Consider the following 60948-nt stretch of genomic DNA (forward strand, 5'->3'; position numbering starts at 1 on the left):
ACACACAAAGGTCAAACAAACAAACCAAAAAAGCTGACATATGTTACGTGGCTCGACCCAATCTTCACAAGCAATGTTGCTCAAATCTCATCTGATAAATACATATGGTCCTTGTCTTTTTTTCACATGTGCCTACAGTTATCTCTTCCTCAGTCCTATATTGCCTTCATTTTCTGTTGCTGACTAGGGCTCGACTGTTGCCCTGTGTTTAGGCCTTATTGAGTTGACAGTTATGCAGCTAGGTGGCTTTACACCTTATCATTGTGTTTGATCAATTGGGGGTTCTGGTGGTAGTATTTTGGAAGTATTTTGGTAAATATGTGATTTCTACATCACAGAAGTAGGGAGATGTTTAGTGTTTTGTAAATCAATGTTTGTAGCCTTTTGAAAAAGTGTAATCACTGTAAAAAGGAAAAGTCATATTATTGTAACATTACATAAAACAGTCTAGTTTTGAATGAAACACCAACGTATGGCCTTCAGCTAGTCTAGTCAGTTCAATTGAGCATTCCATTTACCTAATTGTTTTTTACTACTGTGAAAAAAGGAAAACAGGGTTTGTCGCAGTTAGTGATCCATGGAATTATGTTGAACTGATATATTTTACCTCCTCAATGAATTTATCTGACAGAATCATGTGTACTGAATCATGTGTGCTAAGTACTGAACCAGGCATGCAAAGGATCTTATGGCAAGTTTTGGTGTCACCGTTTCATGGTGTTCCCATGAGTCTTTTGCCAGAATACATGGGTTTTTATAAATACAGTTATGCTAAGAGAACAGTAGAATTTGATGCAAGATTGTGTCTTATGTTATGCTTTGAGAAGAACCCTGTTTTGTTCCGTGACATACAATATAATGGAAGTGAATAAGTGAATGAGGAGGCCTGACCTATTCATGTGGTTTGTCAAGGCTAAGACAATTTTGTCTTTGTCTATTTTGTCTCGGAAAAAACGTATATTTTACCTTGCCGTAGTAAATACTTTTCAAGGCTTTTCAATACTTTTCAGCCAAATAGCAAGAGACTGGTTATTATAAAATGTTACTATTAGTTTATCTCATGATATCCTATCAGAGACACAATCTGACTATGAAAAAATCTGCATATAACAATTATATAATCTGACCCAGTACAGGCAGACCCTCAATTTACTTGCCTTTGGTGCCTCTTTTGTTGATATAATTGACTTTCTCATTTGGTATACCCCTCCCTCTCTTCATTTATTAATGATAAAACGGTAAAAGATCATTCAAAATTATCATAAAACTTACAAAAAATTACACTGAAACCTACAAATCTGTCAAATTCAGTGTCTCCACACAGACACACACCCACCCACACACACACACACCCTGGCCTTTGATCCTGCTCCTACCCTCTCTCCCTCCACTGCTGTCTGATACATTTTTATTCTTATCACTGTCTTGTTTCTGTGTCTTTTCTGACTTTTTTTTTGTTTTTTTTTAAACTCATGTTGTAACAAACTCTCTGGTTGCAGCAAACACATCTTTTTTTTTTTTTTTATCCAAACATTTTTGATCCGCTTCGACTCAAAGAAAAACCCAATAAAGTAAAACCCAAACTTTGATAATTGTCTAGGCATGACAATCCCATGAGAACACCCACCCATGACACAGACCCTCACGCCGACACACAGGAGTCACACACCTTTGTTGAGCACATGAATAATACAAAACCCCCCTCAGACCAATTCCAAAAATAGACACACTCAATTGATAGCAAGTTCAACAACAGATAGGCATAGGCATAGTTGTACAGGGTCTGGTTCCTGTATGCGAGAAAGCCTATAGCTTTCAGAGCTTTTTCTCTTAGGGGGCCCCCACTTAGCCGCTCGCTACTAGACCCTGCATTTTCAGGAGTTGTCAGACTAGCCATGCTTACTTTGCTATCTTCACCCATACTTTTACACCGCTTTTATACTCCCTAACAACACTGCTCATAATTGCTCACGCATGACATTCCCATGACAACCCCCCACCATGACACAACTCCCAAAATAAAAAACACACAAAGCAATATTTGATTTCCCCTAAAAAAGTAAATAAAAAACCTATGGACCATGCATTACATAGTAATAGTATTTTGATAAATGCTTGAATCATATTATATTTAGACTAGTTCCTTCCACTCAGTTTGTGCTGTGCTTTTGTACACATTTCCCCCTGTTCTGTGATTTGAAGAGAGTGAAGAGAGTTCATTTAAAAATAGGTTTGAATGAATTAAAAAAAATGCCACATTTGACCATTTCATTGAATTATCATGACCTCAAGATGAATTCTACCTGGGCCATGGCTCCAGAAACAGTGCTTATTATGTGGCTTGCTCTGCCTGCAAGCTCTTCAAATCATTTACAAATAGTCAGAAGCCTAAGACCAGGACTACATGGCCTTGAAACAGCACTAACTGCAGGGGCTTGCCCTGACTACCTTGTCTTCAATTCATTTAGATATAGTCAGAACCCCAAAGACAATGGAGATGGTGACCAGTGTATCTCAGTCTTGGTCACACAACCCACTGAAAAAATGGTGTTATAATTAACAAAAAAGGCTGTGGAGGATATTTTGGTTAACTGAAATAATAATAATAATAAAAACACAAAGAAAATATCTGATACCCCCTCAAAAACTAAATAAAAACCTATGGACCATGTAGAACATGACATAGTAATAGTAATTTGATTAAGGGTAGATTCATGTTATATTTAGACTAGTTCCTTCCACTCAGTTTGTGCTGTGCTTTTTGTACACATTTCTTCTGTTCTGTGATTTCTTTAAAGAGAGTTCATTTAAAAAATGGTTTGAATGAATGAAATATACCCTCATTTGACCCTTTCATAGCTCTATCCCTGACAAGACAAAGAAACACACACCCCCTCAGGTTTGTGGAATGCACAATGATAAGAAGGGGACAACGTCCAGGGTTGGACACATCCAGGTATCACTGACTGGTGAGAGAAAGGTAACCAAAACCATTTGATATACGAATGACACTTAGTTGCAACATGGTCAGACAATTAATCAATTTTGACCAAAACCATTTGATATACGAATGACACTTAGTTGCAACATGGTCGGACGATTAATTAACTTTGACATGCACACCATAAATCAGCAACAATACGTCCAGGGTTTGACATATGGATCATCAATCCAATTTTGACACATCGGTCATCAATCAAATTATGGCATGTGTCATCAATCAATCAAATTTTGACAGGTGGGTCATTAATCATTTTTTTGACATAAGGTACAGCTTAGATACTACTGTGGACACTGTCGTATAGGCCTACAAGCAAAAACGCACCTCCATTCACAGACGCACCGTGACTATCACTGTCATAGTCGATCATAATCATAATCTCCAAGATATGACAGTGACAGTGAAGGATAGGTGAATAACATAGCCTACCCAAGACTTCACGTGGAAGTTTTTCGAACATTTGGTGTCGGCCTATTTCTTCTTCAATTTGTGCAACATTATGGCCTGCATCGCTTCCGCGTCATTACAAACAAATGCACGTCTATGTTTCTCGCGTGTAATGCAACATTTCCTGAAAACGTGCAGCGTTAGCATAGCATACAAATGGGATTTGTCACCGTCTTGGATCTATCGTCTATTTTAACCAGTGTTGTTGTTTATTGCAATTAAAAATACCCTCAAGGGCCAAATTACATATTATTTTGACATTAGGTCGCGGGCCGTAGTTTGAGACCCCTGCTTAAGCTTAAGAGTCCCACCCTCCTGAATGAGGAAGTGAACCTGAGCAACCTGATCATTTTGCTGTTAAGTTGCAGTAGGCCTAGCCTACAGGATAGGATAGTTCTTGTAAACAAAAAGTTATAAATTGTTGGTGTTTTGTGTAGCCTATACAACAATTAAGAAGACTGGACATTTCAGTTGGAGAGTTATGTTGACATATCGGGATTAATTTCAGTCTGGATTCTAATTCAGGCTGTCACAAGTTTTCAGAACAGTGAAAGTGAAAGTAGAAACAGTGTAGAACAACTAAAACGACTAGAGGAAATGGCCTCCATGTTGGTCTCAGAAGATGATTTGTCCTGTCCTGTGTGCTGTGAAATCTTCAAGGATCCTGTTCTTCTGACCTGTTCTCACAGCATCTGTAAAGCCTGTCTGAAAACATTCTGGGAGTCCAATGGATCCAGGGAATGTCCAGTCTGCAGGAAAAGATCCTCCAAAGATGAGCCTCCTCTTAACCTGCATCTGAGGAACCTGTGTGTAGATTTCCCAAAGAGGAGAAGACAGGAAGAACCATTCTGTAGTGAGCACCGTTCAGAACTCAAGCTCTTCTGTGAAGAGGACAAACAGCTTTTGTGTCTGGTGTGCCGAGACTCAACCCAGCTAACACACAACTAAACAGCCACGTTGCCTATAAGTTGCCAGTTGGTCACGGCCAACTAACATTCTGGCAACCTTCCTGCAACGTGGCCACAACGTTGCCACTATGAAGTGGCCATTTGGTGACTTGAGCAACGTGGCCCTAACGTGGCCCTATGGTAATTTGGTAACGTTGCCATTTGGTGGTGTAAATAACGTGGCCGCAACGTGGCGCTTTGGTCATTTGGTACCGTTGCCATTTGGTGACTTGAGCAACGTGGCCATAACGTGGCCCTATGGTCATTTGGCAACGTTGCCATTTAGTGGTCTAAATAACGTGGCCGCAACGTGGCGCTATGGTCATTTGGTAACGTTGCCATTTGGTGACTTGAGCAACGTGGCCATAACGTGGCCCTATGGTCATTTGACAACGTTGCCATTTAGTGGTCTAAATAACGTGGCCACAACATGGTGCTATGGTCATTTGGTAACGTTGCCATTTGGTGACTTGAGCAACGTGGCCATAACGTGGCCCTATGGTCATTTAGCAATGTTGCCGTTTCCCAACACCAATTGTTAGCTGAGGTTATATCAAATGCAATAATAATCAGAGATATTATTATTTTTTTTTTAAACTTTAGTCAAACTATCTTCCAGCCAGAAAAATAGACCACTGGTTTGTACTGTTTATTTACTACCTGATGACTCATCCCCACAAAAATAATGCTAAACTGAGATTAATGTTGACCATCCAGAACTACAATTTTCTAATTTCCACAAACTCTGACCCAGTTGAAAAATAGCAATCAAATATATTCAGATACTGAATTGATGAATCGTTTATTTTAAATGCATGTAAGGAACACATTAATAAATCACACTGACAATTCTTTCTATCAACATTTGAAGTAAAATTAATGTGTTTCATGAATTCAAGTGATGTGTACAAACAAACCACGTTGCAAGTTAGGCATTGGTCAACCAGGAGAGAGCATAAAGACCTTGGAGAGGCTTTGGTGGAGAGTAGCTAAACCACTGACTGCTAATCAGAATCCAATCCAAACTATGCTTTATAGTCCAAATTTAAGTTATAAGAAAATAACAGCAGTGCACATGACCCACAGGATAAGACTGATAACTAACAATCAACCTGAGTTTAATTTTAGTATTCAGTTACCAAGGCTGAAAAGAGGTTAAGCAATTTGAAATTGTGTGAGTAGGAGTGTTGGGTAATGATATAATCACAGGTGTTTTGTTTGGCTGTAACCTCGAGGTTCTGAGGCCGAGTGGCGAAGGTAACAACCCTGCGATCACAAATGCTGTGTTGATTCAATACATTAATTCTGCCGCCGACTAATTAACCTTAAAACACCAGATTATTCTATTGACCTGGGATATTCCCACTTTTGGGAATAGCTGTCTCCTATCCAATAAGAAAACAAATAATTCCATAGAACCCAAATGTTGTATGAAATCATAGCATGAGAAAATAATTCTACATTACAACACCAGCTTAATTATAATTCAATTATTATTGTATTCACCAAATTATTCGATCAGCAAGTAGGCTAAGTGGTGCCAATCCAACATCAGTTCATATGTCAATTAAAGTGTTGCAAGTTTTCTATCAAGCTGAAGTTGTCCTTAAGCCGTAGAGATGCTGGTTCTGCTGTCGCAACTGAGTCAGGGTTATCAATGTTGCCTCCGGTTGTCTCCAAAATGGTGGATCGATCCCTCTTCAGTTCGGTCCCTGGAAAAGAAAAAAAAGGTAAGAATGTCTTAATACTTTCTGTTCACACACTCACAGTTTAATAAAATATCAAGCGAAATGAAAAAGTGTGCAAAGACAGCTATACAAGAACAATTGTGTCTAGCTAGCTGAGTTTGACTGCTCCAAAGTCCTTTTAGGCAAGTCCCTCCACTCGGCAGTCATATTGCAACGCTTTTTGGGTACTCATCGGGCATCCTATTCGGCAGAAATACGCGTGCACAAGGCTTCACGACACCAGTGTGCTCCAGTGGCGAGTTCACAACACATGATTGGCACGATGTCTGCACAACACAGCACATAATTGGCTCAATGTAGTCACATCACACCACATGATTGGCTCAATGTATACACATGTCGACATTTTGGCGAGGAAGGGGTGGGATATTTGTCGTTAGTTAGCCTACAAACTAACCCCATGCATTTCTATGGAGGATTTTTTGAGTGCTGTCTCCTCATTTCAAAGTCTCTGACTGATCTTTTTTTTATGCCTGTAACTCTACTCTACACCAGATGTGAGGAGTACCACCATGATGCCTGTGCATTGGCAATGAGGAGACCAAACATTGTTAATTCGAGCCTCGCCTTTTAGATGTAACATTAGGTTAAGAGTCAATTGTCTATGCACCTAAATCTTATTTTGCTTTGACATTTTTATGTGCATGCACAAACAAAGTCGATGGAGAGGGGTGAAGGTGTAACCCACCTAAGCATTGGTTACTAAACCCAAAATTAGTTGCCAATGTTAAATAAATAGGTACATAAATTGAATAAATAACAAAATAATTAAAAATCCAGAAGGACATACGATTTTCTAGTCAACGGGAAATGCTTTTATTTTGACAAGCGTGTTGCTTGGATACCAGAATTCGTTTATTTTAACGTTACGTTCAATGGACTCGATAACGTTACACTTGAATGAATAGACTTAGAATCAAAACCTTTTACTCCTTGACACCTTTCTATCGTGAATCATTTTTAATACATCTTAAGTCGTTTTAGTATTTCTACTTTGTCCTTAATCTTCCCTCATTGTTTTCACGTCTTTATCCACTTCTTTTGAACGCCGGTGAGTAATTTATCTGCTAGCAAAGATTGTTAAGGCTAGCGAGTGATTAGCATCGCGTAGCAACAATTGCATTAGAATGGGGCTAGCATGTAGCATGCTAGGATAACTTTGAGCTAATTGAATGATATAAAAAACCAATCGGAGATTTACGTTTACTGTACTGCTTTGTTACTGTACTTTACTGTACTGTAATGTTAGTGTTTTAATATTAATATGATATGTGAATGTTATTGAATATGACAAGTGTAATTAGTAGATGGTGTGCTATGATTTTATATGAGATATATGCAGTAGCAGCTAACGGACTCCCCAGAGAAGACGTTCGTTTGGCATGTTCTAAGACACGAGCTAGTAGCTGCTAGCCTGTGTGTGTGAGATGAAAGTGGAACCCTTTCTCTCATGGTTGGTGACAGAAAACTTTGGCTATGTTGTGCCTCTCTTAATTGAAATGTTGTTTTCTGTAGCCCACACTACTAAATTTGGAGGCAGCAACCTGAAGGGGAAGGAGAAGCTGCCACTGCTCGGAACCCGGAGTATGCAGCACAATAAAACGTAAGTAAAACTTGGGGACAGTCTGCACAAATTCAAAAAAAAGTGCAGCTCTTACCTGAAAGCTAAAGGTTTTCTTCTTTGCTTGCAGGCCCGGCAGCAGCAGTAGGAGGAGGAGGGGAGGAGGAGGAGGAGTAGCAGCAGCAGCAGCAGCAGCACATCAAGTCATCGGCAGGAACTCTCAAATTAAATTAATTTAAATAAATGGTGTAATCAAATGTGAAATGTCGCTCTGTTCTTCTTAAACCAAGTGAGTGGGCAAATGAGGACTGCATCTGCAGATCCGCCCAGAGCTGTTTTTTTTTTTAACATCCTGACAACATTCTGGCGACCTCCAACATGGGTTTCAATGTTGCTATAAAGTTGCGGTTACGTTGCCATTAAGTTGCAGGAAGGTTGCCTGCATGTCGCCGATATGTCGCGGTAATGTTGTCAAATAACGTGGCGGCAACATCAAGGCGTCTTTCACTTTTCCGGTTGCCGCCACGTTGGAAATTAACGTGGCGGCAACGTAAACATTGGTTGGAAAATCACGTGATGGCCACGTTAGTGTGTTTGCTGGGAAAACTCCATAAAAACCACAACTTCAGTCCCATTAATGAAGCTGCACTGGTGCGTAAGGTAAGACTTCTGCTTGTAAATGAATGTGTCCTTGTATTATCACTAACAGTGCAATATGGATTTTATCACCAAAAACCTCTTTGAAACACACTTCCATAGAATATCCGTTGGGTGCTGTATCCTCATATCGGTACTCCGTCGGTCCCGTATTTCCGCCGTCTTGCGTGTGTGTCACTTAATATCCATTTCGCAACCCAGTCTCACGTCTGAACGTGTCACTGTCACGTTAATTAATCTATTGGGACGTGTTGTGTAACACGTTTCCTTGTTAAAAAACGTGTTGAGCAAAACGTAATTATCGTGTTACTATCACGTTGTATTTCGCTTTCAACGAGCCAACAGAACCACGTCATCTGTCAAAAAAGCCTGACCTCACAAAATGGGGAGAATGTTATTTGATGCTTTTGACGTGCAGTTTCACACTCTTAAGCCTGTTTTGAGTTGTGGATTAGAAGGAGCCACCTTCTGGCTAGCAGTTTGAGAAGCCTGAACCCCAGAATCCAGAAACAATAACCGAGCAGGGACGGAGAAAAAAGAAGAATCCAAATGGGAAATGAGGTGAGCCTTGCTACTGCCGCTAGCATGATTATTTTGCTAGCAATTGAGCAAAACATTTTAAAGTTGATTTAACATGAAATAGTAGCCTATGCATGGGCAATACTGTGAATTCAGAGTAGGCTTGCACAACTTATAATTTAGCTAACGTGCATGATGTAATGTTACATTAATCTGTAAAACAGCTGTTGTCTGTGTAAATTAGCGTAATATTGTTAGTGTGGGCTACAGCTAACAGCTGGGCCTATCAGCCAGGCATGTATAATCGATAATCATGATGAACGTGAATAGATTTCGTTGGGAAAACGCGCATTGTTATAGGCCACATATCAGGTATAAAACAATTGTATTCTGATACAGCAGTTCTCCAGATGTTAGATATTCACTTATATTATAATATAATATTGTATTTCTTTAACCTGATTAAGAGAGGGGTTTAATTCAATAGATAATTGCAATGTGTGTAGTATTATATTAGATAATAATATAGATATTAGATTAGGCTAGATTTAGATTAGATTCAACTTTATTGTAATTTAAAAGAGTAGGCTACAGGTACAGAGCCAATGAAATGCAGTTGACATCCAACCAGAAGTGTAGTTAGATAAATAGGCAAGTTTTCCAGATGACATGTGTACAGAGACAGAAATAGCCTATACAGTGAATATGGAATGTGTGTCTAGCCTATAACAAAACAAATTGATAGTAATACATACAGTAATAATGATAATAGCAGTAATTACAGTAGGCCACTCGCACTGTTGTTGGTGACGTGTCTGTTTCCTATTGTTCCATGCCACTCTCCTACTGTCTCCTTTACTGTCCTGCGCCACTCGCCTACTATATTTTGCCTCTTGCCTACTGTCCAGCACCATTCGTCTACCGTCTCCTATGCTGACCCACGCCATTCACCTACTGTTTCCTAACTGTCCCATGCCACAAACTGTAACATTAAGCTGACACAATCTTGCTGCACGGTTACTTATCTGCATGCAATCACTATTGCCAGCTGTTATGAGTAAACATTATATTGGGACACCAATATATTTCTGATTCATGGGCAGTGTATTTGCTACTGAAGAAAAGGAGAACACATAGTAATTGTTCTTGGATGGGTATTTAGAGTAAGGTTTCTATTGATCTTTTTCAGATAAGGCCTCTTCATTTTCAACTGTGAAGGATCTACATGGACTTGGTCTGGATAGCCTTTCCTGTTTTGATGAGCCAGTCGGTATGTATTAGACATTCTTTAGGATAAAAGGAGCCATATGTTATCAAAAATTCTACACCCATATGTAGAAAAGCTTTGTTGCTGTTTGTTATTGTTGTTGTTGAAAACTATGTTGAATGCAAAGAGATACATATGTCCCTTGAGAGGAGAGGGATGAGTGTGGATGGTTGAATTGTCCAACAGGCATAAAAATCTGATTGTGTATGATTGTGTTTGTGTCTGTATATGATTTTTTTGTACTTGTTGCATTTTAAGCATGCTTATATACTTTACGCCATGGTGGTCTAAATTGTCTTTATTGCCACTTGCAGGGTCTAGAGGAAAAACCCTATATGAGCCCCAGGGTGAGTAGTGTATAATTACTTTATCCCAAGCTTGATTTTCGTAGAAAGGTGTTCAAACCAAAGTCAAACCAAAATCTTCTAAAATAATAGATAGATAGATAGATAGATAGATTTATTATTTGTCCTTTCGGAAAATTGTTCTGCGCCATACAGTAGACAGTTAGACAAGACTGAATACAAGACGGAATATAGACCAGAATTTCCCTCACCCCAACCGCCCCCACCCTACCACACCCCCACACATACACAACATCTGGGGCCGTATTCACAAAGAATTTTAAGGCTAAAAGTAGCTCCTAAGTGGCGAATTTAGGAGCAACTCCTAAAAATAATGGGCGTGTCACTCCTAACTTTAGGACTCCTAATTTTTTTCACTAAAAGTAATTCACAAAGCATTTTAGACCTAAAAGTAGCACCTAAGTCTGGGACAGCTTAAAAGTAGTCGAGAGGACTCCTAACTCACTAAGACCTATTCACAAACAGCTTTTTGTGGCATTTCACGTTGCGATGTTTTGAAATGCGTCGCCTATGCGGCAACAGGAGCTTCCAATCGCGAGGGAACAATTTTGCATTCATAAAAGGGATGCAATAACGCCACCAACAACAACCAAAACTACTCATTGTTAACATGTAAATTAAATGTAACGTTTCATTGTGAATCAAATTAAAATGGTCTCTTCTTTGCAAACGTAGGCATATGTGACATTCAATAATGTTGCAAAAGATACTGCATCAGTCCGTATGTTTCATTAGGCTACTACTGTAGGCTATTTGTTTTGCCTTACTCTTTATTCATTTAGGCTAGGCCTTTTTATTCAATTATTCATCATCTTCCGTCCTTCGAGCTACTTGTGTAGCGCACGCATTCTCAGACCTGTCACCTGTCACTCATCATCGTAAGGGAGGTGTTTGGAATCATTCCCGCGTTACAATCATCAGCCAATCAAGGTGGTCACTTCAGTCAAGCTCGTGCATGAGTAATGACGTCATCCATAGCAACGAAGACTCACTCTTAGTTTAGGAGTTGCCATTTTTCCTTACTAAGAGTAGGTCTGAAAGGCTTTGTGAATAACTTTTAAGAGAAAACTCCTAGCTAAAATCTTTTAGTGCGATTTAGGAGTACTCCTAGTGGTAAGATAAAAGGCTTTGTGAATACGGCCCCAGGACAGAAGGCATAGACTCCACTACACATGTATAGAATGATAAAGTGCAGTTGTGCATACTGTGATAGTCCAGCTGGAAAAAAAGTGCATGGTCCTGCAGGTAACGTCTTGTTCAACAATGTAATGCTAGTTGGAATGAATTACCTACTGGCTCAATTTGTTTGGAAAGAAGGTAGCCTGAACTTCCCTGATGGCAACACCTCATATGCCTGGTGTATGGGATGTGACATATCTCTATTAATTGCATGACCTTTCTTCAACACCCTTCTTTCACAGGTCGTAGCAATACTGTCTAGTTTTTTCCCCTCAACATTGCTGGCCATGTTAACTATCTTGTTTTTTTTTGTCACTGACAAAGAGAAATACCAGGTAACACAACAAAAAAGTAGCATGCTCTCCACGTTATGGTTAAATTATCGGAATGAGTGCGATTGTGATGCAATCCTGCTTTTCAATTAGTTGAGATGGTGTTTGACATTAAATTATAAGCAGGTCAGTTTCACATAATAAGCTATTTGTTTCTTTGGGTCTGGGTAATTCATGTGACAAAAAATTCTGTTATAGGCTTCTACCGTTTTTCTGAAAAACAAAGCAGTACAACAACATTTCTATCTCCAAAATAATGCATTGTACGCATGTGTGTACTACGTAGTGCATGCAGCTTTTAATGTCCAAAGTAGCCTATACTGATTTTCCTGCATAAGAACTACAAATACTCCTCCAAAACTACAGTCTTGACACTTGAAGTTGTGGAGTTATATTTTAGTAGCCTATTCTATAATAGAATAAATACCCACATCAGTTTTACCCTTGTCTCACCTGTATACAACATATGTCTATGAATTGCAGTAGTGATCAAATGAAAAAGGAAAGAAAGGTGTCCTGATGTGTTGTTTAGGGATGGTCCTGCAATGTTTTCTCGACATATTTTTATGTCTTTTTTTTCTCCCCTCTACTTATGTTTTCACAGATCCTTGCTCCTATCCTGATGTATGGGTTGCACTTCATTATATGACTCTAACAGAACACTCACAGAAAGGAGAGTGGTGTCAAACTACAAGACAGCCAGCATGTAAGCAAGGCCTTGTTTGTCCTTGTTTGGCTACTCATTTGTCTACTTCCTGAAGAGGCTGAAGCATGATGGCCTTGACACCTCAGTCCTTGCTTCCATTAACAGCTGTGTTATGGAGTGCATCCTCACATCATGGTCTACTGCAGCGGTGGATACAGAGGACAATTGGCAGGTATTTTACATCACTTTTACATTACTTTTACTGTGATTTTGCTAGATATGGTTGTCGCTGTGCTGAATATAGGCCCATATTGTAGATCGAGAAACCGACTGTACAACTGATACATCTTGGGCTATACTATTAAGGGACAGCTGAATTGACCACCTAAACCATATATTTTCTGAAAGCAAATAGCCTCTAGAAGTCAATTAATATACATTAAGACATGTCCCACCTTCCTACTGACTTTGGTGCATCATAAGGCGTACATAGGCCCATATTGTAGATCGAGAAACGCATTGTACAGCGGATACATCTTGGGCTATACCATTAAAGGACAGCTGAATTGACCACCTAAACCATATATTTTCTGAAAGCCTATAGCCTCTAGATGTCAATTAATATACATTAAGACATGCCCCAACTTCCTACTGACTTTGGTGCATCATAAGGCATACATAGGCCCATATTGTAGATCGAGAAACGCATTGTACAGCTGATACATCTTGGGCTATACTGTTAAGGGACAGCTGAATTGACCACCTAAACCATATATTTTCTGAAAGCCTATAGCCTCTAGATGTCAATTAATATACATTAAGACATGCCCCAACTTCCTACTGACTTTGGTGCATCATAAGGCATACATAGGCCCATATTGTAGATCGAGAAACGCATTGTACAGCGGATACATCTTGGGCTATACTATTAAGGGACAGCTGAATTGACCACCTAAACCATATATTTTCTGAAAGCCTATAGCCTCTAGATGTCAATTAATATACATTAAGACATGCCCCAACTTCCTACTGACTTTGGTGCATCATAAGGCATACATAGGCCCATATTGTAGATCGAGAAACGCATTGTACAGCTGATACATCTTGGGCTATACTGTTAAGGAACAGCTGAATTGACCACCTAAACCATATATTTTCTGAAAGCAAATAGCCTCTAGATGTCAATTAATATACATTAAGACATGTCCCACCTTCCTACTGACTTTGGTGCATCATAAGGCGTACATAGGCCTATATTGTAGATCAAGAAACCGATTGTACAACTGATACATCTTGGGCTATACTATTAAGCGACAGCTGAATTGACCACCTAAAGCATATATTTTCTGAAAGCCTATAGCCTCTAGATGTCAATTAATATATATTAAGACATGTCCCACCTTCCTACTGACTTTGACATATCATAAGGTGTACATAGGCCCATATTGTAGATCGAGAAACGCATTATACAGCGGATACATCTCGGGCTATACTATTAAGGGACAGCTGAATTGACCACCTTAATCATATATTTTCTGAAAGCCTATAGCCTCTAGATGTCAATTAATATACATTAAGACATGTCCCACCTTCCTACTGACTTTGGTGCATCATAAGGCGTTTGCAGGAAGGTGGACCATGTGCTAATGTATTATGTTAACTCACATGTATAAGTGACAAGCTTTAAGAAAATATATGGTTTGCATGGCTGAAACTGCTTTGCCTTTATGTTGGAGCTCAAAACCTATCATATGCCCCATTCATTTGCCAATATACAAAATAGTGCCATGTATTCATTTATGTCCTCCAACGTTTGCAGGAAGGTGGGCCATGTGCTAGTGTATTAAGGGACAGCTGAATTGACCACCTAAACCACATATTTTGTGAAAACCCATAGCCTCTAGATGTCAATTAATATTAATTAAGACATTTCCCACCTTCCTACTTACTCTGGCATATCATAAAGCATACATAGGCCCATATTGTAGATGGAGAAACAAATTGTTCAGTTAATACAATTTGGCGTACACTATTAAGGGACAGCTGATTCAACCACCTAAACCATACTAGGACTTGGTCCACCCTCTTTAAATACTTTTGCGCACTATATTAAAGGCATAGACCTGCATTTTATAAGTGGACTTTATAGTCATCAGTATGTTTGAACATGTCAAGAGAAACACTGAGATTGTAGTTTCTTTCTTTGTACACTTGTTTTATCTCTATTTCTAATTTCCAGGTTGTCAGCTGTTATCAGGCTCATCACCAAAGCAGAAAGACATGCCAGGAAGGAGCAAGGCACAGGCCAGGAAGGAGCAAGGCAAAGCCCGGGGATTTTTCTGCAGTTGTTGCTGCCCGTTATAGAAGGACTGCTCCTGAGAATAGATGGGTGTCTACATCGTTTTGCAAAATGGGTCTTCTACACATGATGTTTGTCAAGCACTGCTCATTGACTGGACAGGTGTCCTCTGTATTGTGACCATTGGTCATAGGCGCCACATGACTGTCTCAAAGTCCTCTACATCATTCCGGTGACGGGACTTCTGGCCTAGTCTGACAGGATGGGTCTTGTGTTACTGTAACCAGACGGCTCAACAATGCATCATTCTCGTCCATGCCCTCATCGCCTCAAGACTGGAGTACTGCAACAGCATTCTCTATGGTCTTGAAAAATATTATTGTCTTTATTATTATTATTATTATTATTATTATTTACAGGTCTCTCTGCACCCGAACCAGCAGGTTCAGAGGAAGCTTCTTTTCTGTGGCTGTCACCCGACTGGACTGTAGCTCTGTATCCTGGTGACAACCAATCAACTAAGCCCCCAAATACCCTATTCCACCCATAGTGTTATTTATTTACAAATGCACATACTGTAATTACAATTATACATAACCATATTCTACTTCTCTTCATGCTATCCATCCTGAACATACACTTCTTACTACTCTTATAATGTTACTGTTTCTGCACTACAATGGTACTGTTACCACACTGCACATATCTGTCTATATGGTTCATACTGAATATCCATATTTATTCTGTTTTTCTCATATGTTGTGTTAATACACTGCCCATATTTATATCTAATTTATATTACTCTAAACCACTTTCTGTAAACCAACTGCATATTACTGTCTACACGACACTATACAGTATTTCTTGTCCTGCCTATGCACCATCTGTCTATACTTTGTATATCACATTGCACTTTTGCTTTGTACAGGGTTCCCACGGGTCATAGAATTTCTGGAATATCATGGAATTTTAGAAAGTCTATTCCAGACATGGAAAGTCAGGGAATTTTTATCAGTTTGGGGGCAAGGTCATGGAATATCAGGGAATTTTGTCGTAGTGGTTTATGATGTACTAGCCAAAATGCATATTTCCACACAGTATTGGTGTATATCTGGTTATTAGCTTTACAGCTTGCTTGAGTAGCCCAACTGCCAATGCCTATTTATTCATCTCTCGCTCTAAAAAAGTAAAAGACTCTTGATGCGGGTGCTCTGAAATCATTGGTCGGTATATTGTAAGTCATGGAAATTCAGGTGTTTTGTCAGGGAAAAGTCATAGAATTTTACATTTGACTTAGAGTGGGAACTCTGTACTTTTACTCTGCACAATGACAATAAAGGTGAATCTGATCGATCAAATGTAAATTATTATTTAGTGCCTGTAGTGCTGCTTTGTATTAGCATACCTTTGCTGTTTGTTTTATGTGTATTGGACAACCCCCTGTTTAAAGCAATCACAAACTTACAGATTTTGATTGATCTTGATACACAGATGTGTGTTGTGCTGAAATAAACCCAATTTCACTTATCTTAGGTGCTGTGAGACTTTTGATGCACAAGAAATCTTAAGAAATGGCCGTTCAGAGAGCATTGTTTTGACAGATGTTGACCAACAAAGTTCTTAAATCATACACAAATCATTAAAACATCCATATTTTGATTGAATATGATGCACAGAAGTGTGTTGTGCTGAAATAAACCCAATTTCACTTATCTTAGGTGCGGTGGGAATTTTGATGCACAAGAAATCTTTAGAAATGGCCGTTCAGAAAGCATTTTTTGACAGATGTTGACCAACAAAAGTTATTAAATCATACACAAACCATTAAAACATCCATATTTTGATTGAATATGATGCACAGAAGTGTGTTGTGCTGAAATAAACCCAATTTCACTTATCTTAGGTGCGGTGGGAATTTTGATGCACAAGAAATCTTTAGAAATGGCCGTTCAGAGAGCATTTTTTGACAGATGTTGACCAACAAAAGTTATTAAATCATACACAAACCATTAAAACATCCATATTTTGATTGAATATGATACACAGAGGTGTGCTGTGCTGAAATAAACCCAATTTCACTTATCTTAGGTGCTGTGGGACTTTTGATGCACAAGAAATCTTAAGAAATGGCTGTTCAGAGAGCATTGTTTTGACCAACAAAAGTTCTTAAATCATACACAAACCATTAAAACATCCATATTTTGATTGAATATGATACACAGAGGTGTGCTGTGCTGAAATAAACCCAATTTAACTTATCTTAGGTGCTGTGGGAATTTTGATGCACAAGAAATCTTCAGAAATGGCCGTTCAGAGAGCATTTTTTGACAGATGTTGACCAACAAAAGTTCTTAAATCATACACAAACCATTAAAACATCCATATTTTGATTGAATATGATACACAGAGGTGTGCTGTGCTGAAATAAACCCAATTTAACTTATCTTAGGTGCTGTGGGAATTTTGATGCACAAGAAATCTTCAGAAATGGCCGTTCAGAGAGCATTTTTTGACAGATGTTGACCAACAAAAGTTCTTAAATCATACACAAACCATTAAAACATCCATATTTTTATTGAATATGATACACAGAGGTGTGCTGTGCTGAAATAAACCCAATTTCATTTATCTTAGGTGTTGTGGGACTTTTGATGCACAAGAAATCTTCAGAAATAACTGTTTAGAGAGCATATTTGACAGATATTGACCAACAAAAGTTCTTAAATCATAAACAAACCATTAAAACATCCATATTTTGATTGAATATGATACACAGAGGTGTGCTGCGCTGAAATAACCCCAATTTCACTGATCTTACCTGCCATGGCAAGTTTGATGCACCGGGCATACTCAGAAACTACAATTGAGACACCCATATGGCCAGACAGGCCTAGGTAAGTGTCACACCCATTATTTCATGAAATGTCAACATGTGGCACATATTTTGATACAGGGAATGATAACAAACGTGTTTGTCAAATTTGAGACCTCTAGCTGCTTGTATGTTGTCAGGAGGCGGAGCCAAAGATTGGAAAATGTAGATTTCTAGGGGGCGCTATAGAGTCTATGAATGTGTGAGGTGTGATTTTACATATCTCGTATATTTTATGTCATAGATAGATGTCACATGCCAAATGTAGTCTGTTTATGAGGTATGCAAGTTAGAAATGCTAACCCTAGGTTTAAAAGGCCATAATTTTCATAGGTCAGACAGGCCTTGATAGGATTACACCAGTTAATTCAAGATAGTACCAACATGTGGCACATATTTTGATACAGGTAATGATAACAAACTTGTTTGTCAAATTTGAGACCTCCAGCTGCTTGTATGTTGTCAGGAGGCGGAGCCAAAGATTGGAAAATGTAGATTTCTAGGGGGCGCTATAGAGTCTATGAATGTGTGAGGTGTGATTTTACATATCTCGTATATTTTATGTCATAGATAGATGTCACATGCCAAATTTAGTCTGTTTATGAGGTATGCAAGTTAGAAATGCTAACCCTAGGTTTAGATGGCCATAATTTGCATAGGTCAGACAGGCCTAGATAGGATTACACCAGTTAATTCAAGATAGTACCAACATATGGCACATATTTTGATATACGGGATGATAACAAACTAGTTTGTCAAATTTAGGACATCTAATGACTTGTGTGTTGCCAGGAGGCGGAGCCAAATATAGGAAATATTGGATTTCTAGGGGGTGCTATAGAGTCTGTGAATATGTGAGATGCGATTTAACTACACACTCAAATATAGCTGCTTGTGTGTTGTCAGGAGGCGGAGCCAAAGATTGAAAAAAAAAAGGATTTGTAGGGGGTGCTACAGAGTCTGAATATGTGAGGGTTGAGTCCATTTCACTATATTTTGTGTCATCCAAGGATGTTACATGTCAAATTTAATCAGTCATATTCTAGTTAGAAATGCGAAACCAATGTGTACATGTCCATAAATTGCAAAGGTCAGACAGGTCAGATAAACTTACACCAGTAATTTTCAACTAATAACATGTAGCACAAATTGATATAAAGGGCATAGAAATTGGCAACTGGTTTGCCGTATTTGAGACCAGTAGCTGAGTTTGTATTGCTGTAGCTTGATGTGAGGTCATTTCACTTTGAGGTTTCTGAATGTGTGAGGTAATTTCACTCCGATCCCATATTTACTAACCCTAGGTTAATAGGTCATAGGTTAGACAGGCCTTTGTAGGGTCACACCAATTACTTCACAACATTAGCACATATAATGCATGGGATGAAAACAGACTTATCTGAGGTTAATTTAAGCCTTGACCTTGCTGATGAAAACCAGAGTGCAGTCAATCAGTGGTCCAAACATATAGAACCAGTACAAGTGAAAGACAATTCAAGTAATTATTTACATGGAGAGTCCTTTACTATCAAAGATGCTTTAATGTACATTGATACATGAAGGGGATATTGAAGTACTCCCAAAGTCCCAAAGAAGGATGACAATACAATAGTATTATAGTCAATTAACATTATTCAATAAAGAATATGGTTACAATTTCAATCATGATTTAAGGAAATTGACTTTCAAAAACTATTGTAATCAGTTAGCGTTTTTAAAGTGATTATGGATTTTTATAGTCTAAGAGCAAAAATAGTAGTACTGCTTAAGCCTATATGATGCACCAAAGTAAATAGGAATGTTGGACATGTCTTAATTCATATTAATTGACATCTACAGACTATAGGCTTTAAGGAAATATATGGTTTAGATGGTCAATTCAGCTGTCCCTTAATAGTGTAGGCCAAAATGTATTAGCTGAACAAAATTCTTCTAAGTTACCCTAGCAACAACCTAGCAACCAACATAAGAACCATAGCAACAACCTAGCAACCATATTAATTACCCTACCAACAACCTCACAACTACCACCACAATGTCAACCGAGCAACCACCATTGCAACCAACATGATTAACCTTGCAACCAGCATAGCAACCACTTTATTTGGAATAGCAACCACCATATCTACTCTAGCAACATCCTAGCAACCACCTGTACAATGCCAACCTAGCAACCACTTTGATAGTCAACCAACATGACTAACCTCGCAACCATCTCAATTACCCTAGCAACCAGCCTAGCAATCACTTAATTTAGTATAGGCACCACTATATCTACTCTAGCAACACCCTAGCAACCTTCTCAGTTACTCTATCACCAACCTAGCAACCAACATGATTGCCCTATAAACCTGCATAGCAACCACCATATATCCCGTAGCAACACCATAGCAACCTTCTCAGTTACCCTAGCAATAGCTTAGCAACCACTACCATAGCAACCCCTATGTTTCACAAAATACCTTTAGAAAGCATCCAGGGTTTCCCGCAGAAAATTGGTTAGTCAAAGTGGTATGGTGGGGTGGGGTGTTCTTGTTTGTGCGATACAATAAAGACTCCACCATACAAACTATACCACACTATACACATTTTTACAAATACGAACAGTGAATTAATGTGTGCAACTTTAACAAACATTATACAAACTATACAACAATGAAGTGGAAAATAATGCAAAAGAAAGAAAAACAACATTTTCAAAATGTGCAAACATAATCACAGTCACTGCTTATGGCAGAGCTGACAGCATCGCTACAGCCATACTCCTTGGTTTAAAAAAACACAATTCAAGGGCCCTTTGATAATTGCACTTTTTAACAAGTGCGGACCATTTATGCTTTCATGCAGGCTATCAGACTGTTGCTCTGCAGCCTGTTCTGCAAGTCTATCTTGATCGATCTATACATGGAGAGTGAATGAAGTTTAGATTATTTTAGACTTTTGTGTAAGATGTGTAAGATTTACACAAACAATGATAAATAAAGCGATGACACCACCCGCTGCAGACCATAGGATGTGAGAATGCGCTCCACAACACAGCTGTAAATGGAAGCAAGGACTGAGGTGTCAAGGCCAGCATGCTTCAGCCCCTTCAGGAAGTGGACAAACAAGGCCTTGTTTACATGCTCGCTGTCTTGTTTGAAGAAAGACACTGCTTTAACAGCTCCTTTGTGTAGGTGTCCTGTTGGAGTCATATAATGAAATGGAATGCATACATCAGGATATCAGGAGCGAGGATCTGTGAAAACATAAGTAGAAGAGAGAAATTTAAGATATGTTTAGAACATTTTGAGCTCCAACACAAAGGCAAAGCAGTTTCAGCCATGCAAACCATATATTTTCTTAAAGCCTGTCACTTGTACATGTGAGTTAACAGACTAGTACATGGCCCACCTTCCTGCAAACTTTGGAGGACATAAATGTATACATGACACTATTTTGTATTGTCAAAGTCAGTAGAAAGGTGGGACATGTCTTAATGTATATTAATTGACATCTAGAGGCTATAGGCTTTCAGAAAATACAGTATATGGTTTAGGTGGTCAATTCAGTTGTCCCTTAATATTATAGCCCTAGATGTTTCAACTGTAAAATGCGTTTCTCGATCTACATTATGGGCCTATGTACGCCTTATGATGCACCAAAGTCAGTAGGAAGGTGGGGCATGTCTTAATGTATATTAATTGACATCTAGAGGCTATAGGCTTTCAGAAAATATATGGTTTAGGTGGTCAATTCAGCTGTCCCTTAATAGTATAGCCCAAGATGTATCAGCTGTACAATGCGTTTCTCGATCTACAATATGGGCCTATGTACGCCTTATGATGCACCAAAGTCAGTAGGAAGGTGGGACATGTCTTAATGTATATTAATTGACATCTAGAGGCTATTTGCTTTCAGAAAATATATGGTTTAGGTGGTCAATTCAGCTGTTCCTTAACAGTATAGCCCAAGATGTATCAGCTGTACAATGCGTTTCTCGATCTACAATATGGGCCTATGTATGCCTTATGATGCACCAAAGTCAGTAGGAAGTTGGGGCATGTCTTAATGTATATTAATTGACATCTAGAGGCTATAGGCTTTCAGAAAATATATGGTTTAGGTGGTCAATTCAGCTGTCCCTTAATAGTATAGCCCAAGATGTATCCGCTGTACAATGCGTTTCTCGATCTACAATATGGGCCTATGTACGCCTTATGATGCACCAAAGTCAGTAGGAAGGTGGGACATGTATTAATGTATATTAATTGACATCTAGAGGCTATTTGCTTTCAGAAAATATATGGTTTAGGTGGTCAATTCAGCTGTCCCTTAATAGTATAGCCTAAGATGGATCAGCTGTACAATGCGTTTCTTGATCTACAATATGGGCCTATGTACGCCTTATGATGCACCAAAGTCAGTAGGAAGGTGGGGCATGTCTTAATGTATATTAATTGACATCTAGAGGCTATAGGCTTTCAGAAAATATATGGTTTAGGTGGTCAATTCAGCTGTCCCTTAATAGTATAGCCCAAGATGTATCAGCTGTACAATGCGTTTCTCGATCTACAATATGGGCCTATGTACGCCTTATGATGCACCAAAGTCAGTAGGAAGGTGGGACATGTCTTAATGTATATTAATTGACATCTAGAGGCTATTTGCTTTCAGAAAATATATGGTTTAGGTGGTCAATTCAGCTGTTCCTTAACAGTATAGCCCAAGATGTATCAGCTGTACAATGCGTTTCTCGATCTACAATATGGGCCTATGTATGCCTTATGATGCACCAAAGTCAGTAGGAAGTTGGGGCATGTCTTAATGTATATTAATTGACATCTAGAGGCTATAGGCTTTCAGAAAATATATGATTTAGGTGGTCAATTCAGCTGTCCCTTAATAGTATAGCCCAAGATGTATCCGCTGTACAATGCGTTTCTCGATCTACAATATGGGCCTATGTACGCCTTATGATGCACCAAAGTCAGTAGGAAGGTGGGACATGTCTTAATGTATATTAATTGACATCTAGAGGCTATTTGCTTTCAGAAAATATATGGTTTAGGTGGTCAATTCAGCTGTCCCTTAATAGTATAGCCTAAGATGGATCAGCTGTACAATGCGTTTCTCGATCTACAATATGGGCCTATGTACACCTTATGATGCACCAAAGTCAGTAGGAAGGTGGGGCATGTCTTAATGTATATTAATTGACATCTAGAGGCTATAGGCTTTCAGAAAATATATGGTTTAGGTGGTCAATTCAGCTGTCCCTTAATAGTATAGCCCAAGATGTATCAGCTGTACAATGCGTTTCTCGATCTACAATATGGGCCTATGTACGCCTTATGATGCACCAAAGTCAGTAGGAAGGTGGGACATGTCTTAATGTATATTAATTGACATCTAGAGGCTATTTGCTTTCAGAAAATATATGGTTTAGGTGGTCAATTCAGCTGTCCCTTAACAGTATAGCCCAAGATGTATCAGCTGTACAATGCGTTTCTCGATCTACAATATTGGCCTATGTACGCCTTATGATGCACCAAAGTCAGTAGGAAGTTTGGGCATGTCTTAATGTATATTAATTGACATCTAGAGGCTATAGGCTTTCAGAAAATATATGATTTAGGTGGTCAATTCAGCTGTCCCTTAATAGTATAGCCCAAGATGTATCAGCTGTACAATGCGTTTCTCGATCTACAATATGGGCCTATATTTAGCACAGCGACAACCATATCTAGCAAAATCACAGTAAAAGTAATGTAAAAGTGATGTAAAATACCTGCCAATTGTCCTCTGTATCCACCGCTGCAGTAGACCATGATGTGAGGATGCACTCCATAACACAGCTGTTAATGGAAGCAAGGACTGAGGTGTCAAGGCCAGCATGCTTCAGCCTCTTCAGGAAGTAGACAAATGAGTAGCCAAACAAGGACAATCAAGGCCTTGCTTACATGCTGGCTGTCTTGTAGTTTGACACCACTCTCCTTTCTGTGAGTGTTCTGTTGGAGTCATATAATGAAGTGCAATCCATACATCAGGATATCAGGAGCAAGGATCTGTGAAAACATAAGTAGAGGGGAGAAAAAAAGACATAAAGATATGTCGAGAAAACATTGCAGGACCATCCCTAAACAACACATCAGGACACCTTTCTTTCCTTTTTCATTTGATCACTACTGCAATTCATAGACATATGTTGTATACAGGTGAGACAAGGGTAATACCGATGTGGGTATTTATGCAATTATAGAATAGGCTACTAAAATATAACTCCACAACTTCAAGTGTCAAGACTGTAGTTTTGGAGGAGTATTTGTAGTTCTTATGCAGGAAAATCAGTATAGGCTACTTTGGACATTAAAAGCTGCATGCACTACGTAGTACACACATGCGTACAATGCATTATTTTGGAGATAGAAATGTTGTACTGCTTTGTTTTTCTGAAAAACGGTAGTAGCCTATAACAGCATTTTTTGTCACATGAGTTACCCAGACCCAAAGAAACAAATAGCTTATTACGTGAAACTGACCTGCTTATAATTTAATGTCAAAGACCATCTCAACTAATTGAAAAGCAGGATTGTATCACCATCACACTCATTCTGATAATTTAACCATAACGTGTCGTGAACAATGATTTATTTGGCTAATTATCACGTATTTGTCCACGTCTTTTACCATTATAAGACATTGAATTGTACTAAGAAATTGCTCATTTCAATTACCCAGACCCAAAGAAACAAATAGCTTATTACATGAAACTGACCTCATTATAATTTAATGTCAAACACCATGTCAACTAATTGAAAAGCAGGATTGTATCACCATCGCATTCATTTCGATAAGACATTGACTAAGAAATTGCACTAATTTCGCGTGATTCTAGTTGTTTTACAGCATAAAGGAGTTTTAGTCAGGATAACTATCTCTATATTTTGTTCGAAACAACAAAAAACAACAACATTATTATTATTATTTACTAAATTTACGTAGTTTAACTTACCTTACCCCACACGGCCAGCTCTACGATGCGTTTCCACTTTCTTGTGGTGGCGTGTGTCACATGACAGCAACCAGCCTATCACACTGGGGCTCTTATACGGGGCTCTTCGGCGTTTTTCGAGCGTTTTCATACCTCATAAAATCAGCAGATGACACAGCAATAGTGGGGTTAATACAGAATAGCGAGGAGACCAACTACAGGGCCTGGGTGGATCAATTCGCGAAATGGTGTAGGTCCAGCTGTCTTCTTCTAAATATACAGAAAACAAAGCAAATAATAATAGACTACAGTACAGAACTGGGAGCCAGCCCCCCCAGTGTATGGTTAAAAATGGTGAGGATGTTGTGATTGTAGTCGAGTACAAGTACTTAGGCACAATAATAGATAATAAGTTGCAATGGGACAGTAATACCAACACCATCTATAAAAAGGGGCTGCAGAGGCTGCATTTTATGTGCAAACTAAGACAATTTAGAGTGGATAGAGATATGTTACTTTTCTATCATTCATTTGTGGAGAGCATGCTATTTTTTTGTTGTGTTACCTGGTATTTCTCTTTGTCAGTGACCAAAAAGAAAACAAACTGAGCAAGATAGTTAACATGGCCAGCAAGGTTGAGGGGCAAAAACTAGACAGTATTGCTACGACCTGTGAAAGAAGGGTGTTGATGAAAGGTCATGCAATTAATAGAGATATGTCACATCCCATACACCAGGTTCAGGCTACCTTCTTTCCAAACAAATTGAGCCAGTTGGTAATTCATTCCAACTAGCATTATATTGATGAACAAGACGTTACCTGCAGGACCATGCACTTTCTTTCCAGCTGGACTATCACAGTATGCACAACTGCACTTTATCATTCTATACATGTGTAGTGGGGTCTGTGCCTTCTGCCCTGATGTTGAGTATGTGTGGGGGTGTGGTAGGGTGGGGGCGGTTGCGGTGAGGGAAATTCTGGTCTATATTCCGTCTTGTATTCAGTCTTGTCTAACTGTCTACTGTATGGCGCAGAACAATTTTCTGAAAGGACAAATAATAAATCTATCTATCTATTATTTTAGAAGATTTTGGTTTGATTTTGGTTTGAACACCTTTCTACGAAAATCAAGCTTGGGATAAAATAATTATACACTACTCACCCTGGGGCTCATATAGGGTTTTTCCTCTAGACCCTGCAAGTGGCAATAAAGACAATTTAGACCACCATGGCGTAAAGTATATAAGCATACTTAAAATGGAACAAGTACAAAAAATCATATACAGACATAAACACAATCATACACAATCATAAATTTTTCGCCTGTTGGACAATTCAACCATCCACACTCATCCCTCTCCTCCCAAGGGACATATGTATCTTTTTGCATTCAACGTAGTTTTCAACAACAACAATAACAAACAGCAACAAAGCTTTTCTACATATGGGTGTAGAATTTTTGATAACATATGGCTCCTTTTATCCTAAAGAATGTCTAATACATACCGACTGGCTCATCAAAACAGGAAAGGCTATCCAGACCAAGTCCATGTAGATCCTTCACAGTTGAAAATGAAGAGGCCTTATCTGAAAAAGATCAATAGAAACCTTACTCTAAATACCCATCCAAGAACAATTACTATGTGTTCTCCTTTTCTTCAGTAGCAAATACACTGCCCATGAATCAGAAATATATTGGTGTCCCAATATAATGTTTACTCATAACAGCTGGCAATAGTGATTGCATGCAGATAAGTAACCGTGCAGCAAGATTGTGTCAGCTTAATGTTACAGTTTGTGGCATGGGACAGTTAGGAAACAGTAGGTGAATGGCGTGGGTCAGCATAGGAGACGGTAGACGAATGGTGCTGGACAGTAGGCAAGAGGCAAAATATAGTAGGCGAGTGGCGCAGGACAGTAAAGGAGACAGTAGGAGAGTGGCATGGAACAATAGGAAACAGACACGTCACCAACAACAGTGCGAGTGGCCTACTGTAATTACTGCTATTATCATTATTATGTATTATTATCAATTTGTTTTGTTATAGGCTAGACACACATTCCATATTCACTGTATAGGCTATTTCTGTCACTGTACACGTCATCTGGAAAACTTGCCTATGTATTTAACTGTTGTACATAATTAATCTTGATCGTCTACATAACTGCTTCTTTGCACTTCTGGTTGGATGTCAACTGCATTTCATTGGCTCTGTATTTGTAGCCTACTCTTTTAAATTACAATAAAGTTGAATCTAATCTAAATCTAGCTTAATCTAATCTCTAATATTATGGGCCACACACATTGCAATTCTATATTGAATTAAACCCCTCTCTTAATCAGGTTAAAGAAATACAATATTATATTATAAGTGAATATCTAACATCCGGAGAACTGCTGTATCAAAATACAATTGTTTTATACCTGATATGTGGCCTAAAACAATGCCCGTTTCGCAACGAAATCTATTCACGTTCATCATGATTATCGATTATACATGCCTGGCTGATAGGCTACCTCCCAGCTGTTAGCTGTAGCCCACACTAACAATATTACGCTAATTTACACAGACAACAGCTGTTTTACAGATTAATGTAACATTACATCATGCACGTTAGCTAAATTATAAGTTGTGCAAGCCTACTCTGAATTCACAGTATTGCCCATGCATAGGCTACTATTTCATGTTAAATCAACTTTAAAATGTTTTGCTCAATTGCTAGCAAAATAATCATGCTAGCGGCAGTAGCAAGGCTCACCTCATTTCCCATTTGGATTCTTCTTTTTTCTCCGTCCCTGCTCGGTTATTGTTTCTGGATTCTGGGGTTCAGGCTTCTCAAACTGCTAGCCAGAAGGTGGCTCCTTCTAATCCACAACTCAAAACAGGCTTAAGAGTGTGAAACTGCACGTCAAAAGCATCAAATAACATTCTCCCCATTTTGTGAGGTCAGGCTTTTTTGACAGATGACGTGGTTCTGTTGGCTCGTTGAAAGCGAAATACAACGTGATAGTAACACGATAATTACGTTTTGCTCAACACGTTTTTTAACAAGGAAACGTGTTACACAACACGTCCCAATAGATTAATTAACGTGACAGTGACACGTTCAGACGTGAGACTGGGTTGCCATTTCTATACAAACCAAGACGGCGGATTCATAAAGAAACGCAAGCAGCCACACCATAGGTGTATCTAAATTAGCTATGTACCAAAAATGACATTTTACCGTGTCTCAAAGAGCTGTAAACAGTGTTGTAAGGCTGCGTGTACACATCCGCTTGGAGCTCCAGTGGCATTTTAATTTCATGACGAGAATTCTAGGTCTACCGTTCGTGTGCCATTGAAACGGCGTAAATAGGCGACCCATCAGGCCAGCACTATAGGCTAACTCCGAGCGTGGTAAACAAAATCGGATATTTCAGGCAGTAAATGCTCCCGTTAAGAACCAAACCAGATTTTGTTCAAATCTACACACCTATGGCTACTGAGAAATGTAAGGTTAATTCAGCAAATGTTATTTTGAAGTGTTAAAAAACATCGTTGTTTTAGAATTTCCGAACTAAAGTGGTAATAATTGGGGGTGTTACTATAGGTAGGCTATCATATCATACAGCATTTCAGGTTAATACAAAAATAATCATATTGGCATCTTTGTCAGTTATGAAGATAAAACGAAGCCTACACAAAAAAATCTTAATTTCCAACAGAGACAAGTTTGCATTAAATGTCTATATTATGTTCCAACAGTTGCACTATGAGAAATAGAGACTGTGCCAACATATAGATTTTGTGTCTTTCTTCTGAACCTTTGCTCTTCTTCCATGACCTCCTTTCCAGGGTTGCATGTACAGTAGGCTAAAGTACTACTCTTAAAACATGTAATAATAATAAATAATAATACACTTTATTAGTAGCACCTTTCATACTCACAGAATGCAGCTCAAAGTGCTTTACATTTGAAGCATGTAACACAATGTAGGCTATAATAATGCCACCACCTTGACATGATTGATCATGATGTATGAATGCTGAGTTTAGAGTCAGTTTTTTAGACAGTTTGATTAAGTGGTAATACTTTAGTGCCAAAGCAGAGAAAAAAAATTGACATTTGTGAGGTGTACTGTATTTGTGTTTGTTACTAAAGGATTTGCAGTATGAAAGGAAATTATTGCTCTGCAGTTGACCCATCAATGCGCGCAGACATACACACACACACACACACACACACTAGGTAGGCTAAATATATACAATTCCTGTAATGAACTTTGAAGCTTTTGAGGAGATACAACTGTTGTTATTGCTTCCCAGCTCTGAATATAGTTAGTTAGTTAGTTAGTTAGGTTCTTTATTGTCAAGGGGATCATCTTTTTCACACATCGGAGGTTCCAAAGCAGCATAAACTAAAACATGTGGAGACATCCTCTTTTACATATAACATATACCAATAACCCTCTCACCACCTTACATATAACAGATAACAATGACCCTCTCACCACCTTACATATAACAAATAACAATAACCCTCTCACCACCTTACATATAACAGATAACAATAACCCTCTCCCCACATAACCCTCTCACCACAGGAAACATGTAGACAGAGACAGCATGACAGACAACATTACAGGGTGAAAAGTGTTACATCAGTTTGGTAAGTGCAGTGATGGCTGAGGCAGACATCCCAACCTCCAAAAAGTCATTTCAGGGAGGTATCACAAACTATATATATATATATTACACGGCTCTTCACAAGGCAAGTAGAATGCTCCATTGACTTAAATGGGATTTCCATATACATATTATTATGTTTGTTCAATAATGTCTAGTCAGTACACCAAATATGGAAGGCCTATATAGAAGAAATTGTGATGATAAAATATGTAGATTTTAGTAGTTTGGTCTTTTCATGTAGCCTTGGCAACTAGCCATCTAGCCCTTCTCTTGTGTTCGTGGTCAAATGTGACCGATTGACAATAGGGTTGGGCGATGTCGCCTAAATTGGCATTTGACGATGTGTACAGTAAAACATCGTGATGGACGATGATATCGTGGGGGGGGGGGGGGTAGTGTGGTAAACACTAATTAATTAGCCTATAGCCTATGTCTGTACAGAAATACATTTATAATGTTCTCCATAAAAAAATAAAAAATATATTATATAGGCTATACGGCCTGATGAAAGTGGACAGCTAAGAGAGACATACTGACCAGGCTACCGAAGTTGTGTGGAAGATCTGCTCCAAGAAAATTGTTGTGAAAGACGGATAGACAATCAATCTGAACACTTGCGTGTGCACCGACCAGCGGAATATTACACATTGCCAGCCTTTGCTGGGCCCAGCAAAAAAGCTACTTAAGACTACTATCGTGGTCACTCATTTAAAATCTTGGTACTATGCAGCATCCCACGTTATCAGGCTACCGTCTATGCTGACTATGAGGGCGGTGGGAAGTGAAAGTAAAGGGCTGCGATCGCGCAGTCCAGGCTATATATAGGAGGGCAAAGTAAAAACACTTTTACAAATAACGAATCCCGATTACCACTCCGCTGCTGTCTGGGACTTTTGCTAAATGCATGAAATACAAGCCATACAGTGAAAGACGAATAGGCTACCTTCTGATCCTATAATTAACTAAAGAAATGGTTTATTTTAACACAGAGGAGAAGGACGCATTTGGCGCTCGCTGTAGCCTTGCAAAAATATTTGAGCGCTAGAATGTCCTAGTCGTAGCCTAACAATAATAAATCTATATTTTCTGCTAAAACATTAGGCTACCTATTAAGTCCAATGTAGGCTATAGGCTTGCGAGACATGTAGGGTACAAAAAGACAATTAGGCTACACATTCACGTCACAGTCAGGAATTATTTGAATAAGAGGGTAGACTACGTCTTTTATTTTACAAGATGGTAGACTAATACGTGATAACTGTTTGGTTGACAGCCTTTAAAGTAGGCTCAATTTCATTTTCAGGGAAAGTTTTTTTTTATGTTTTAGCCTGTTACAGCAGGAATTAGTGACTGGCATGTGGGGGCGTGCCATCACGATGGTTGCTTTCCATCGTGATGCCTGTCAATCATCACGATGGACGATGATATCGTCTATCGGCACAACCCTAATTGACAATTTTTTTCTCTCAAAAATATTGTTAACTTATTCTGCCTACTATGAGGCTCCTTGACTTTGTTAACACAGGGTATCTGAACACACATTTTGATCATTTTTATAACAATTTCAGTGTTTTAACTTTATTTAACTTTAGAACAGTGACGAAGGAGGTCAAGCGCTGGACTGACCAATCGGAAGCCAGGCTACAGGAAGCCCTTAGCAACGTTGACTGGGAGATGTTCAAGACAAACTCTGCTGACATCAATGAGTTTACGGAAGTAGCATTGAGTTACATCAATATGCTAACGGATTCCATCATCCCAACTGTAAAGATCCGAAGCTTCCCTAACCAGAAGCCATGGGTAGAGAAGTGAGAAAGGCATTAAAGACACGCACCATGACTTATAATGGTGGGCTTATTTCAGGGGATATGACGGATTACAAAGCAGCATCATATAGTTTACGTAGAGCTATTCAAGATGCTAAGCGGCGCTATAGAGACAAAGTTGAAGCTGATTTCTTGGAGGGTGATCCAGCACGAGTGTGGAAAGGACTCCGAACCATCACTGGCTTTGAAAGAAAGTCCCCTCCTATGATGAGTGTGAGTAAAGCCCTCCCTAATGAACTTAATGCTTTTTATGCTCGCTTTGACATGAAAAACACAGACTATCTTGCACTAGCTGCAGCATGTGAAGCAAATGAGGATGCACCTTTCTGTGTCTCTGAGGTCGATGTAAGCAATGCCTTTAGGAAGGTTAATTGTAGAAAAGCTGCTGGACCGGATGGAATTTCTAACAGAGTTTTGAAATCCTGCGCTGCTCAGTTAGCTCCTGTGTTCACTTATATCTTTAACACATCATTGGCTCAAGAGACAGTTCCTACTTGCCTCAAGCAGTCTGTTATTGTTCCAGTACCGAAAAACAAAAGTCCGTCATGTCAGAATGACTACCGCCCAGTAGCCCTGACGTCTACAGTGATGAAGTGTTTTGAGAAGCTTGTGAAAAACATTATCTGCTCATCCCTCCCTGCCTCCTTCGACCCCCTCCAATTTGCTTACAGAGCCAACTAGGAGGAGGATGCCATCTCAAACCTCATGCACACCAGCTTAACTCACCTGGAGGAGGGGAATGGGAATGGGAATGTGAGGATGCTGTTCATTGACTTTAGTTCAGCATTCAACACGATAGTACCTCTCACCTTGGTCACAAAGATGAAGGCCTTAGGACTGAACACCACCCTGTGTCACTGGATATTTGACTTTCTCACCAACCGTTCACAAGTGGTTAGAGTGGGGGGTCTGACATCTGACACATTAACCATCAGCACTGGTGCTCCCCAAGGCTGTGTTTTGAGTCCACTGCTGTACAACATCTACACACATGACTGCAAAGCCAACAGTAGTCATACCTCCATCATCAAGTTTGCAGATGACACAGTGATCTTAGGCCTGATTAGTAACAACAATGAACAGCTCTACTTGGATCAGGTTGATGAGGTGGCACAGTGGTGTCAATCTAACAGCTTGACATTGAATGTCAATAAAACCAAGGAAATGGTAGTGGATTACAGAAGGCATCAGCAGAACTATAGTTACACCCCACTAATGATCAGTGGGCAACCTGTAGAGAGAGTCACAAGTTTTAAATACCTTGGTGTCCACATTACTGAAGACTTTAGGGAAACTTGGCAGGATTTCCCCCTCTGCTGGAGAAATTGTGCATTATGCTATTTCAAACTGTGGAAAAAGGTAAAGATAAAGCACATGGATTTGTTTACAAACTAGCAAAACGGTTAGCATAAGTTTGGCAGACAATGTGGATGTTACAATGTAAGAAACACGATTTAAAACTAGTTTCTTGTTTCTCACTTATCTTTTCGGGACGGTAGTCTCAATGTTGCAAGGTTGGTTTTCCGCCTGGGGACGCTAGGGGCAGCGGGAAAAGTCACCATTTTCACCGGAACAGGTCATTTAACCATCCAAATGATTTCTAAACGGGTTTATTACGTTGAAATAGTTGCCAAGTTCCCCTTTAACATGGACTATTAACACTCATATGTTCTGAAGAAGTCCAGACAACGACTACTTCCTTCGTCAGCTAAGGAAATTCAAAGTTTCTACATCCATTATGAAGGCCTTCTACACTTCAGCGGTTGAGAGTGTTCTAACTGGTAGCATCATCACCTGGTATGGGAACTCCACAGTTAGAGATTAGTACTCTGCAGAGAGTAGTGCGCTCAGCTGAACGTACTATAAGAACTCAACTCCCTGCTCTACAAGATATCTATTCCAGAAGAGTACTCCTAAGAGCCCAAAAGATTCTGAAGGACTCTTCTCATCCTAACAATGGATTATTCCTACCGCTGAAATCAAGAAGACACCTATGTAGTCACAAAGCCAGAACTGAGAGACTGAGGAGAAGGTTTATCCACAGGCCATCCGAACTCTGAACTCACACTATACTGATTTTGCACACATTCACTCCTCAGCACTCTCAAACATTAACCAACTCTGAACTCACACTATACTGACTTTGCACTCATTCACTCCTCAGCACCCCCCCCCCCCACACACAGACACACACCTACATGACTTTTAGCACTTTTACATCCCTCTCCCTATGCTACAGACCTTTTATTTATTTTCTTATTTCATCACACGTCAAAACACACACACACACACACACACACACACACACATATCTGACTTTTTCCAACTTTTGCACATCTTCATAGAACTTTTTATTTATTATTTTTGATTTCTCCTCCATCTATCTACCCATGTCCTTGATTGCCTAGCCTTTCTGCCCCCCCCATTCCCCAACACACACACAAAACACACACACTTACATCATCACTTTGAATAATGTAGAGTAGTAGTGCATTAGGATGGGTTGAATAATGTAGAGTAGTAGTACATTAGGATGGGTTGAATAATGCTTTTGTAGAGTAGTGGAAGCAGGGGGAACAGTACATTATAGGATGGGTTGAATGATGCTTTTGTTGAATGATGCTTTTGTGATTAGGATGGGTTGAATGATGCTTTTGTAGAGTAGTAGTGCATTAGGATGGGTTGAATAATGCTTTTGTAGAGTAGTGAAAGCAGGGGGAAAAGTACATTATAGGATGGGTTGAATGATGCTTTTGTTGAATGATGCTTTTGTGATTAGGATGGGTTGAATGATGCTTTTGAGTAGTGGAAGGAGGTGGGGGGCCACAGCCAGTGATTTCAGTTTGTTTTGTCAGTATTTAACTGGAGCTAATTGTCTGTGCACCATTGTGCAAACAGCGAGATTGACTGTTGGTATGCTATGATGGACTTGCTATCATTGAGTAGATCTACTATGTCTGTGTCATCTGATATTTGTAATATGTGGTGGTGGGTGATGGGCTGCTGCAGTCATTTGTGTAGAGTGTGTACAGACATGGTCTAAGAATGCAGCCTTGAGGGGCACTGGCGCCTTAATGCAGGGGCTTACCTGGGCTTCAGCCCAGGGGCCTCGACCAATGAGGGGCCTCCTAATAATAATAATGATAATCAATAATAATAAACGGCGTGTCCGTATTCACTGCGTCATTAGCCTACTCTGGAGCTAGCCTAAATAATTGAGCACATCGTAGGCCTACTGCTCTACAATTACATCCATGCAGAGGCCTCCTTTGTCTTCTCCAATTCTAACAGTAACAAAAGTGTAACAAAATGTAACAAAACGTAATAAATCCCAACGGGTGTAGCTAGAGGAGAGGCTGAAACTGACTGACAAATATCATACAAACTCTGGAGATAACGTGGGTAGGAATGAAGCAACGATAAACGAATGACGTGGATTCCTGTAACTCCATGAAAACAGAAGGCATAGCAGGTAAATATCGTAGCAAATAGTCTGGAAATGAAACGGCTTTAAAAACGTATTTCACTTGTCTCATTGGAGTGAACGCAGAACATGGGCTGTGGCGCAAATAAATGACTTAGTGCTCTGCATCTCCGTTCACCAACAGCAAAGTTTGTGCTAACCCATTCTCACATATAAGTCTATGTTATGTTTTCTTGTTAACGTGAGATATGTCTCCGTAGTGTAGTGATAATGCATAAGGTAGCCACGTTCACATCACATGAGCCAGCTTGTTATGTAGGCTAAAAGTATTTCTGTCCCTCCCAAACTGCGTTAAACTGGTGTGTTAAGTAGACAGAATTTCAAAAAACTCCTGGGGAACCCCCCAACACGACAAACACATGCACTTTTGAAAAGCTTTTAAACGTCCATATGTGTACCCATCTTTTAACTTGGCCTACAGCCAGTGTTGTAAAAGTCCAACGCTTGTTTTCGTGCAGTAGGCTAGCCTTTTTGATAAGCGATGTCATGGGTAGGCTGACGTGATTCGAGGGCTTTCTGTTCCTGTTTATGTAAAGGTTTTACATAGGCTGAATAATGATAGGCTACACTGCATGTTATTAACCAAAAGCGCACGCTATGTGTCGGGTCAGATCGCGGGCCGGGTATCATTTAATCATAATTAATATTTGCGGTTGGTGGGGGTGGGGGGCCTTAAAAAACATATAGCCCAGGGGCCTCGGGTGGTATTAAGGCGCCCCTGTTGAGGGGCCCCGGTGTTGGTGATGATGGATGATGTTGCTGTACCTAGTTTCACTGTCTGTGGCCTGTTGCTAAGGAAGTTGTGTATCCAGTGAATGAGGAGTGGAGTTATGTCCAGGTGCTGAAGCTTCTTGATGAGCTTGTGCCGCTGGATTGTGTTAAATGCAGAACTGAAATGGACGAACAGGACAGATGCAAAGTTGGTGTCTGGAGATGATGGAGGAGGGTATAGAGGAGGAGCCATGCCACTGCATCCTCTGTTCCTCGTTTCGGCTTGTATGCAAACTGGTATGGGTCCAGTTGTGGTCTGACTGTTGGCAGGATGAAGTGGTCTTCTCCATACATTTCATGACTATGGGTGTGAATGCAACTGGGCAGAAATGGTTGTGCTCTGAAGGGTGTTTTTTTTTTTGGGTACTGGTACGATGGTTGAGGTCTTCCAGAAAGTGGAAACTGTGGCTGTTCTGTATGATTCCGAGAAGAGTGGATGAAAGACTGGGGAGAGCTCCATAGCACAGAGCTGTAAAACCCTTGCTGGGATGCCATCTGGCCCTGGTTTGCACCTGACCAGTTGTGGCTGTGCATCCTCCTGTGTGAAGGGTGGGTGCTGCATGGGGTTCCTCCAGGGGGAGCCCTTTAGCTCCTCACAGGGGGTGGTGTCATCATGGGGTGTCAAACCGGCTAAAGAAACTGTTTAGGGAGTTGGCAAAGTTCTGTGGATCTGTATTTGTGAAATTGTGCTGTTTTGGTTGTTGGCCAGTGAGTATTTTGACTTTCTGAAATGCTTGTTTCGAATTCATGTTGCTAAACTCCTGCTCTAGTCTGTCTCTTTACTGCATTTGGGCTCTGATAATGTAATTTGTCTGTCTGTTGAGTACTTTGAGTGTGGCCCGGTCCTTACACTTAAGTATGCTTTCTGTTTCTCCTTTAGGGAGTGCTTGATGGGAGGGGTGATCCAGGGTTTTGTAATGACGTCACTTTTCAGAACCAATGAGGGAGCTAAAAGTGGTCGAAGGAAATCGTGAAGCTTTCCGCGCGCTGTTGGAAATTTAACAATTGATTATAAACCCCTAACTGCGTAATATGAGAAAGTTTCAGTTCCTTGTAATAGTAACATCCATAGTAGGTTAATATACCCACAATATAGACTGTTAAAGAGGATGCTTAACTTGTTTTCTTGTAGGTCTGTCATGTAGGTCTGTCTCCTCCACGGCCGTTTAATTCCGGCGGTTCCTAAAAGCACACTTGTTCTGAAAGATGGTCAGAGGCTACAGTGCTGACTTGGACTGCTATACTCATCAGCACGCTAGCAGTCTATTCCACCCTGAGCTACAGAGAGTTCAGGCTGAGCTAAGGTTTTACCGTTTTGTCTATACCATCGCTGACAAATGGTCCATTGCTATATCACCCTATAACCTACAATAGTCAGTTCTGCTGTTGCTTACCACTTCAGTTGATTAGCTTCTACGGCAGCGATAACCAATCCTAGTCATTCATTGTGGCAACACCGTTACTTAAGACTATGACTCTGGTCAATAAGTACTAGGAAAGGCTATGCGGATCAGAGCATAACAATTTATTTGTCCGGTATATGTTACTCATACACAGGGATGGCCATGGCCGTCGTAGCCCCTTGCGTAGGCCGTGATGCCCCTTTGAAAATCAGAGGTTTATAGGCCACGGTGGCCTTGGTGCCCCCTTCTTTCAATATTCTGCTTTGCGTCCTACTAATAGCCTGTGGCCTGTCAAAATAATCTTAGCATTCACAGCGCAAATTAATTTAGTCTATTACGCAGTGGAGTAAGTGACAGCGCAAGAAAGAAAGTGCGTCCAAATTCACCCATTCTTCTCAGTTGAACTACTTGCGAAGTAACCTTCTCATCATCACACATACATCTCAATTATCACATGAAAGAGCTTTTTCTCAGCTTTTAAACGATGTTAGCCGATAATTGCTGTGTTGAACGGTTCGCGAGAAAAGTAAATAATATAATTCAATTTAATCATACATTCTACTGAAGGTTTTGCGTCCATCATCTCCCTAGCCATTCATCTCTTATACTTCACGAACCCTTCTTTTACCACACGACAAACCATATATCAGAATAAACAGCTGACCTTACCGAACACAAAGGTGTAAAGCAGTCCCCTGTACAGTTAGCCGTTCCAGAGTAATCCAGTTTTGAATTTGCAGTAAATTTCGACATGCATGGATGTCTCCAAATTTGGGCTTTAAGTTTTACAATGTGTTTAAATTGTTCCACATGATTTCATAACGGGCCAAATACAAAATAAATGTTACAAATATCGCCTAGATATTGGTAAATCAGAGGACAGCTGACTAAGAGTTTGTGAAAGTAGCCTTAATGATAACAAAATGCTAAGCATGCATCTAGGCTATTTGAGTTTCTTAAAGCTGAGCTGTGCTTAAATTGTTCGATACATGATTTCATAGCAGGCCAAATATAAAATAAATGTTATATATAGCCTATATATCTGTAATTATTAGATGATCAGATGATTTACAGTTCTATGTAATATGTCATGTTTCATGTTTTTGTAATGTTTCATACAATGATGCAGGTCTACTGTAGTGAATAGGCTAAATACAACTTTGATCATTTTTATATGCTACTATTGTATAGTTAACTTTGGCCTTGGTGCCCTGACATGTGGCCTTTGTGCCCCCCACCAAATATGCCCAACTGAAGGCCAAGTGGCCTTGCCCCCAGAATGGTGAAATTCCAAGCCTGCTCATACAAACACATTATAGAAGTCCATCTAAGATGAATAATGTGATGTTTACAAAACAGGCTGAAGGAATACTTAAGAAAGCATACAAATCAGAGAAATGAACATACCCAGCTCAGAGGATGGTGACTACCCACCTAAGTAGTGCGGGAGGATCTGGCTACAGAATAACACCGTTTTCCAGACCAATCCTGAATAACACTGTATGTTAATTTTATTCCAGGAAGAACTGAAGGTCAAACTGCAGCCCTTAAAGAACAAGCTGAACACCTTTAAAAAGGCTAAAGAAACGTGTGATGAAACTGCCCAACACATTACAGTAAGAGTGATGCCCCCTCCTCTAATAGTGATAAAAACATAACTAACATACACAGATCCCAAGTGTGAGACACCATCATGTGGTGATGTGTGGTATTACAGGTCCAGGCCCAACACACAGAGAGGCAGATCAAGCAGGAGTTTGAGAAGCTGCACCAATTTCTACAAGATGAAGAGGCAGCCAGGACAGCTGCACTGAGGGAGGAAGAGGAGCAGAAGAGTCAGGTGATGAAGGAGAAGATTGAGAAGATGAGCAGAGAGATCTCATCACTTTCAGACACAATCAGAGCCATAGAGGAGGAGATGGGAGCTGATGACATCTCATTTCTACAGGTTGGTACTTTTGAATTCTTGTTTTGAACAAAAGATGCACTTTGATGAGTGAACTAAAGTCAGAACACACACACACACACACACACACACACACACACACACACACACCCACAAACGCACACACACACACACACACACACTCCCTATTTCATACTTGCCTACCTCATTTCACCCTCTGTTTTCCAGAACTACAAGAGCACAGTGGAAAGGTGAGTGATCTGCCTCCTGTCTCTCTCTTCTCTGTGGTTCTGAACCCAAACCCACAGCAGCACTGACTCCTGAATGTTATTCCAGAGCCCAGTGCACACTGCAGGATCCAGAGAGGGTTTCAGGAGCTCTGATCAATGTAGCAAAGCACCTGGGCAACCTGAAGTTCAGAGTCTGGGAGAAGATGCAGGGTGTGGTTCAATACAGTGAGTTCATACACACACACACACACACACACACACACACACACACACACACACACACACGCACATACACACACACACACACACACACACACACACACTTATACATGAATACATGATCAGACATACAAACACACACACACACACACACACACACACACCATTTCAAATGAGTGAACAAAGGAGAAAAATCAGTTATCAACCACTGAATTCTCATGTTCTCTCTCTGTAGCTCCTGTGATTCTGGATCCCAACACTGCAAACCCACATCTTATCCTGTCTGAGGATCTGACCAGTGTGAGATTTGTTGAGAAACAGCAGCTTCCTGATAACCCAGAGAGATTTGATTACTATGACAGTGTCCTGGGCTCTGAGGGCTTTATCTCAGGGACCCGCTGCTGGGATGTGGAGGTTGGAGACTGTGTACTCTGGCATCTGGGAGTGAAGACAGAGTCTGGGGAGAGGAAGAGAAAGGATTCCATCAGCAGTGGAGTCTGGAGTGTGTGTCATTTTTATGGTAATTATACAGCACTCTCCCCATACCAGCCAGCCTCCACCATCACAGTGAAGCAGGAACCCCAGAGGATCAGAGTGCAGCTGGACTGGGAGAGAGGAGAGCTCTCATTCTCTGACCCTGATAATAACACAAACCTGCTTTCCTTCACACACACTTTCACTGAGAAACTGTTTCCATACTTTTACACAGGCTCATCTCTGAGGATTAGAGCCCGACCGATTTATCGGCGGGCCGATATTATCGGCCGATATTAAGCATTTTTCAAACTATCGGTATCGGCATTTATAATGGCCGATAAATTTATATTTTAAAAATAAAATAAAAACGGACGAAACACCCTTCAACCATGTCAGGAGTGTTGGCATTGTATAGTTTGTCCACCAGAGGGCACTCTACACCGTCCCTGCTGGCAACACTCGTGTATAATGCGCCACACATCCTGCAACCTGCTGATCCAGCCAGAATCGGGCAGAGAGAACCAGTTATCCGCGCATAGAGATCATCAGTGAAGTGTGTTCATGGTGATTTGGTCACGAGACATACATTGCTTGAAATAACAATTAAAAGAACATCCCCATCAGTTCTCTTAACTCAAATAAGCATGACAAAATTCGTGAAAACAATGTCCAGTTTTGCTGCTGTTACATTAGCCGAGAGTGAAGAGGAATTAGCTAGTAATTACGTTACGTTGTTACAGTGTAGTTGACTGTCTGTCCTTTTAACTTTTGACAATGTGACTGTATAAGTATGTATAAGTATATATACTCTTTTGATCCCATGAGGGAAATTTGGTCTCTGCATTTATCCCAATCCGTGAATTAGTGAAACACACTCAGCACACAGTGAGGTGAAGCACACACTAATCCCGGCACAGTGAGCTGCCTGCAACAACAGCGGCGCTCGGGGAGCAGTGAGGGGTTAAGTGCCTTGCTCAAGGGCACTTCAGCCGTGCCTACTGGTCGGGGTTCGAACCGGCAACCCTCCGGTTACAAGTCCGAAGTGCTAACCAGTAGGCCACGGCTGCCCCCTAAGGCCACGGCTGCCCCCTGAAGATGTATTTCTTTAATAGCGTGACAGTTATAGCAGTGAGACGTATCATCTCTCCCCGGCCTGTTATTTTGAAAGCGTATGTTACAATTTGCAGTATGACGTTATCCATTGCTAAATTAGGGCTCATCATAGACTAGCTAACCACAAAGCTAGCTAATGCCATGAATATCAGTGGAAGACCGCTAACGTTAACATTAATGAGCTTGGAAACCACAACGAACTTATTCTGCCTAAATAAAGTAATGATTTATAACTAGATGTACCGCAGAGCGGTACAAAATGTGACCGCCGCCCAGTCCAGCACATTTTTTCCACAAAAATAAATCACGCTGAAAGGCCTATATGATTCTAACTGTCTCACTAAATTGCATTATCCACACTCAATTCTCACTGGTATCTGCTAGACAACAAGTACCAAAACATGATTAGTTCATAGATTTCACATGTAAAATTAATTTTATACAACCCCACCCCCATCTCTGAAGACCCAGCTCTCATAGCAACACTTACAACAAGTCTTACTGATCCTAGCACTCACCAGCCGTCTTAAACTGACAAGTAACTGTTTAAAAACAGCACTCACTGATGCACTTATTCTTACTGTACTCTGTTTTTTAAATTGTCCTAAAATTGTTGAGAATTGCTCTAAAACTTAAACTGTTTACCATGTTGTTAGTCGCTTTGGCTAAAAAAGTGTCAGCCAAATGTAATGTAATGTAATGTAATGTAATGTAAAAGTAAAATCAGACGATTCATTTTTACGTTGTGTTAACTCATGAAACTTAGTAGAAATTGCATTACTTATTTTTATAAGTTGAAGTAACTTAAGACTTGATGATTCTTGATGATTCTTCCAGTGAACTTTGGGATTCTTGCACTGATACAGATAATTAAATATTTAAATTTGAGGCAATTGAAGTGTACAAGATAAAATAAAAAAGTTCAGATAACTGTTTTCTTTTTCTACGTCTTTCTGATTATTTGAGTTATATTCAGAGGTGTAAAAGTCTGGCTCACATTTTTGTTCTAACCATTCGCTTAATTAGCTGATTCTAATTAGCATAACTTTTAAGCCAGGTGGATCACCTAAGTCCTGGCCCACCTCAAGACCTGTTTACCACCCTCACTGGACCCATTCCAATTCGCCTACAGTCAGAACAGGTGTACAGAGGATGCCATCTCTACGGCACTTCACTCTGCCCTGTCCCACCTTGACAATAGCAACACCTATGTAACAATGCTGTTCATTGACTTTTAATTCAGCATTCAACACCATCATCCCCTCCAAACTGATCACCAAACTCAGAGAACTGGGCATACCTCCCTCTGTAACTGGATTCTGGACTTCCTAACCAGGGCTGGACTGGGACTAAAAAATGGCCTGTGCATTTTTGGCCATGGCGGCCCACCATGATTATTTATACGATATGCTGAGGCACACGACATACCAGATGATATATGCGCACATTTATCATCCATTTCGGGAAAGCAATGTTTCACTAATATTACATGATAATAATAACTGTAAGCTGTAACACCTGCAAACTATAACTTTTTTGGCAAGCTAAAATAACACTGTAAGTTGGACACCGAGTCTACTCATAGCATTATTTGAAAACAAAGGCTATTAAAACACACACACACACACACACTAGGGTGACCACCTCCAAACCAGCAAGGACGAGGTTGTGCACAAAACTCTATAGGCTACTATTATTATGCATGTTTTAAGTCTGACTGAATAAAATGAGTCCTGTAATTATTTCCTATGTTGAGCATTTACACACTTTTAGCCTACAATCTCCCCAGATACTATTAAGTGAAGATACACACATCCCAAAACATTTTCATTGTTACGGGCTATCATAATTTTTGTGTCATTCTGTCTTTCTGAGTGCGTGCGTGTGTAGCCTACGTGTGTGTACCTGCCTGTATGCGCACAGAAATGTGATAGGTTTGCTTGTTGTACTGCGTCAAGATTGACAACAATTTCGACCAATCATGACTGACTTCAGATCTCAAAAAATTGAGTGCGTTCTGAGGCCGACCACTCGTTGATTTGTTGTGGATAACTTATTTTATTTTTTCTCCTCTCCTTTTCTCCTCTCTGTGAAAACTGCATCGCCGGTGCATCACCGGTTCCTCACTCCCCTTCATCGAAGCCATCCAGAACAAGCAATGCTTGCGTAAGGCGCGCAGCATCATCAAAGACTGTTCTCACCCCAACCACAGACTGTTCAGCCCACAGGTCTCTCCTCACCCGAACCAGCAGGTTCAGAGGAAGCTTCTTTCCTGCGGCTGTCACCCTACTAAACTCTAGCTCTGCATCCCGGTGACATCCAAAGAACTAAGCCCCCATCACCCCCCGTCTGATGCCTCCTTGCCTGTGCCTGTTGAGGTGTCCACGACCATGGCAGCCTTGACAGGGACAAGAAGGAGGCGGACATCCCCCAGCCCCCCACCCCCCACAACTGCCCTATCCCATTCATAGTGTCCATTTATTTACAAATGTACATAATGTAATTACACTTATACATAGCCATATTCCACTGCTCTTCATCCTGCACATACACTTATTCTTAATACTATTATAATTTTACTGTCTCTGCACTACAATGGTACTGTTACCAGACTGCATAGCTGTACATACTGTACATACTTTATCTGTTTATATGGTTCATTCTAAATAACCATATATTTTAATGATAAAATAAATATTAATACAAATTATAAAAACAAACAAAAAGCATAAAAAAGGTATGTGTGTGTTTCACACCAAATAAAAATATTTTCCTCCTTCCACTTATTTAAACCTGCATGGCAAACTTCAGGTGCCAGGGTTAAGAAAACAACACCATTGGATGTTGAACATATTTGAGCAGGTTTAATTCTTTTTTGTCATATTACCCATATAACAAATTAACAGGAAAAAAGTAGGCCTAAGATCTAAACCAACAACAGTAAGCTATTACTAGCCTATAACCACAAAAACTGTTATTATAGGCCTACAATAATGTAGCCTGGTCAAATCAGTTCCTATCGTGGGTGACTGTAGTTCTTCAGACTCGGAGCACTATTTTTTACTACCCCTGCTGTCTGTACCACGTCCATCGCGACTATCATCACGATTACCACTGCCACCTCCAGCTATGTTGGGCAGAGGGTCGAAATAAGCACGGTATGCTTAGTGGACACCATATTCTCCTTCAGAATCAGAATAGGTGAATAACATAGCCTACCCAAGACTTGATCACACGTGAAACATTTGGTGTCAGCCTATTTCTTCTTCAATTTGTGCAAAATTATGGCCTGCTTCGCTTCCGCGTAGGGTTGCCAACTTCCTCAACCCCAAATGAGGGACACTTCACTTCAAATGCGGGACACCCCCCTCCCCCCCAAAAAAAAAAATTAAACAAAATTTACAAATGGTGTACTGTCACTTTAAGAGCATAGTCTACTCTACACAGTATTCATAATATTTTGCCAGCTCCAATCAAATATAGCCTATGGTCATTCCACAAACTAACATTGTTTGTGCCACATTTAGGCCTATAGCACAATTATGTTAAGTATATATTAAGTTGGTGTAAACAACCTTCATTCCTGTGGAAATAGAAGCATGTAATGATGCTAGCTAGATATTTTCTGTTTGCAATTAAAAGTGAATTATGAACCTGGTAGCCACCTAGCTATCTAAGTGGAAAGTGTTTCAATTGGCATAGTTATCATGTGCTTCATGTAAATGCTTAGTTTAAGGGAAACGGATTATTGAAGATTTCAAGACTCAACAATTCCATTACACAAAGGCAATTGACCTAGCCTCGTGAGCATCCTGATCTCGCGAGCTTCAGGGTTTCACTCGCAGATCAGTCTGGATACTTTCCGTTAAAGAAAATTTGGAGCAGTTCACCAAACGAACGTCCAATCGTTGGCTTTGAGGCGGGTTGAGGTGTGACGCAACGAACAACATGACGGCATCCACAGAGATGAGCATAGCTATCGCGCAAGTTTTATTCAAATTAGAAAGTATTCCTGGGTAAACTGTGAAGCTATGAGTCTCAGCCATGCAGCTGGGAGGAATGAATGACACAGACATCCTCCACGGCTGATTCCAGTTCATAATGGAGGAATATACTATCTTCAGAAGTGTAGGGCCTACCGTGAAAACGTGATGGAAATTGTCGTTGATTAGGTTCATAAATGGTAAGTTAAAACATCTTAACGTTTGTCACGTTACCTAACTTAATTGTATGTTAAACGGCATTAGAAGAATACTTTGTTCATCTAATTGGTTGATTTGGCCCGTCGATAACCAACAAAGGTGGTGATAGACAGATGGTTTATCCAATCAGCTAACCAGTATGTCCGCCCCTTCCCAAAAGTTCTTCAATGAAAAGTTCCCAGATGGATATGCGGAGCAAATCCATCTGGCGGAGTCAGGTTACAATTGACCACTCTTCATATTCTATCAGTCCAAATCACAGTGCGTGCAGCCTATGTCAAAGTGCCCTCACATTGTAAATGGTCAGTAGCATAGTGTGAACCGGATAATTCGGCAATCTCCTCGCGTTGTTTTTGTTGTTCTCGTGATTTCCTTTTAAAAGTTTCTTATATTAAAAAGGTGAAATCAATTACCAATGACCACAAGCCAGCTGGAAACTTCCACCCTCTCTCCCTCTCGTTCCCAATTAAAACGAGTAGCATAACGTTCAAGTTAGATCTGCTGCATAATAGAGAGACTGAGAGGACCCAAAAAGTATCATCCTTATGTAAGATGCTTTTGCTGCATTTTGACATTGTAATCGTTCTCTAAGAAGAGTGAAAAGCAGTTTGCAGTAAAGCTTTTCTGGCTAAATTGTGGTGCCCCTTCTGTCCCTTGGTGCCGTGCGCACAGTGCGAGATGCGCGTGGTTGCGGCGGCACTGAACACTTTGTTCCAGGTGCGTTTACAGTAGCCTACTATTGACAAGTTAACAAGGCCGATGAGCTGTGATTGAAAATCGGGAGTGGCGCTGTCCCTGACGGGACAAATCAAAATCACCCAAAATACGGGATGTCCCGCCCAATTCGGGACCCTACTTCCGCGTCATTACAAACAAATGCACGTCTTTGTGTTTCTCGCGTGTAATACATTTCCTGAAAACTTTGTGCAGCGAATTTGGGCTTGAATCGAAGCTCTGGATGTCTAGCAACTAGTGGAGGAGAGTAGCATAGCCTACAAATGGGATTTGTCACCGTCTTGGATCTATCGTCTATTTTAACCTGTGTTGTTGTTTGTTGCAATTAAAAATACCCTCAAGGGCCGAATTGCATATTATTTTGACATTAGGTCGCGGGCCGGAGTTTGAGACCCCTGCTTAGGCTTAAGAGTCCCTCCCTCCTGAATGAGGAAGTGAACCTGAGCAACCTGATCATTTTGCTGTTCAGTTGCAGTACAGGATAGGATAGTTCTTGTAGACCATAAGTTTTAAATTATTGGTGTTTTGTGTACAACAATTAAGAAGACTGGACATTTCTGCTGGAGAGTTATGTTGACATATCGGGATTAATTTCAGTCAGGATTCTGGTTCAGGCTGTCACAAGTTTTCAGAACAGTGAAAGTGAAAGTAGAAACAGTGTAGAACAACTAAAACGACTAGAGAAAATGTCCTCCATGTTGGTCTCAGAAGATGATTTGTCCTGTTCTGTGTGCTGGGAAATCTTCAATGATCCTGTTCTTCTGACCTGTTCTCACAGCTTCTGTAAAGCCTGTCTGAAAACATTCTGGGAGAGCAATGGATCCAGGGAATGTCCAGTCTGCAGGAAAAGATCCTCCAAAGATGAGCCTCCTCTTAACCTGCATCTCAGGAACCTGTGTGTAGATTTCCCAAAGAAGAGAAGACAGGAAGAACCATTGTGCAGTGAGCACCGTTCAGAACTCAAGCTCTTCTGTGAAGAGGACAAACAGCTATTGTGTCTGGTGTGCCGAGACTCAAAACTCCATAAAAACCACAACTTCAGTCCCATTAATGAAGCTGCACTGGAGCGTAAGGTAAGACTTCTGCTTGTAAATTAATGTGTCCTTGTATTATCACTAACAGTGCAATATGGGTTTTATCACCAAAAACCTCTTTGAAACACACTTCCACAGAATATCCGTTGGGTGCTGTATCCTCACCCTAAACCAGTGTTTCCCAAACTTTTTTTCTGGCGACCCACTTTTTAAAAATGACAGCCCATCGCGACCCATTTCACTTCAAATCTACCCTGCAACCACCAACACTGTTTTAGGCCACAGGTTCTCCAACTTTTCTATGCCTCCCCCAACCATACATTGCTATAGGATCTAGATAGATAGATCCTGCTTTGAACACGGTAGTGTTGCATTTTGAGCACCATCAGCGTGAAAAGTTGGAAATGACTACTGAAAAGATACGTTTTAATGCGCATCCGAGAGTTTGGGGAAATTCTCGCATGTTGCGCATTCGTCAGCATAGTAAAGCTGTTTCTGTATTTCTAAAAAAAATGCTGTAGGCTAGGCCTACGTTGCGTTGCAAATGGGTCCATAACACTGTGGAACACTTTGGAGTTCGCGAGGTAGAAAACGAGAGAAATAGTGTTTAAAATGTCTATTTAAATTGTAGCCTAATATAATGCACTGTTGTGCATTTTAAATCAGAAATAAGAATGTGAGGAGGTTGCTATTAACTTTAAAGATTGCATCTACAATCGAAACTATCTACATGCAAATTGAATATCCTTATCCGGTCTATGGATGTCTGCTTTAGTTGACAGCACGGTCACTAGATTTTAATCGGTAAAGTTGAGGAACTGGGGCCGGTTCCCCAAAACGTTCTTATCGCTAAGTAGTTCTTAACCTATTCCTTAACCTCTCTCTTAACGTTATGGCATGATTCCCGACACGTTCGTACGCTAAGTATATCTTCTGTAGGCCTAAGTCACACTTTCGTAAGGTTGGTCTGGACCATTCGTAGCTCTCTCTTAGCGTTGTTTGAGCTCTCAAGACGCTAGTCGCCGCCACTGTGCAGCAGTCTTTAATCAGCGCAGCGCAGTACAAGTCAAACTATGGTACAGTATGTTGATGATGTTGTGGCTCAACGATGATTTTATGTTATGGACATTTTAAGACTAATAATAAAATATGTTCGCAATGGATGCAGGCCTATTTATGAAGTTTACTTTATTTGGTATCAGAACTAATATGGTGGTAAGCCTAGGCTATTTCGTAATGTCATTAAAGCGTTCAAATTGGCAATCACTTTTGATAATTAAAAGCTGGCAAAGAATTTGCCTCTAAATGGCTAAGATCTATAAATGGGTAAGCATGGTGGTGTCCAGTAAGCGACCAACTAGGCCTATGGCAGCGATCCAACGTGTCCTTGTATTGAATCAAAAACGGCGCCGGTGTTCCAGTTTAGATGGTGAGCAGTTTAACTGGTGATATTTGCATAAAATCAGTGAATATTCTACAAGACCCTGCCTACTTCTTAACCTGCTCTGCCTCCGATAGCAGGTTTATATTAGGCTACATTTTCAAGAAGTGTTTGCAAGTGAGACAATATAACGGATATCACTGAAAACATCACCAGTGTATGTCTAATACATGTCCGTTTAAGCATTATCCACAAATATGACACATACTGAATGAATGGAAAAAAATAAAACTAGCGATCTAGCTGGGATTCGAACCACGCATGGACAAGAAAGTTGATTGGCTTAGCTTCTACATCGTCTATACCACTACACTACGAGCCGCTGAAATTCATGGCAGATTTCTATGTATATATTGAACTGTTAGTCAAAGTTAACACAGGTTAACATAAGTGAGAAATATACGCCCATGTTAACTGGTGCCATCACAATTTAACATGGGCATATGCAAGCCTCAAAACAACAAAATAGGTTCATCTTTGCCTCACAGACCAAAACCTAACTGATGTACAACAAACTGGCATGTCCCACTAACACTTTATTCCGTTTTGGGGGTTAATAATATGAAATACGTCATGTGCAAAAATTATCATAACTTAGTGTCATGTCTCGGTGAAGTTATGCAGTGAGCTGTCTAATGATTTGAAGTGAACGCATGAAACTTATTTTCTCCGAGTTAAATATTATTTAATTTGTTGGTCCTAATTTGACGACACAAAATGGTTATCATGGTAGCATATATTAAAAAACTTTGATGAGAGAGTTTGATGACAGATGTTGCTGTTTCAGATTCCCACCTAGCCTAAATTAGAAAATAGTTTAGCCTACTTACTGCTCATTCAGCAGCCTGTTGCAAAACATTCACTTAGCCTAGATGTTTGCTATAATGAATATCTTGATCGATTGACAAATAAGCTGTCACAAGACAACATAGACCTACATTCATTTAATAGGAACACCATGCTATTGCATAGATACAAAATAACCAGTGGTGCAATTGGTTAGCAGGGTGGACTATTGCTGCTAGCTTGCTATTTTAGTGGGCAGTTCGAGGCTCATAATTTTTGCTTTCTGCACAAAAAACGAGCAACGTCTGATGGGGTCATTTGTTACTGTTTGTGATGCAAAATTACTGAGGCAAAATTAATCTGCATTATTCAAGGCATGCAGTTTGCTCATGTTATAGGCTATCACCAGTTAACATGGACATCAGGATAGCTAGTAGCCTAAGCTAGTAGACTCTAATAGACTAATGACAAGCGTTGCTCTCTGTGGCGTAGTGATGATAGTGCTTACTGTTTAGAACATTTTGCCTCAGTGAGACTCATGTTCGAAACCCAACAAAAGCTTCGCTGATTTACTTTGACACATTTCCTGTTTGCACAACATTTTGTGTGGATGCTTAAGCAGACATGCATTATACATAGCGATTCCCGCATGTTTTCGGCAAGATCTTTCATATTCTGTCACGCACTGTAGGCTTGTGAAAATGTGAATCTCCAGCACTGGAAGGGCGGAGGCAGAGCAAAGCGTTGTTAACAAGTAGGCAGGGTCTTGTTGAATATTCACGGATTTTATGCAAATATCACAAGTTAACCTGCTCACCATCTAAACTGGAACACCGGCCGCGGAGCCGTGTAGTCCATGTCGCTCCATAGCTCTTTTTTGTTGCTGTTGCACAAGTTATTCCGAAAGCTGGAAAACAGTGTCACCTTGTGCAAGCTCACCTCGTCCAGCACAATTTCAAGTTCCTCTGACGAGAAGCTTGGTACCCTTTTTTTACGTTGCTTCCCCACCATACTGTAGGCCTAGGCTATCTAACTCTCTCTCTGTTCATTGTAGATAGGTTGCTTTTTATTGAAAACATTAACCAATGGCAATCAATACCGCATTAAACAGAAGTAACTGCAGCTGCTTGCCAATCAATTCTAATTGTAAGCTACCTTACCATTAATATAAAAGTGTATCACATAATTTTTAGAAGTCGTTAAACCCATCAAGAAGCGGCACAAGTGGCACAACGGGATAAGGAGGGTGGATGATTAGCGAGGGATACCCGGTTAGTCTACCCGTCACAACATATCGTGTGAACATATTAGGCTGCCAATTTGATAATTTAGTTAATAGTTGATATTTTACTGATAACTTAAACTATGTTCAAATAAATGTTACTGGAATAATTTGAGGAATGTTTTATTTGCATAGAACGTGTTGTCTTTCTTAACGCCGTCATGCACCTTCGCCTGAAGTAGAAAATCGATTCCTGAGCAATCGATGCCAACTAATTCAGCACCTTCACTTGGGACAGCGCCTTTGTAACGTCGAACGTAAGAGGCAGCGTGTTAAGAAGCTTCCTAAGGGACACTTCGGGGAACACACTTAGGAACATAAACAACTTTGGAAAGATATATCTTTTGAGTCTTCTTAGCGCGCTAAGAGTGAGCGTTATCGGGGAACCGGCCCCTGGTTTCTGTTAATGTTCGTGCAAATAGGCGGATTCATGTCCCTTGCAGTTTGTAACTGCGAGGTACAGGTCATGGCAGGCGCCCCACAGAACGGTTTCATTTTCAGAGGCAGATATCCATGCTCTGGCTCCCCCTCTGCGATGCGTTCGTCCCCCAGTTTCATGCGCCAGTTTCATGAGCTTTTATGACAAAACCGTAACGGTGGTAGTTAACAAACTACATCCTAATAGAAAACTGTTAACTTTCCTGGTATCAAATGACAAATGGTAGGCCTATCAGTTAGACCTATAACACAACATAAATTGTGCTGGGCTGGCGACCCAAATACATTCTCCTGCGACCCACCCGTGGGTCGCGGCCCAGACTTTGGGAAACACTGCCCTAAACCATATCGGAACTCCCCCTATTACCGTCGGTCCCGTATTTCCGCCGTCTTGCGTGTATGTGTCACTTAATATCCATTTCTATACAAACCAAGACGGCGGATTCATAAAGAAACGCAAGCACCCACACCATAGGTGTATCTAAATTAGCTATGTACCAAAAATGACATTTTACCGTGACTCGAAGAGCTGTAAACAGTGTTGTAAGGCTGCGTGTACACAACCGCTTGGAGCTCCAGTGGAATTTTAATTTCATGACGAGAATTCTCGGTCTACCGTTCGTGTGCCGTTGAAACGACGTAAATAGGCGACCCATTAGGCCAGGGCCCACTTCCCCGAAAGCATCTTAAGCCTAAGAGCGTCGTAAAGTCCCTCTTACGAACGTCTAAAGATTTGCCGACTGTTTCCCGAAACCATCGTAGCTTAAGAGCGTCGTGAAAACACTCGTAGATCTACGAGTGCTCCAGAGTACTCGTTACCGGCTAAGAGCGTCTTAACAGTAGGCCTACTTCTCACTGAGGTCACCCAACAGGACATACAGAGGAATTACAACTTAGAATACATAATCCAACTTCCCATTCTTTATTGTGTTTACCTGTGATGAATCAGATTTTAGCGTGCAAAATGGTCATAATAATGTGATGAAAAGCGGACAAAAATGCAATCAAGTTATGAAACGAGACGTTGCCAGAATAATTTGACATTATCTTTGCTAAGTGAATATTTTATTAGGCCTATGAGGTAAAAAGCAGAGAAAGCAACATGTGGTTTAGTCTGTAGCCTACTGCATCAAAATCTAAGCCTTCACATTTCCTCTCTTTCTTACTCGACTTCTTTCTTATCTTCAAACGTGTTCTTAAGTGACACCGCGAAAAATTATTGCATGGTGCAACAATCTAATCTTAAAATAATTACAACTATTTATGTCTCTGTGTGGTATATAACCTACTTGGGATGCTTACATGCAGACGTCAAATTGTTTCTATTTTCGTATTGATGTGAATAAATGTGTAGATCCGAAGTTTAAATGACTTAGTCAAAGTCAAAGTCTGCTTTATTGTCAATTTCTTCACATGTCAAAAGATACAAAGAGATCGAAATTACGTTTCCCACTATCCCACGGTGGGATTCCGAACTAATAATTGGGGTTGATACGGTATCATATCATACAACATTTCAGGTTAATACAAAAATAATCATGGGTCGGTTCCCCGATAACGCTCACTCTTAGCGCGCTAAGAAGACTCAAAAGACATGTTTATGTTCCTAAGTGTGTTCCCCGAAGTGTCCCTTAGGAAGCTTCTTAACACGCTGCCTCTTATGTTCGACGTAACAAAGGCGCTGTCCCAAGTGAAGGTGCTGAATTAGTTGGCATCGATTGCTCAGGAATCGATTTTCTACTTCACGCGAAGGTGCATGACGGCGTTAAGAAAGACAACACGTTCTATGCAAATGAAACATTCCTCAAATTATTCCAGTAACATTTATTTTAACATAGTTTAAGTTATCAGTAAAATATAAAATATTAACTAAATTATCAAATTGTCAGTAATATGTTCACACGATATGTTGTGACAGGTAGACTAACCGGGTAGGCCTATTCCTCATCATCCACCCTCCTTATCCCGTTGTGCCACTTGTGCCGCTTCTTGATGGGTTTAACGACTTCTAAAAATTATGTGATACACTTTTATATTAATGGTAAGGTACCTTACAATTAGAATTGATTGACAAGCAGCTGCAGTTACTTCTGTTTAATGCGGTATTGATTGCCATTGGTTAATTGTTTTCAATAAAAAGCAACCTATCTACAATGAACAGAGAGAGAGTTAGATATGGTGGCGAAGCAACGTAAAAAAAGGTGTGCTCCAGAGTAGGCCTACTCGTTACCGGCTAAGAGCGTCTTAACAGTACTTCTCACTGAGGTCACCAACAGGACATAGGCTACAGAGGAATTACAACTTAGAATACCTAATCCAATTTACGTTCCCATTCTTTATTGTGTTTACCTGTGATTAATCAGATTTTAGCGTGCAAAATAGCATAGCCTACATTTAATGGTCATAATAATGTGATGACAAGCGGACAAAAATGCAATCAAACGAGACGTTGCCAAAATAGTTTGACATTATCTTTGCTAAGTGAAGGCTATATTTTATTAGGCCTATGAGGTGAAAAGCGGAGAAACATGTGGTTTAGTCTGTACTGCATCAAAATCTAAGCCTACACATTTCCTCACTTTCTTACTCGACTTCTTTGTGTTCTTAAGTGACACCGCGAAAAAATATTGCATGGTGCAACAATCTAATCTTAAAATAATTATTTATGTCTGTGTGGTATATAACCTATACTTGGGATGCTTACATGCAGATGTCAAAGTGTTTCTATTTTCGTATTGATGTGAATTAATGTGTAGATCCGAAGTTTAAATGGTAGGCCTATGTCACATGCAGTCACCTGACATCACCGTAAAATCGCGTCAAATTGGAGGATATTTCAGAACTATTAACGTGGACTGGACAGCTCCCCTTAAAAGCGTCTTAAGAGAAGTGCACGCGCGTTCACGCTACGAGCATGTTCGGGAAACAGTAGGAAAAAACAAACGAACGATCGTAAGATGAATCGTAGAAAACCCTCTTAAGAGCGTGTCTCTGTCGTTATCGGGAAACTGGGCCCTGACCAACCTTACGAAAGTGTGACTTACACAAGATATACTTAGCGTACGAACGTGTCGGGAATCGTGCCATAACGTTAAGAGAGAGGTTAAGGAATAGGTTAAGAACTACTTAGCGATAAGAACGTTTTGGGGAACCGGCCCCAGACCAACATTACGAAAGTGTGACTTACACAAGATATACTTAGCGTACGAACCTGTCGGGAATCGTGCCATAACGTTAAGAGAGAGGTTAAGGAATAGGTTAAGAAGTAGGCTACTTAGCGATAAGAACGTTTTGAGGAACCGGCCCAAGAACGTTTTGGGGAGCCGGCCCCATATTGACATCTTTGTCAGTTATGAAGATAAAACCAAGCCTACGCAAAAAAATCTTAATTCCCAACAGAGGCCAGTTTGCATGAATGTCTATATTATGTTCCAACAGTTGCACTATGAGAAATAGAGACTGTGCCAACATATAGATTTTTGTCTCTTCCTTCTGAATCTTTGCTCTTCTTCCATGACCTCCTTTCCATAGGGTTGCATGTACAGTAGGCTACAGTACTCTTAAAACATGTAGGCTATGATAATGCCACCAGCTTGATATGATTGATCATGATATATGAATGCTGAGTTTAGAGTCAGTTTTTTAGACAGTTTGACTAAGTGGTAATACTTTAGTGCCGAAGCAGAGAACATTTTTAGACATTTGTGAGGTGTACTGTATTTGTATTTGTTAATCAAGGATTTGCAGTATGAAAGGAAATGATTGCTCTGCAGTTGACCCATCAATGCGCGCGGACACACACACACTCTAGGTATACACTGGGTAGGCTAGTTCCTGTAATTAACTTTGAAGCTTTTGAGGAGATACAACTGTTGTTATTGCTTCCCAGCTCTGAATATTGTTAGTTAGGTTCTTTATTGTCAAGGGGATCATCTTTTTCACACATCGGAGGTTCCAAAGCAGCATAAGAACTACAACATGTGGAGACATCCTCTTTTACATATAACAGATAACCCTCTCACCACATTACCCTCTCACCACAGGAAAAAACTTATAGACAGAAACAGCATGACAGACAACAATACAGGGGTGAAAAGTGTTACATCAGTTTGGTAAGTGCAGTGATGGCTGAGGCAGACATCCCAACCTCCAAAAAGTAATTTCAGGGAGGTATCACTTCACACGGCAAGTAGAACGCTCCATTGACTTGAATGGGATTTCCCAAAGTTCTAGCGGTCATTATTTCTGAGGAAAGGACCTCTGAAAAAATAATGGCCGCTGTCAATGGCAACGGAGTTTGTGCTTCTAATTCAGGTATTTCATATCACTACGCAAGGACTGGAACTTCATTCAAAAGTGAAAACAGACAGTTGATCAGCTGTGTTTTAAAGAATGTTTGATTCAAGTTCAGCGTGTGTTGTTGCGAACTATTTGTTTCTCAGCAAATGCCAGGATGAACGGTAACAAATAGGCTAGGCTATGTAGGCTAAAGTCATATCATGGGGAGTTTATTATTTCGTTTTGGCAAGTAGCCGTGTAATAAGCGGGATAATGTATAGAACGTTGGTCATTATGTAAGAGATAATGTATAGAACTCTGCCATGCGTCGGGGTCCGGTTCGCCCTGTCGGGACTTATTTTCCCAATAATGACCGGCGTTCTATACATTATCCCACTTATTACACGGCTACTTGCCAAACCGAAAGAATAAATTCCCCACATATGACTCTTTAGCCTACATAGCCTAGGCTATAGCCTATTTGTTACCGTTTTATCGTGGCTTTTGCTGAGAAACAAATAGTTCGCAACAGCACACGCTGAAGTTGAAACAAACATTCTTTAGAACACAGCTGTTCAACCGTCCGCTTTCACTTTTGAATGAAGTTCCAGTCCTTGCGTAGTGATATGAAAGACGTGAAATAGAAGCACAAAACCCATTTTCCTTGACAGTGGTCTGTTATACTTAGCAATGGTCTGTTATTTAGAATTAGCAGACCACCGAACGTTGGGAAGGCCCATTCAAGTGAATGGAGCATTCTTCAGCATTATGAAGAGCCGTGTAGGTGTAATAATGGGAAAATAAGTCCCTTCAGGGCGGAACAAGACCCCTCCGCGTCGGGGTCTGGTTCGCCATGTCGGGACTTATTATGACCGCCGCACAGCGAATGTCTAGTCAGTACACCAAATATGGAAGGCCTATAGATAGAATTTGTGATGATAAAATATGTAGATTTTGGTAGTTTGGTCTTTTCATGTAGCCTTAGCAACTAGCCCTCCTCTTGTGTTCGTGGTCAAATGTGACCGATTGACAATTCTTTTCTCTCAAAAATATTGTTAACTTATTCTGACTACTATGAGGCTCCTTGACTTTGTTAACACAGGGTATCTGAACACACAAATTTTGATAATTTTTATAACAATTTGAGTGTTTTATTTAACTTTAGAACACCCATGTGTATTTCTGGTCAAAAATGACCGGCCATTAGAAATGAATGGGTGAGAAAATGGTCAGTGTATAAAATTGAGTCTAGGCACATACAAATTGATCAGATGGACTGTATATGTGCTTCTGTACAATAAAAAACACACACAAACACACCCTCACTCCCCCTCTTTGCTTCTATGCCAGCCCCCACTGGAACCTTTTCCCAATAGAATCTTGCAAGTCTTTCTGACTTGCATGAGCTCAGGTCAGTGAGGCCTGCAGGCCATAAATAGCAAATGGAAGTTCAAAACTGGTTTTACCCAATAGAACACAAGTTGATACTAAGATCTATCACAAGATTAGATGATAATATGTGGGTTACTATGGATTTATAACAAGTTGTAATGCAGCAAGGGAACACAAAACTAGTAAACATAAAACAAACACACCAGGAGGGCTAGAATAGGCCTGAATAATATGCACATGAAATGACACTTGTTAAACTCAACTCAAGATGTCTTTTGCAATCATTTAACCTGTCATGGGCAATCACCTTCAACACAGTTTTCCAGACCAATCCTGAATAACATTGTATGTTAATTTTTTTCCAGGAAGAACTGAAAGTCAAACTGCAGCGCTTACAGAACAAGCTGGACACCTTTAAAAAGGCTAAAGAAACGTGTGATGAAACTGCCCAACACATTACAGTAAGAGTGATGCCCCCTCCTCTAAGAGTGATAACAACATAACTAACTTACACAGATTCCAAGTGTGAGACTCCACCATGTGGTGATGTGTGGTATTACAGGTCCAGACTCAACACACAGAGAGGCAGATCAAGCAGGAGTTTGAGAAGCTGCACCAGTTTCTACGAGATGAAGAGGCAGCCAGGATAGTTGCACTGAGGGAGGAAGAGGAGCAGAAGAGGCAGATGATGAAGGAGAAGATTGAGAAGATGAGCAGAGAGATCTCATCTCTTTCAGACTCAATCAGAGCCATAGAGGAGATGAGGCATAGAGGAGCTGATGACATCTCATTTCTACAGGTTGGTACTTGTGAAGTTTTGCTTATTTTAAACAAAAGATGCACTTTGGTGAGTGTAGAACTGAAGTCAGAACACACACACACGTTTCCTACTGATAAGATCTACCTCATTTCACCCTCTGTTTTACAGAACTACAAGAGCACAGTGGAAAGGTGAGTGATCTGCCTCCTCTCTCTCTCTTCTCTGTGGTTCTGAACCCAAACCCACAGCAGCACTGACTGCTAAATGTTATTCCAGAGCCCAGTGCACACTGCAGGATCCAGAGAGGGTTTCAGGAGCTCTGATCAATGTGGCAAAGCACCTGGGCAACCTGAAGTTCAGAGTCTGGGAGAAGATGCAGGAGATTGTTCAATACAGTGAGTACACACACACACACACACACACACACACACACACACACACACTTCGCCTGAAAGGGTCTAAACGTTATTGGTTTATAGTTAAACGTTGGGAACTCCGGTTTGTGGACATTTTCTCTTCACGCACACACACACATACACACATTCACACTTATGCTCTAACAAACACATACATGCACACACACACACAATGCAGCACTGACCGGCAGTCATATTATGTACCGCTATGCGGAACATGTAGTTCAATAGTGTTGATTCTCACTCTGTTTGGCCCATTCGTTAGTGTAAGTAGATTGGTAGTTTGGTTCCGCATCAACTTGAGTCTTAACTGTCATACTAAATGTCCAACAGTCAGCTACTTCTGAAGTTCAGACCTTGAGGTCAACTGTAGTAATCTGCAGATCACTGCAGCCTGAAACTAGTAGCTGCTGAAGAAGGGAGATTTCTACCATTTCTGTGGCTGATGACACCATCACAATGGAGCGATTTTACCAATGAGCTGTTAAGGAAATAACATTCACTTAGTTAGTAATTACAAAAAGGGGGGACAATTAGATGATCAAATCTACAGGCATAAAACACACACACACACACACACACACACACACACACACACACACCATTTCAAAGGAGTGAACAAAGTAGAATAATCAGTTATCACCACTGAATTCTCATGTTCTCTCTCTGTAGCTCCTGTGATTCTGGATCCCAACACTGCAGTCCCACAACTCATCCTGTCTGAGGATCTGACCAGTGTGAGATTTGTTGAGAAACAGCAGCTTCCTGATAACCCAGAGAGATTTGATACGCATGACTGTGTCCTGGGCTCTGAGGGCTTTAACTCAGGGACTCACTGCTGGGATGTGGAGGTTGGAGACTGTGTACTCTGGCATCTGGGAGTGAAGACAGAGTCTGGGGAGAGGAAGAGAGGGAGTTCCATCCGCAGTGGAGTCTGGAGTGCCTATCATTCTTATGTTAATTACACAGCACTCTCCCCATACCAGCTAGCCTCCACCATCACCGTGAAGCAGAAACCCCAGAGGATCAGAGTGCAGCTGGACTGGGACAGAGGAAAGCTCTCATTCTATGACCCTGATAATAACACACACTTACACACTTTCACACACACTTTCACAGAGAAACTGTTTCCATACTTTTTGACTAACTCATCTCTGAGGATCTTACCAGTGAAGGCTGCAGTATCAGTAGAGCAGCTCAGGTAGAGTTCACACACCTGCTGCAGTATCAGTAGTGCTAAACTCTCATTTTGAAACAATTGTTAATTTGTCAAACATATTGCCACTATTTGATTGGAAGTAATGGTGGTTCTGATACATTTTATACTTATTTTTACTTCCATTGGTAATTGGCAATAATAATAATCCTTGGCTATGGAGGAGATGGGACAGGAACTCTACATCAGTGATCTACATCACTGGAGTGTTCATGTGAACTCTACTGTACTGGTCATCTGATAATGTGGATCACAGCTAACAGTATTCACCTCTTTGTCTCTGCTGGTTCTTACTGGAGCTTTTGATTAATCTCATTTGCCTGTGGACTGATCTCATGCATTAGTGCAGGTTACGGGGACGCTGGCGAGAGACACGTCCATCTGGCATCATGTTTTTGTTTGTTTTTATGTCATGTTCGTAATTTTATGTAATGTCATGCTTATTTTTTGTATTGATTTGTCTAGTTAAACGTTTTCTCTCTTTATTTACGTTATTTTTGATAGTTTTCGTGTTATTCTCTTATCTTTTTTACTGCTTCTAAGTCGGCTGATGTCGTTAACGTTTGTCCATTGGGAGCTTGCTATGGCTAGTGCTAGCTTTTGCCCTGGGCCTCTGACATCCTTCCCATCCATCTGTGAGTCGTATAACACCGGTGCTGCACTTCACTGTCTGGTCGAGGGGATTTCTCGGGACAGCAGCTGGAGCTACTCTGCGAAAGATCTGCCGAGGCCGCCGAGCTGTTTCTGACCTGTTTCTGAGCTGCCATGCCAACTGCCTGGAGTCTTGATTGAGCAGACTAACGTTAACGTTAACGTTGAAGAACTCTGCATCATGGACCAACAAACTGTCCAACAAGTCCACCGAGGTGCTGATCTACAAGATCGCCCACGACTTCGGACTGTTATGCTTCCAGTGATCTCCACACTAACAAGGCCTAACGTTAACGTTATCTCCAGACTGCCAGTGAGTGTAAAGAACTTTGTTGGCGTTGCATCGGTTGTGGAGACACAGCTGTGCGCAGTTTCACGCGAGTCATCATTGCCCTTGGACATTTTCAGCCGGTTGGAAATTGGACTAATTTTATTTTTAATTTTTATTTATTTTATTTATTAATTTGTTTGTTGTCTGTCTTGTATGTCTTGGTGTCACGGGTAGGCTTACGCTGGCAACTACGCCGCTCTGTCCGGCATCTATTGTGTTTGTTAGTCTATGTGTCAATGTCTTATATGTGGAGCGCTTTGGGTTGCACTCTGTGCATGTTAAATGTGCTATACAAATAAAACTGACTTGACTTGACTAGTGATTTTCCAGAACTAATGGAGCAAATGATGTAATAATGACTGTTGGATGTGGAGTTTGGCTGAAATAAATGGATATTACTAAAATGTTCATGCTATTGCTATTGAGTTTTTAGCACTTTGCTAGGCACCTTTTTAGCGATTCACAGTTAACTAGATGTACCGCATAGCGGTACAAAATATGACCGCCTCTCAGTCCTGTACATCCATTCCGCGAAAATAAATCATATTAATGAATTTGTCTCCATCTTCTACTCCATTCCCCACTCTTGAAACTTTTGTGTATGCTTGTTTGGAATGTGTGTTTGCGGGCCGCACACAAAGTAGCCTACTGGCGCTGCGAAGTTGAATAGATTTGTAGCACTTGCCAAAACATTTGTAGCATTGTTATAAAACCTTTAAAGCGATGGTTCAGAGTAATTTCACCCTAGGGTCCTTTGCACCATGACCCCGAGCCAAACACCCTCCCAGAACCTTTTTTCCCTTGGTCGAGTAGCGTGTTAAGGATCAATATTACATTTTAGTCAAATAACACAAAAAAAATACACTGGGTGCCATATTGGACAGATCTGGAAGATGCCAGCAAGGGATGCTCACTCCTTCTCAACTGTGGCTGTGTGGTTGCCTGTAAGGCCACCGAGCTGGACTTTGCTGTACCACATTGTGCAAGTGTGAGGGAGGCTGTACTAATAATGATGAAGAGTGAAACCAAAAATCTTTGAATAAATACATGATGTTTAAGCAAAGTCCCTCC

General features: G+C 40.4%; 2 protein-coding genes and 2 long non-coding RNA genes across 6 annotated transcripts; 3 read left to right on the forward strand and 1 right to left on the reverse strand.

Moving 5' to 3' along the window:
- Nucleotides 1-3695: 3695 nt before the first annotated feature.
- LOC143100705 (nuclear factor 7, brain-like) lies at nucleotides 3696-43527 on the forward strand. 3 transcript variants are annotated; one of them, XM_076264116.1, is made up of 8 exons: nucleotides 3696-4374; nucleotides 8307-8364; nucleotides 38491-38586; nucleotides 38688-38918; nucleotides 39105-39127; nucleotides 39213-39331; nucleotides 39561-39845; nucleotides 43058-43527. In XM_076264116.1, exons 1-8 carry the CDS (start codon nucleotides 4046-4048, stop codon nucleotides 43213-43215), a joined length of 1299 nt encoding a protein of 432 aa, XP_076120231.1. In that variant the 5' UTR covers nucleotides 3696-4045; the 3' UTR covers nucleotides 43216-43527. The 3 variants fall into 3 exon arrangements, with proteins under 3 accessions (XP_076120231.1, XP_076120230.1, XP_076120232.1); XM_076264115.1 differs by lacking the exon at nucleotides 43058-43527 and having other exon boundaries at nucleotides 3700-4374; nucleotides 39561-41845; XM_076264117.1 differs by lacking the exons at nucleotides 3696-4374; nucleotides 8307-8364; nucleotides 43058-43527 and adding an exon at nucleotides 31202-31525 and having other exon boundaries at nucleotides 39561-41845.
- LOC143100706 (uncharacterized) lies at nucleotides 8563-16312 on the forward strand. The gene is made up of 5 exons (XR_012981923.1): nucleotides 8563-8922; nucleotides 10070-10150; nucleotides 10462-10494; nucleotides 12628-12901; nucleotides 14909-16312. It is a non-coding gene; the product is annotated as an uncharacterized LOC143100706 (long non-coding RNA).
- On the reverse strand, nucleotides 20980-27933 carry LOC143100707 (uncharacterized). The gene is made up of 5 exons (XR_012981924.1): nucleotides 27574-27933; nucleotides 26320-26400; nucleotides 25976-26008; nucleotides 23611-23887; nucleotides 20980-21078 (listed from the first exon to the last, which is right to left on the reverse strand). It is a non-coding gene; the product is annotated as an uncharacterized LOC143100707 (long non-coding RNA).
- Nucleotides 43528-45994: 2467 nt separating the features above from the next.
- On the forward strand, nucleotides 45995-60285 carry LOC143100710 (zinc-binding protein A33-like). Its single transcript, XM_076264122.1, has 6 exons — nucleotides 45995-46925; nucleotides 56869-56964; nucleotides 57066-57302; nucleotides 57432-57454; nucleotides 57540-57658; nucleotides 58352-60285. Exons 1-6 carry the CDS (start codon nucleotides 46539-46541, stop codon nucleotides 58882-58884), a joined length of 1395 nt encoding a protein of 464 aa, XP_076120237.1. The 5' UTR covers nucleotides 45995-46538; the 3' UTR covers nucleotides 58885-60285.
- Nucleotides 60286-60948: the final 663 nt, after the last annotated feature.

The sequence above is a fragment of the Alosa pseudoharengus genome, unplaced genomic scaffold (genome assembly GCF_046254945.1).
Source record: "Alosa pseudoharengus isolate Yale_2024_CS ecotype anadromous, Long Island Sound unplaced genomic scaffold, YU_APseudo_1.1 YU_APseudo_1.1_scf_3, whole genome shotgun sequence".
NCBI classification, from domain to species: domain Eukaryota; kingdom Metazoa; phylum Chordata; class Actinopteri; order Clupeiformes; family Clupeidae; genus Alosa; species Alosa pseudoharengus.

Excerpts from the sequence above, each read along its gene's own strand:
- LOC143100705 (XM_076264115.1), top strand. The coding sequence starts at position 4,046 with ATGGCCTCCATGTTGGTCTCAGAAGATGATTTGTCCTGTCCTGTGTGC. Across the intron at positions 4,375-8,306 it reads TGTCTGGTGTGCCGAGACTC|AAAACTCCATAAAAACCACA; the intron begins AACCCAGCTAAC and ends GTGTTTGCTGGG. Across the intron at positions 39,128-39,212 it reads TACAAGAGCACAGTGGAAAG|AGCCCAGTGCACACTGCAGG; the intron begins GTGAGTGATCTG and ends ATGTTATTCCAG.
- LOC143100710 (XM_076264122.1), top strand. The coding sequence starts at position 46,539 with ATGTCCTCCATGTTGGTCTCAGAAGATGATTTGTCCTGTTCTGTGTGC. Across the intron at positions 56,965-57,065 it reads AAACTGCCCAACACATTACA|GTCCAGACTCAACACACAGA; the intron begins GTAAGAGTGATG and ends GTGGTATTACAG. Across the intron at positions 57,455-57,539 it reads TACAAGAGCACAGTGGAAAG|AGCCCAGTGCACACTGCAGG; the intron begins GTGAGTGATCTG and ends ATGTTATTCCAG.